This window comes from Rissa tridactyla, chromosome 19, assembly GCF_028500815.1.
Source record: "Rissa tridactyla isolate bRisTri1 chromosome 19, bRisTri1.patW.cur.20221130, whole genome shotgun sequence".
Classification (NCBI taxonomy): Eukaryota; Metazoa; Chordata; class Aves; order Charadriiformes; family Laridae; genus Rissa; species Rissa tridactyla.
The window spans coordinates 6,726,383-6,792,632 of record NC_071484.1 but is presented as its reverse complement, the minus strand read 5'-3'; the positions used below and the strand labels follow the sequence as shown (position 1 = coordinate 6,792,632).

Here is a 66,250-nt window from a genome sequence, read left to right as displayed (position 1 = left end):
ATACGAAAAAGTTACAAGGATGTTATTGAAATTATTTTCATGTTACTTAATTGCTTTAGAGTGATAATTACTTTTAAGAATGCTTGCATATGACCAAAAAAAAGATTAAAAGTAACAAAGTGATGGTTCAAACCATATTTTCCTGCAGCATTTACATTGATACATGGCTTAATTTCATATAATGACTGTATATGTGACATGCAAATAAATTATACAGTATCGCTATGTGAAAAAAGTCAGTGATCCAGGCTTTCCCAAAATCATGAGGGTCTGAAAAGTAATGAGCTTTAAAAAAATCAATAAATACATTCTTTTGATTTGCCTTCTGGTTTCTGAGTCTCTAGAGTAGGTACGCTTCACATTGTCAGGCAACAATGAGAGTTAGTGACTCACTACCCCTTAAAATTATTTTTTTTTAAACTGAGATTTTTCATACTGTTTCTTGATTCCAGCAGCTGAGGCTTCAGGGAAATTGCCAAACGGAATGAGTGCTGCAGTATAATTACAATAGCTGGCAGCGCTGTTAGTAACATAACTGGAACCCGTCCAAGCTGCAGTGCAACATCCCAGTTACCATCAGTGGGAAATACACTCAGAGAATAGACCTCATTGTTTCAAAGATTAAAAATTTACAAAAATTACAGAAAACAAGTTCCAAACATCCTTCATATTTATTACCAAAGCACGCAAGCCAGACCTCTCTAATATGCCACTGAGCAAAATTACCACATCCACAATGGAAGCACTGTTTTTTGTACTGACAACTGAAAGAATATGGGGCATTTCATTAACAGTGTTACAAATGGGTTTGGCTGACTTGTGCTTGCGCTCTGGATAGAGTTTGCATTGTACGCTTAAGGAAGTGATACTTCACTGGAAGCATTTTTAATTTAGGTATGGTATAATTCTAGCTAGCCAAAGAAGCTTATAGTTTAAACTTTGACAAGGCTCGTGAGCAAATGTAACTGCTCCTAAAATAACTGTTTCATTAGGCTTTTACGCTATTCAACCATGAGACAGCAAATCGACGTAACAGCTTTAAGAACAATCAAGAAATCACCTATAGATAAACATATATGGTTATATGAAGAAATGTTTGTCTTCTAAAAGCAAAGAAAGCAAAGCCTGAAGTCAATGGAAACGTTATACACGCAACTGTGGATTCCAGACAACTTAAATTCCTCATGTACAATATACACAGCAGCTCCGCTCCTGTTTAAAAACAGGGCAACGCTAAACTTTGTTCAAGACAGGCTAAATCATCAGATATTTCTGATTCATACTTTAGAAAAAAAAAAGTTGCAATCCTATGATACTTTATTTTCCTTCCCCACTCCCCTTACTGTCTTTAGCAGGACTGTACTGTAAGGATTTATGGCACCTTTAAGTCTTTTTTGAAAGTCTTACCTTGGGTCTGCAATTGTGTTATAAGGAAGAGAAAAATACTTTGCCAGAAGGGAGGTTTTCAGAAGTACTCAGCCAATTCCAGTCTGTTTCCCTTCAACCTGATTGAAGTTGAATCGACTACCGCTATTTTAATTTAAAGCAGAGCTAGATAAAATTAATGTAAATAAAAATGAGTACAAGCAGTGAGTTTCAAAGCCAAAGCTTAGAGACTTTACTGAAAGCTCCCATTTGCTTCCTCTTTGACTTAACGTGTTTTTTATTTCTTAGGGAGTTCAGCCAGAGCAAGGCAATGGTCTGTGCGTCTCCATCTGCTGCTGGGATACCACTTGTTTAGAGAACTGCTTAATCCAGACTGGAAAATTGAAAGGTAAACGTTAAATATTTAACAAGCTAAACTCATAATATTAGCTAAGAAGGGTCATCTTGTTTGTTGCTATAAGCTAATTTGTTTACAAGGCAGAAAGCATCAACTTTAAACCAGCTCTAGAATGTTTCTTGTCCTTAAGCAGTTGCTAAACTCCTGCTAATGGATGCACTTTTGTCCTGATATTTCTCTGAGCCCTGTGTTAGCATTTGGCAAACATTTATTGCAAAAGGTTGTTTACTTTGTAGATTGGTTTGGAACATTTCCGTTTCCCTGTCTGGTCACAAAGCGCATAAAAGGAATTGCTTCAAATATTAACTCGAGAGGGTTACTTGTTACGCCCTGGCCTACACTGACAATTTACAAAAAGCATAGTTTTATTTATGCTGAAGGCTCTACATCAGATTGGTAGTGCAAACCAGTCCCATAAGCATTTAAATCAGTGAACAATGGGTAGAAAGTAAATCTTGGGGAATCCTGACCCCGCTGCTGATGGCAACGGGGATTTCTTTGTTGTGAGGGCTCAGGCTTATCCCTTCAGGGTCTGCTTGGAGGGAAAACACCAGCACCGGCTTTTTTTCCTCCGTCCAGGCTGGTTTTGCTCCTCAGACTGCAGTGTTAGAGGGACTGGGTTATATTTGGCCTTTTACCTGTGCTTTTGAGTCGGATTTAGCCGTGCTATGACAGACCTTTAGGCCAAACGACTGGCTAGGCCGCGTTCTCCTCAGCCACCCGTGGCCCCTCTGCCCCCCAGCCCACCAAAATCGGAGCTGGGAGGCTGAAAATGGGGACCTGCGCCCCCAGACCTACACACGGGTGATGGAGAAGGTCTCGCGGTCGATGTCTACTTACAGACAACACCTTCTGAGCTCTTTTTTACCTCAGGGAAATTCCCTCCCTCCCAGCAGCCCCCCAGCCGGGGCGCCCGCCAGGCTGCCTCTGAGGGGAGCGGCAGAGGAATTCGGGGGGCTGTGGGGTGAGCAGACCCCGGTGAGAGCCGTGCCCCGTGTCTCTGAGGGGAGGAAAAAACAAAAAGAAAAAGAATTTTTCAATGATCATTGTTCAAAATTATTTTTTAAAAGCATGATTTCAGTGAAACATCACTACTTACTGGGGTTAAAAGGAGGGATTGAGCATAGTGAGGTAAGCAGGTGCACTCAGGCAGCCCCACCTGTGTTTGTGTATTTTAGTCGGGAGGAGAAATATTTGCAAACACGAAAAAAAAAAACCAAACCAGTTCAGTTTCGGGGCGGCGGCGGTTGTCAATGGGTCCGAGGGCGGCCACAGCGGTGTTGGAGGGAAGAAATTACTCCAGGCAACAGAAGTGTTTTATTCCAGTAGTGTTTCATTGGTATTATTGATAATTCCGCCCCCTCTCCGTGGGTTTTGTGCTGATTTGTTTGTATTAATTATTTTTCCCGCCTTTCGGGGGGGGGGGGGGGGGGGGGAAGGGGGCGTGCCTCGCGCACAGCTGCCCCGCCCTCTTGTCCCCCGCCCTCCTGATGAATATTTAATCAGCTCCCCGCCCGCGAGGGGCGTGTCCAACCCGTCTCATGAATAATTAAGCGGGCGGGCGTTGGGCCTCCATTTTGGAGCGAGGCGAGGGCGGCCGGCGGCGGCGCGGCCCGGGATGGGCCCGGTGGGCCGGTGTTTGCCTCCAGCCGCCTCCTACCCGGGCGAGGTGGGATGTCGGAGGTCCCAGGGGCCGTCTGGTGTCCTCGGGGACAATTTGGTGTCCTCAGGGACAGTGTTTGGTGTCCTGGGGCCAGGGCCGCCGTGGGGCGGCGGGTGAGGAAGCATGAGGTGAGGCAGGGCCTGTGGGCACGCAGCCCGGTGTGGGTCACCTCACGGAGCATCACTCCGGTTTGCGGGCGTTATGGAGCTGTCGATCTTCTCTGTAGGTTGCCACCATGACCAGGCCTCAGTGGACAGCCGGCCTGCGTGGTATCACAAGCCCCGCGTCCTGTGAAGTCGCTCCTGCCCGAGACCAGGCCCACCAAACCCCATCTTCAATCTGCTGAGGGAAAACGTGACCCCAGGTTAACGGTGCCTGTCCCCGGCGCTGGCTACCCTCAGAGCAGAAGTTGGCTGCACAGCTCCGCACAGCTCTCGTAACAGGATGCTGCGGGACGAGCTGACACAGGACCGTGAAGCCTGCATACAAATTAATTATGCTGCAGCAGAAAGATGTCACAACACAAAGTCAGCGTGCCATAACATATGTCTCGGAGCAAAGCTGTAGCATTGTAAAACAGAAACGTGGCACAATAGCAGCTGCAAACATTGTTAGTGGAGGCTGTGCTACAACAAGGGAGTTACAAATTGCCGTGCAGCCGTTACACGCTATTGCATTATACTGTAAAATAGTATCGTTCCATGGTGCTGCGATCTCAGGAAAACCCCTGCGAGCTGCCATTCTTTGTCAGAGCAGTAAACAGTTCGTATTCCCTAACAAACTGGGTTTTAAAATAACTATTTCTTTTTGCAAATTCTGCTTCCGAAGTAGCTGACTATAACTAACTAGTTCTCTTGGGGACAGTAACTGAACCTCTTGGGAGAGGTTTCCTTGCTGCTCCGAAGGCAGTTCCCATACGATGGCAGCAGAGGGCTGCAGCTGCTTTAAAGGACTTTTTCCCCAGTAGTTTTTTTTTTTTCCCAAAGACAGTTGTTGGTTGGTTTGTTTGTGTTTTCTGGAACTTGATTGAAGGAAGAACTGTCCTTAGAAACTGAAATAGAAACAAAAGTCAACTCCAAATATAATGATAGGGCATCATCTGCTAACTGCTGCTAATATTAATGAGTGGGAATGCCATGATGATGAAACCACCATTGCAGTATTTGTGCCGAAAAGGTAAATTCGTTGAGTGTGCAGAAATAATGTGCCTCCCAGGCACTTCTGCGTAGTCTGACTGGATGGTTGAGCAGCACCAGCCGGGTAGAGCCTAAAGACTTTTGTTGTCCCTGTTCTTTTTCCATCTGGGAGATTGCTGGCAACGCCTGGCTGAATTACCTCTTCACGCAGTGCATTCTGCCTCTAAATCCTTCAGCAATTCTCTCTCGCACGGGGCGGTATCGTTCTCCTCATCCCCATCGCCGTTTCCCTGTTTTGTACCTCTGTGTTCCACCACAAAAGAGTTGCAGTTCAGGGATGCCAGAATAAAGAATTTCAGACTGCCGTCCTTGTTCATTTACACCAATGACAATGTTTCTGGTAGTTACCAGATACCAGTGCTTGGGGAAAGAATATAATAAAATGGGACAGATACGGAGTATCCCTCTTCTGGAGCTTGACAGTGGTTTAAGGGTTTCCTGAGTCTGAACCTACATCCCAGGCTCCCACGTTTAATATGCAGCGTTGGACCTACATAAATACGTCTACCTACATAATGATTGGCGTAATTAACGGCAGGAACAGTGATACCGAGTTCTGCAATTTAATTGCGTTGTGTGGTAAAAGTATTATGCTGTGTTTGGTTTAAATTGGTTGAATGAGTCGCAGGGTTGTTTTTTCATTTGAGGCTCTGTAATCTAGTCAATGTTTGTAAACTGTTTTGAGATGACAGGATGAAAGCCAATAAGGAAAAAAATACAATTGAGTTGTTATAAACGATGGTGATGGTTCTGCCGGAGTGCTAACTGCTTATTCTATGCGTGAGTGGCCTTGTCTTGTGTACCTAATTTATCTTTGCCCTGCCTACACCGAACGTGTGAGCAACTTTATGTAACTTGGGTAAAAATATCAGCGGTGTCTCTGGTGCTCTGCTACTGTCAGTGGCAGGAACGGTGGCAACATTTCAGTGACAAGAGCGGGACTGCGATGGAGTCAGCTTTTCAAATACCTCGGGCTTAGACGGCAGACGGTAGTGAGATTTTTCCAAAGAGCCCAAGCACGTTAGGCATGGAAACCCCACAGGAAGCCGGGAGGTAGCACCAAAGCCGCGATTAAGCATGTCGTTAAATTCTTCTGCAACAGCCGTGTAGGCAAGATCTAAACCTTTTGGGCTATAAAACCAGCACGGTTTTCAGTCGTTATTTCATTTATCACGTGCATGATTTTCAGGAAGAACATAGGAGAGCGGTGTGATAGCCGCAGCACCTCTATTTAAATGTAGGGCTAGGTGCAAATAGGAAATCAGGGCGTTAGATGGGGATACCTTCACGGAAAAGCGAGGAAGCTTTTGCACATCGAGGTGGGAGAGTGGAGAAGCCCCCGGAGGCCCCTTACAGGCCAAAGGGTCCCAGGGCCGGGGAAGGGGCTCCGTGGTCTGTCGTGCTTGGAAAAACCGTGCCTTTTTTTGCAAGGGAAGGGTCGTTCTCGCTGCCCTCCATCCTGCTCACGCCAGCCTGGTTGCGTTTTCCACGCCGGGGGCGGGCAGCGTGTGCAGCCTCCCAAAGTAACCCAGAAGGATTACTTATTTCAAGTGTGCTTTTTACCTTTATTTTAGAGTATCCATTCTTCATGTCTTCGGGCATTCCCTACCACCACAAGGGCGAGACGTAAATAACTAGAAAGCTGTTGAGCAAGAGGCAGAAAGCTGGCATTCTTTTGCGGTCTCTTGAATTGAGCTGGGGCACTAAAAGAAAATACCAAATGTGGTGGGAGTCAAAAGAGAATGCTGGAAAAATTGCACCACTAGGACCAGCACTAATAAGGACGGGCATCTAGTGCACTATAAACATTACAAAATAGAAATAATAATAATAATAATACACTGCAGAAGAAAGACATAATGCTTCCAAGTTTTGTGTCACTTCATATGCGGTCTTAGGCAGTAAAATTTCTTCAGTACTTACTCTGTTTAAATCAAATTTTTCCTCATTTGCCAAATGTTTATTCTCTACCGCGGTTTCATTGAAACTCTGAAATGTTATTAAGGGGCTCAGATGCAGCCTTTCATTTCTCTTGAAGAAAGCAGTTTAAGACTTGTTACGAAATGATAAAAATATACTATTAGTGGGGGACTGTTGACTCATCCAGCACCGGCTCCGCTCTGCGTCGTGCAGGGACATGGAGCGAATCACGGCACTGTTTTGTGTCATCCTCGTTAATGAATGCTCGAGATAAAATCGCCGTGCCCTCCTCGGCCGGCCTTTCTGCTTCAGGGCTGATGAATGGCACCGGGCTAAGAAGGGGCACAAGGTTTATACATCCAGCGTCCCAGCCCGGACCTCGGACACGGCTTGATCTGCTGAGAAGCCGATGGGAATTTTGATAACGCAAAATCCATTTTTCGTGTTATTTCGCTTGCGGAACTGTGCAGCGATATGGAGGAGACGCAGCTGGAGGAATTTAAAACAAAAAAAAAAAAGATGGAAAATTTAAGAAAAAAATTAGGTAAACAGAAGAAATGAAGAAGTAATCACTTATTATGTTCCATGCTGAACTGAAGGACTGAGGTTAATCCATGGCCTAATCCTCAGTGCAGTTCTGTGGTGCTGTGTCACCCATGTCCCCACTGCAATATCAGCCCAAACTGCCATCCTCTTCCAGTGCAGGACTGCGTAAAACCGGGGCAGGATCTTCACTAAGACACAGAATTTCCAGATATCCTCCTTCCTCTTAGGATCCTAAGTGTCTTGGTTTGGGGCATGGGGCGCAGAAGCGGATTTAATGCCAGGATTTGCCATTTTCTCCTTGTCTCCTGCATCTCCTTTTGGACAGTGATCATGGCCCAGTCAAAATAACGACGCTCTGTCCTACCGTGCCTTTCAACCAAGGATCTGAAAGGGTTTTGTGCACGTTAAATCGGAGCCGTGTGAGGTGCCCCATGGAGGAGGTAACGCTGATCGAAACACGCTGAAGCAGGAGGAGCTGAGGGACTTCCCCAGAGTTCTTTGAAGATGCCAGAGGCAGAATCCAGAGTTCCAGAGTCTTGTTTTCTTCCTGCCTCTGACGGTGGCACTAAACCTTCACATGGAGGAAACATAAGGCTGAGAGAGGCAAGGATCCATCCAGAGGTGGATGCGGAGGCGGTGCAGGTTTGTGCCCTGGGCGCGTTGTTCATCCTTCATCAGATATTAAGGGTTTCCCTCGCGTCAGAGTCGTTCCTCTGCAGTTGCCAAATCCTCGCTGAGAATCTGGCCTCGAGGTTTTTCCACTCTGCTCCTTCCTTATAAATATTCCTTATATTTTTCCCATCTTCAGTTTTTCTCCATCTTCCAGTTTTGCAGAGGAATAAGAGACCGGCACAAAAAAAAAGAAGTGGATTACTAAGAATTCATTAGCATCTGAAATTGAGTTCCTCTGGTTTCCTGAAGAGCCGAGCGAACCTGTCAGAGTGTAACTGGTGCTCTTCCTTTCTGCTTGATTTTAAGATGCAATGTTCAGCCCTAAACAGATGGGGACCTGTCAGCACAACATGGAGATAATTACCCGTTTGAGCCATGGGGAGCTTCGTAACAGCTAGGAAGTTATTGCAGCCAGTACCACTCTGCTTGATGATCTTACCAGTTTTCTCAGGCTGGGCATATTGGTAGGGAGTATTATTCCTTCGAAGAAACACCAAGAAAAACCTTGTTTCTGGAGGGTCGCAAATTCTCGTCGAAGTTGTGGAGGAATTCTGCAGGAGCCAAGGAGGGAAAGATAACCTGGCCTGCAACGGAGGCGTGGAGGTGTCAAGAAAGTGCAATAACAAGAGGTAGCGTAAATGTTAAATAAAATAACCTGACGATCGCTTCAAGCTTCTGTCTTGCTCTTCGCTGCTGGGCGTTGAGCGGTCCCGTGTTCCTGGTGCCGAAGCTCATGGCACAGGCTGTTTTTTTGGAGATTCCCGCACAAACTCGTGCGTCTCTTGCTGTCGGACCCCTCCGGGCATCACCCGCTCGCTTTGCCAGCAGCGGGAGCGATCACACGTCTTACAGTTCCTTGTGGACAGTCAGGCACGGCGAGTTACCCTCACCTCCCTCAGCTAGAAAGGGTGAGGAGTTAAGAAATTCTCATGCCGTGTTTTCTTTTTTCTTATTTTTCTGTAGGTCTGTCGGCTGGCAGACTTAAAAACCTTCTGCAGCGAAGCGGAGTCATGGAAATAACCCTCAAGAGCAGGCACCAGGAAGGCAGTAGGTACTTGCGTGCGGCTTGTCACAGAGCATGAAACCCACTATTCTTCTTAAAAGAATAGCAAACCTGCTCTAAAAAAAAAAAAATAAGGAAAGCCTTTCCTTTTTCTTTATCACAGCAATCCTGAAATCTCATTAGTTGTGTATTTTGTGCAGAGGAAAAAGGCTTTACGTGCATTCTGCCAGCACACGCTGGAGGTTTTGTCAGGTTTTTAAAAAAGTAACAGAACCACCTGTCTAATTTTTATAACTTTAGTTCAAATTGAGGAGGGGATCAACAAAATTTAGCTCAATTTTCCTGTGGAAAAAGCAAAATTGCTGCCTGCTCTGGCCTACTTGCTAAACAATCAGGATTTGTGGTGTAAAAAAAAAAGGAAAGAAAAATAAACCTCGGCCTTTGGAGAGTTTTCGGGCTGTGAATCGGGCTCACAGGTTCTTCCTCGTCCTTTTGTAATGAGAAAATTGTGGGAGGAGATGAAGGTTGTTGCAGAGATCCTCTCCTGGTAGCTGAGCGGGAACGTGCAGGTGTTTTCTGCTTCCTTAGATCCAGCTTGTGAGTTGAGCCTTTTTTGGGAGCTGTGCTGTTAATTACCACACTGCAGGATGTCACACTCTAATCTCCCCCTCGCTGCCGTTGGGGACAGTAGTGCGGAGCTCACGACAGTAATTTGTGGTGGCGGAAATGTCGTTTGAGCCGTTCGAAACCCAGCGGCAGCGTGCAGGGCGTGAGGAACATCTGCAGGGCTTGGTGGTGCCATCGTCGCTACGATTTTAGCATCGCCGTTGGACCGGTCATTTTATAATTCAGTCTGATTAAGGGCTGAAAAGAAAAGAGGTATGCTCTAAGTTTTCTATGGAACTACCTCCCTGAAATACCGCTAGCCCTGGCTGCGGCGACAGATGAATTTTGTCCTGGTGAGCACCAGGTTCGGCCGCAGGTTGTTGGGGTGTTTAAGGCAGTGGCTCGCTCTCCGTGGAGCCCCGGGGATGGAGGGGTGGATGAGCAGCCACTAAGACAAAGAGCTGGTGTGGCCGGTAGAGAAGGGTGTGTTTGAAAATACATTTCCCTTTCCTGAATGCAACAACAGCAAAAAAAAAAAAATATCTGTTTCTCACTATTAAAATTGTCTCACGAAGATGATTAAAAAACCCAGCATGATAATCAGCTTTATGGCTTCCCCCAAACCTGTTCCAGGATTTGTACGAGCCCCGCTTTGGGTGAGTGCTCCTGCCCCGGCCCTGGCGACCGGGAGCTTTATGGATTCTAGTCAGACAGGGTGACTACGGCAGCACTCGTTCCTCATCTCTAAAGCTGACTGGAAAAGATTTCTAAATTCTTTCAGTGAGCGTAAGAGATGAAAAAAACCAGCTTCTGAGATGGACACACATATGATGCTTTCAGTTACCTGAGCAAGTGATTCCCCACCACCACCTCCTTGAAAACCCCTTTCCCTTGAGCATCTCTAAGTTTTTTTACAAAGATTAGCAAATTTACAATTTGTTTGTGGGAAAGGAAATTATTCCCATCCTTCCTTTCTAGATGAGGCAACCCAAGGCATAAAGACATTTAATATACAACCAGGCGAGGACTTCAGGAGCCCTAATTCCCTGCTCCCAGTCGTAACCAAAGCTTAATTCCACAGCACTTGTAAAATGCAGATTCAGAGCTGCGCATCCATTTGAGATTTTTATTTTACCACCCACAGGCCCTTTTGTAGCAATCTGCTCCCTACTTGCTGTCAGTGCTATTAATTACGGTTCGCCATGCTGTTGTACCTGAGGTTGCAGTTGCATTTCCAGGGTATAAACCCTCGTTTATTTGCATAATGCCTAAAGTATTTTTCCCCCTGTTCCTGGGATGTTGTTTAGTGTGAAAACTGTTTGCTCGGGAGAGCTGGTGTTCTTGCATATTTATATATCATAAGGTATTTTCTTTTGTGTGTGTGTACATATATATATATAAAAATAGAATATATTCTAATTATATATATGTTACAGCTCTGCTCAGAAAAATAGAACAAGGCATTGGGAGAGGATAATTCTTTTATCATGTTTAAATTAACTTACAGCTGCTTGTATTGTGTTAGCGTAGTTTCTCCCAACCTGGAAAAGATTCCTGGGGAAGAAGGGATGAACAGGGTGTGAGGGGCTTGGGAAGGTGAAAGGGAGAATGAGAAGCAGCTAATATATTACTTCTTCTTCCAATATTGCAACGTGGTCATAGCCATTGAAAGGAGGTACAAAGAATTGTGACATTCCCATCAGAAGGGCAGCAGGGACGAAGTTATGCTTACAAAATTATGCATTTAGCTCCTCAAGCGGAATCAAGGCCAAGAACAGTACACATACCTGCTATGAAACAGCCCCAGGCCGGGGAGTTTCCAATTTAAACAGCCACAGGCAAAACACGGTGCGTTATTGTTCATGTATTACAGGCGAGCGGCTGAGATACCGGGAGACCTTTTCCTATCAGAGACCTGGACCACAACCCAGTGCCCAACTACAGCTCCGTCCTGCCTCCCAACAGCCGGCTGTCGCGGTGTCTCTGAGGAGGCTCATCCCCTCTCGTAGGGGATGTGAAGAGGGACTGAATTGCCCCGATTTCTGTGCTGCCTTGGCTATTTCTACACAGCCCAGCAGTTTGCCAGGGAAGCGTGTGGAAAGGGTTACGGGTAAGTCCTTGGTCTGGCTGTGCCTCTATCAGCTACTCGAGGTGTAACGCACGGGGAAGCAGTGCCAGCAAAGCTCCCGTGGGAATTAATATATCGATATCCATAGTTAATTGCAAGGTGGGCCTTTTCCTACAGTTCATCATCTCCTTTCAGGTACTGCATCATACCGATTTGTTCATACTCTTCACGTACAATAGCGAAGGAAGCGGAAACCTAGAGGTGCGACGCAGAGGTCTCAGATAATGACCTTTAAAGCGATTTACATGTGTGAGATAATTTAGTGCTAGTGCAGAGATCAACACGCTAAACCCAACTGCTGCCCAACAGTCAAACAGGCCAAGCAAACTTCATTGTTCAAGCTGAGAAGCCTGCAAAAAACAAATCTAAGCTGAGCAGAATAAATTAGAAGAAAATTATTGTCTTGATTCAAACTCAATTACATTAGTTTTTATCTTAGGTATGTCCTGGGAACACCTCCTGACATGATGCGTTATTACTAAGACAGAAAAGGATGTACTTAAAAAAAAATTCTTGCATTCTTATAGCTTCAATTAAAAGAATACAAGATGAAAGTTCACATAAAATGACCAATAATCCTTTGCATGTTTTATTTTGAAAACAAAGCAGTCCAAAAGGAAGATTTTTTTTAAATATTAAGACTGTATTCCATGCAGATAATCCATAGTAAATACATTGCATTAAAAGACAGTTAAAGTGCCTTTAGTCCCCCAAAATAGTCCAACTGTGCTGTAAATTCAAGTATGTGGAAAGTAGGCCTTTAGTTATTACGAGAATATTTTTTTTAATCTGGGTCCTGCTCCCATTGGTGTCGAAAACGGGGGGGTTTACCCCCCAGCTGCTGCAGGAGGAGAACCAACCTGGCGTTGGTCTCTGATAAACCCTGCGCGGTGTTTTCCCAACTGCTGAACGCGGACGAGTGGCCAAGGAGCAGGTTCGTGGTGACGTTTTCTGCCCGATGACGGGCAGCTGCCTTAACGCCCGCGCCACACGCTCAGCAGCGGCCACCAACGGCCAGGGCACGCTGCTTGGAAAGACAACCGAGGAGCCGTTAGCCGTTGTTTGTGTTTCGCACCCTCTTTTGACCAGCTGAGCAAGGGTCTGAGCACAGGTAACAGCCCCAGCCCCTTTTATAGCTATAAAATATACAGGTGGATATACTCGTGCGTTATGCAGTCTGCTTTGAAGCGAGCCCGAGTGCCGGGTTCATCAGAACCCAGAGGAAAGCCTCAGGATGTGGCTAGGGAAGCCACGTGATTACAAGCAAAAATCAAACTCTCTTTATTTCAGTCGCCACCATCACGTTCTTGCTTCGGCACTCGAGACTTAACAAGATTAACCGGCATCTTGAAGTCAGAGTTACACGAGAAAGGAGTATCGATCCCGATGCGATTGACTTGGTGCAGCCAGCATTACACTTGAGCCCAGACTCTCCAGTTCTCTTCAACATTAAAACAGCACTTGCTGATGGTAAAGACATTTTTCTTTCTTCTAGGCATCAGCAACATTACCCTTGGGCTTTCTGGAATTTAACAGACAACCTCTTCTCTTCCACTACAAAGCCACGTGCAAAGAATATTCACAAAAGGTTGCTCCCTGCTGACTCATGAGCTTCCCAGGTGTGAATGTCAAGAGTCCAGCGCTAAACCTCCCTCATGTCGAAAGGTAGGACAGAATACTTTTTTTTTTCTCTCCACCTCGAGACACGGCATCTAAGCACCTTCTTCTCCAGGCTGGGCCGTGGGAGACGCTGGTGGAACCCAAACCTTCAGCTCAGAGCGCGCACATGACTATGGGCAGTCACTTCTCCACCTGCTCTACCGCAGTGTCTCGGAGATGATGAATTGGAGCTGTTCACGCTCTACCTGACAGTACCCAAACCATATTCCTCAGTAGAAGGCAGACCAAACGTCTGTTGCACAGCTACAGAATAGCCTGCTTTGTTTTGTTTCTTTCCTTAAAGGAAAAAAAAAAAAGCCTTTTTTACTCCAGGCACTCAGAGCTTGGCCTCTCCCCTGAAATACAGGTATTTTATGTACCTCAACCGCTTCTGTGCTACGGCACGTGGATGTTGTTTTTCTCCACCCGAGTATCCCATCCTCTTCTGAATCCTTCTAAGATCCTGGCTGCGGTAATGCAGCAGGGATTTATACAGCTCAAGCGCTCTCTATTTAAAGTCTGTTTTCTTTGAAATTTGCAGCATTTCAGAATTGTTGGATCTCACCTAGCAGTTCTAGGGGCTGTAGGGGAAAAGGAGTACCCAAAATCTTGCTGTTGTTGTATATGGATGTTCAGAAAAACAGTAAAAACAAGGCCATTATTTGAAAAGAGTTAGATCTAGAGAAAATTCCTTACCAGCTCATAACCATTTCAAAGGGGATCAGATCCTGGGCAAAAACTAGCTGACAGCATCCCTTTGAATTCTTTCTACTTCAGGGAAATGGGGGGGAAAAACAACCTTCCAGTTGAAAGCTTTATTTGGGAATAAAGTTTATCTTCAAAACATGTCTAAAGAGAGACCGTCTGGGCTGTAAGAACCTGGCACGACGCAGTCTGACTTCCCCTGCTTGAGCATTTTGGTGCCTTGATGCCATAATAAGATGCAGCAAAAGTCTCCCTAGTGGCTATGTATGAGAAAGTATAATCTGGGGTCTAAATGCCACAAAGCATCCATATTTATCTTTAATGGCTATATAAATTCAGCAGATGAGAAGGAAAACATTAATTAGACAGACCCTGCCTTTGGCAGTAATCACCACCAGTGACAGCTGAACCAGCCAGTGGATAAAATATGCACGAAACATGATTATCAGAATAAATAACTGAGGATCGAGAGAAAATTAAAAAAGGAAAAAAGGGGGAAAAAAAAAGCCCCATGCAACCAACACCTTTTTTGGTGGGGGAAATAAAACTGTACCTTACGCTGGACTTTGGACTCTCTCTTTTTGGTTTTTTTTTTAAATATACAAGCTTTCCTCCGTTTAGGGCCCCATCCCGCGGCTGGTGTCTGTGGCAGCGGGGTAGAGTATTTCTGCAGGTCAGTCTTGAATTCTGACTGCACAGAAGGAGTAGAAAACCCTGAGAGGTCTGGTGTCGAAGCCCTTAGTTAGGGTCAGATTCTGGAATCACGATATACGTGCAAATCCAGACCAGGGGCTTATCACGGACATCGTAACATTAAAAAAATAGAAAAAATTCCACTGACTTGAGTGGGCTCTAAAAACGATGACGTTAACAAGGTGATTTTTTAGATTTTTCAATGGTATCAAGGCAGGTATGCCTTTGTTTCTTATTTATGTGAAATGCCCGTGAATAAGCTGGGATTTACTTCAGGATTTAGCCCGTGGGAGGACACTGCTTTCGCTAGTGCTCTGTCCCCATCCTCTTCCATCAAAACCTCCTCTCTTCCTGCTGGATTAGTGGCCATGCCACAAGAATGTATTTTGAAGGAATCTAAGATATTTTTTTTAAACTGTCTCCTTTGGGGTAAGGGTCATAGTTTGTAATTTAGCAAAGTAATTAGGTGCCAAAAAGGGCATCAGAGCCGTTGGCTCACAAACATCTTGAAGGTGAATCCTCCGCAGGGTTTTTCCCTTAAAATAGGTCAGGTTTCCCTTTCTCCGGAGCAGGGGGTGGAAGCTGCTGCTTCGAAGGGAGGGGAGGGCAGGGGGCTGAAGCCATGGGTGGTGGAAGACCAACTGCAGGATGAAAAGACAAGGGCATGAGGCTTCTTGGCCACGAAGACAAAATTAAATGTTGCCCATCCCAAAAGGCGGTGAAGGAGAGAGTGGACAAAGGGACAGGGCTGGGGGAGAGGGGATGGGAGAGGGGAGGGGAGCCCTGGAGAGCCAATCTTACCTGGGCCACCACCAGCACCTACCCCCAGCCTCTCACTGCAGAGAAGAGGCAACCAGCCCGACTTTCCTGAGTGCAGGCAGAGCCCATGTGCAGCAAAAATCTACCGTTTTGCTGTCCCCAAGAGCCTGCCGCCTGAGGCCGCTGCGTATTTCGCCCGTCCCGAGATTTGCCCCCACTGTGCTGCCCCCGTTTGGCCTCCTGGTGGAGGAGGGAAGAGGTCAGCCACTCACAGCGGGGGGAAAAAACCCAACCACAAAACAAAAAAAACCCCACGCCAAACCAAAACTTTGACTGCACTTTTTTCTCCCGCCACATCCAGGGCTTCGGTGCCGGGCTGCCGGGAGAGTCCGATGTCACAACCGACCGCCGCCGCTGCCGGCTCTGCTGTCCTGTGCGGAATCCGGGCGAGTCCCAGCCTCACATCGCCCCGACTCATTCTTTTCAAACGCTCCATTGGGTCTTTTTCCTCTACTTGCTCTTTCTTTTCCAAGAGGGGAAAGACTTTGCAATAGAATAACAGAAGACTCCAACACTTGAGACACGGGACGTTCGAGACGCAGGGGGAGAAGCGCTCAGCACTGTTCCGCTTCCACGAAGCCCTCCTTCTCCTGGCTGGCCGGCTCCACCTCCGAGTACGTTGCATGGTTGGTGTGATTTCGGAATTTCATGGCAGGCCAGTGATGCGGCCTTCGCTGCGGACAGAAACAAAAGACCCATCAGAAGCTGTGACGGAGCCTTTCACGCCAAGCCTGCAGGGAAAGTGGCAGCTCGGCCCTGTCTTTGTGGAAGTTGGACTTTTTATTAATAAAAATAAATTTTAAAAAAAATGGCGTGATGCTTAAAATGGTTCATTACAGTGTGTCGATCTCACTGAGCTGACCCACTAACGAGGTTAAAGTGGGGAGCGGGGAGGAAACGGAAATTTTAAGCGAAATCTCACATCAGGCTCAGAACAAGGGTGGCCTGTGCAGCCACGGACGGCCACGGGCTTCCCCTGCCACCGCGTCCACGTCGGCTCCGTGTCGCCTCTCTGGCTGCAAAACAGGGGCAGCCACATCGTCCCTTCTCAGCCAGGTGTAAATAAACGCCTCAGACATCGCCGAGTGCTCAGGCACTAAACTGGCAGAGGCCGTGAAGATGGATTCTCTGACGCCTGTCTCTCCAAACGGGACAGATGGAGGACAGACAAAGCGCTGGAGGCAAACGCCAGCGAGCGCTAAGGAACGGCTGAGGGGTAAGTGTCGCTCGCTCCCTCCGCAGCAGCTCCTTTGCCAGGATTCAGCCCACTTCTGACTGCCTCGGGATCCTACACCACGCGCTCTCCTGGCTTCGAGCAACAGATGGAGATTGTTGGACCCCCCTCGTCTTTCCGAGAATTAAAACCTTCCATTTAGAGCCTTCGCACCACCGCTTACACGGTAGCTGATGGCATGACATCTATCAGTAAAGCCTGACAATTTTAGTCAACAAAAATCCAGCTGGGCGATTCAAAAAAGCAGCGAGCTGCGTTACGCCGCAGCTCCAGCCGAGCCCTCCGACCCGCCTGCGCGGCGACGGCTCGTGCGAGCGGGTGGAAGAGGCTAACGTTGTACGGGGAGGGGGGAAAAATGGCAATGTGTGAAAGGGAGCAAAATAAACCAGTGTGGGAGGGAGAGAGCCTAAGTTTAAAACATCATCAAGCTGGAGGTTGGGAGATTGAAACTCTGATGTGAACCCTGCCAAAGTTCCTCTCTCCTCTTCTCGTTGCTCCCTGCTCTTCTCTAGGTTTGTGTTGAGAGCTGAGGAAGAGAAAACCCGCCGGGGCTGAGGTTTTCCACTCACCTCGATGAAGAAGAGGGCAGCGTTGGAGGTGGGGTGGCTGTTGATGTAAATCCCGGCGAGGATGATAGCGGCGATGAGCAGCACGGCCAGGACGATGCCCACGATGGTACCCGTGTGAATGGGGGCGCCTGCTTTCTTGGCAGGAAGGCTGCTGCCCAGACCTCCAAAAAAAAAAAAAAAAAAAAAGGCTTCGGTTGAGTCTTGAAGGGTGCCGAGACCTCGGTGTAAGAAAGGCCAGACAAGGAAACCAAGGCAAGACCTTTCAGGGCTCTGCACGGACTGAGCGTTTAACCTGTTGCTGTCGGGCTCCACAAGAGGGGAAGGCGCCCCAGAGCCGTCTGAGCTCCAGCAGCCCTTTCGCGTGATGGCAGTGGCTGGTGTGAGAGGGGATTAAGCCACCACCAGGCAGTAACTCCCCGCCTCCGATCCATATTCTTTATAGATTGGCTGCTCGCTCTGGTGGAAAGCCATTAGCCAGATGCTGAGCGGGGGCCTCGGTGCGTCGTAACCCCGAGCCCCCGGCTCGCCCTCGCCCCTCGGCTGGGAATACGCCATTGCACGGCGCTACAGAGGGTGTACGTGGCGTATATTACCAGTGACATTGCCAGCCGTTTGGGGAGCAATTTGGCTGACACTGGGAAGATCGTGCATTTCAAAGGCCCCGTGTCTGCAGAGAAAAGGCATCCTGCACCCAGTTTAACTTCCCGGGGCTGCTCTCAGCTCAGAGGGATGGGCTGACGGTTCGTGTACGACCGCGGTTCTTGCAAACCTGGCACTGGGCGAAGAGGGCTCCGGTTTTCCCCGTAGCCTGGAATTAGTAAGAGCATCACAGCAACGGTTTGGTTCCCTGCCCTTGGGGCTGCTGGACAGACTGGGATTGAGAAAGGACTCACGGAACAGAGGTGAAAAAAGCAGAGCTGGGCACTTTTTTAAATTTGGATTTTACACTGCTCTTTGGGACAGCTGGGAAATGCAAAAAGAAAAAAAAAAAAAAAAAAAGAAGAGGACTTTGTGTCTATGCAGAAACAGCAAAGAAAGGGAATTGCACGGAAAGAGAAAACTCATCATCTCAGTTTGCGCAGCAGGACTAAGCGGGGGGAGCAGGCAGAGAGCACCGGGGTAACACAGAGCGGTCCCCGCTCTTGCTTTTCACCCCCTGAAGTGGTACCAGTCAGGGCAAGGACAACAGGAGCCTTATCTCGGTGGCATCCCTCCAGGGTGGGTTTCGCCTGCCCGCCCCGCCGACGGAGCCCAGCTCCCCTCTGCGTTTGATTTCACCGTAACGTGTTTTCACTTGGAACGAACGTGAGCCGGCGGAGAGAAGATTAAGGGCTTACCTTCGCTCCCTGCATACTGATTGAGCTTCGTATCGTCTAGAAGACAAACAAAAAGGCAAAAAAAAAATAAAGTTAGGAGCCTTTTACGATATTCTGCATGCTCCCCCACCCCGCCCCCGGCTTCCACCCCTCTGTAAGGGGGCGGCCGGCAGAGCCCATCTCTTGTGCAGCATTTACCCGGCCGGTGAGAGTTTTAAACCTCTGAGTTTGGTGGAAGTATGTGGCTTATGGGTTATTGTCTTCCTTCAGAAAGGCGGCACCTGGAGCACAACCATCTGAGGAACCCGGTGTATAAAAGCGTGCAAAGCAGGAGCGAATGCTGGCCGGGGCCGGGGGCCTCTGCTCAGACATTGCATTCGCTGCAACACGCTGCTCATCCATCCCCAAAAAAACCACGGGGATGTTACGCCGTGGATGTCTCGCACGGGGGCCCGAAATCCAATTCCGTTCTTCGGCTCGTTCTGGAACCACCAGGATAAAGTGTTGTACAAGGCTTTACGTCCTGACGCTCACCGTCCTCGCGAGCCCAGCTCAAATCCCGGGCCAGAATTCCTACCCCTTGGCTTCCAGGTTTGCCGACAGGCGACCAGCCATTCGGCCGCGTTCCCGACCCCCTCGGTGAGCGGCGCCAGGAGCTGGGCTGGCCGGGGAGGACGCCGAGGGCGCGTCCCCTCCTTGGCTCCGCTCCTTCCTTCGCTGTGCTTTCTCCAGATAAAGTTCGCTGCCTGATGCAGCTGGCGGTTTGTTTCCTTCCAAGATTACAAATTAACTTCATGCTTGACTATGTCACAGAAAGCCTCTTGTGTTTTTTCCAAGAACCGGCGATGAGTTGGAAAATAATCTCAGTGGTGGTGTTACACTCCCCCTTCCTTTAATTGCTCCTTTCAAAGTCAACTCTGCCAGCCCGGCGCTCCGTTCCTCCCCCCGACTCCTTCCCATCGCTGAAGGACAATTACTAATGTTCCTTTCTAGTTCTCCTAATTAGCAGTTTGCGTTAGGGACTATTAAGCAGCAAAATTGCAGTGATACCTGCCGCTAGGACGGGAGGAGCCAGCCCTGCGTTAATAGGATCATCAAGCTTTAGGACGTGGGTGCCTGGAGGGGAACCGGGGTCCTTGCATGGAGCTTCCCTACGCTGGAAGGAGCAGCATTCCCGAGCAGAGGGCAACCACGAGCCCATGCCGGCAGCCCGGGGTCACCAGCTGGGACCAGGCACGTAAAAGCGTGAGCCCCTATATACAGCATTAACCTCTGGTATGATGCTGGGGTTGGGGGGGGGATGTCTGTCCACCAGGGACTAAGTTGCTCGTTGACCTTCACAAACGCGTAAAAGGGCTGCGATGCACCTGTAAGAACTCTTCCCAGCAGAGGGTTTCACCTCTCGCTCTGAGTCCCACCTCTAGGGCTGCCCTTCCTTCTCCTCCCCACTGCCCCGTGCTGCGAAGACGGGGTTGTTATTGTGGTTCTCCGGGGAGGCATTGGCTTTGTGAGGCCTCGGAGCGACAGACCTCCCCAGGGCTGAGCGCCGAGGACGGGGTGTCCCTGCCGCAGCCGCTCACCCCACCCGGCCCTACCTTCTGTAGTGAGGCTGTCGACGAAGAGCGAGGACGTGGAGGTGGTGACATTTCCACCCAGCAGCGAGAAAGAGCTGTCAGGAGGGGCCGAATAGTGGTCGCCTTCAGCTAAATCCTCGCAGGTCTTCTCCTCGGACTGGAAAGAAAACGAAGAACCGTCACTTTTCCTGCTCTCCTCCAGCAAGAGTGCCAGGGAGCCAGCGGTGAGGACCGGGGCTTCCCAGGCTCAGGGCTGCCCAGCCCTTGGGGTTCAAACCCTGGAGTGGGAGCAGGGGACACGGTCCAGGAGTGCCAGGAGAAGTGTTGGCGGGGGGGGGGGGAAAGTGACCTGGAGGCTGGAGAAGAGAAGGAAAAGTTTGGGAACCACTTAAGTAGGACAAATGACAATGATGTGGCAAGGTCCTACAGCCTGACCTTCTTGCATCGCTGGATGACCTTATATAGGTCCTGTCACCTCCTTTTCCCTCACTCGACCCTTTTGGTTAACAGGGAACAAAGCTGAGTTTTCCGTGGGGAAAAAAAACAACAACAACAAAAAAAAACCCAAAAAAAAAAAAAAACCCAAGCAGAAACAGATGTTCCATTAGAGCTGATCTTTCTGAGACAAAGAAAGTAGTTCATCCAATGTGGAGAGAATTGTGCTAACAAGGGCAAAAAAATAATCACAAGGGCTAATTTCTTCATGCTTGAGAGTGAGTAAGAGTCATGCTTCAGAAGGTGAAGAAAAAAACATCCCAGCGTTCTCAGATTGCACCGCTTGGTAACGTGTGGAGGTCCCTGCATCGTTCCTGACCATCGGCACCGACCAGCCCAGAAACAAGACACCAGCAAGGCAGAGACGGGCAACGCCGGATTAGCTGGACCACCTTTTAACTATTCCCCCAGAGACATCCTCGGTGAGGCGTATCGGAGGTCCTGCTGTCACGGGGAAGGGATAGCCAAAGGGATACTCAGCCTGTTCCGGAACGGCACGCGCCAAGTGGAGCCGAGAGTGAATTTTTTGAGCTGGGCTACGTTTTTCCTGCAGTTCGGCATCTTTCCTGGCAGAGGACCCAAGAGAAGGGCTCCTTCTCTCGGTCTCACCTTCTGGGCACAGCCGTAGGACAGCCACTCCTCGCGGTATCGGTCGAAGCCGCTGGAACATCTGCGGAGAAAAGCGGCGTGAACCCGCGGCAGGTGAATTCCCGAGGGACGCAACAACGATAACGCTCGTTTGCCCGCTCTGGCTGGGCACCGCTCACGGTCAGAGAATCACACGGAATCACAGAACGGCTCGCTAAGCTGCCCGAGAGCCCCGGGTGCTGCCCCGACGGGCGCTGCGTGCACACGCTTGGACAAACAAACATCTGAGGGCTGGAAAGGTTGGTCTCCAAAGACATGGGGTTTCCAGTACAGCTGTGCTGGAAGGACCCAAATGTTCCTCCTCGCAGAGGAGGAAAAGGGTCAGCACCGCTTCTCCAAGGGAAACGGAGAAGCAGAGAAATAGGAAAAAATATATAGACTGAGTTTGAATTTCCATTCCCTGGACTCTGTGCCAGGGCAAGGCCGTGATCTCCACGAGGGTTGGTTTTTGTTTTGTTTTGTTTTTTTTCCAGCAACATCTGCACAGGAAAAACACATTAAAGAGATTATAAACTGCATCAGGAAAACACCAGCTAGAGAAATCCCTACAGAAACGGAGGGAACGAAATAGCGCTCTGACCTTTGGGAAGTCTCTGGGGATACCAAAATATGAATCAGGGGGTTCAGCTCACACAAGCACTAATTTACCCAAACTACCAACCAGTAAAAGAGGAGAAGCCACAAAGAACTTTGGGTCCTGCCCAGTCTCTGAGATCGTTGCTTGAAGCACGGTTCCCGGAACGGTTACGGGCTCAGCAAAAGCGAAAATACAGACTCCGCTGCCCAGAAGAGAGCGAAGAGGAGTCGGGTCAAATCACGGCGCTGGACTCAGGGCGTTAAGTTCAAACCCTGGAGGTCACCCGACCAGCTGCCCTGGGAAAGATCGCGTCGGCTCTGCAAAACCAACCCGGCTGGAAGGCAGCGGGACGGCGGTGGGCCTGCTCTAGCTTGCCGTTTCCACCACGCTTGCCGTTTGTGCCGCCCGTTTGTAAGCTAAGCTCTTCAGGCCCCAGCTGCCGACGCGCAGATGCGGCTGGGGGAAGCGCGGCTTTTAGCCCACGCGTTCGAGAATTCACCGTACTATAAGTGACAAGAGCAAACATCAGCACCAGCGACTTGGATTTTTGGAAGACGGGGTTTGCAAACCCCGTGAATTTGGAGTAAGCAGAACGACGAAGTTCTTGAACCCCGGGCTTTCAGCCCAAACACGAGCCAGACTAAACCACTGCATCCTGGGCTTGGGTTTGCTACCAAAGCCCACATCTGGTTTCCCGCATCTCTCTCAGCTGCGAGAACATCGTATTCTCTGATCTGAAGCCACCGCTGAGCAACTGTCATTGAAAAATGATGTTCCCCTGGCTCGGGTTGTATCCCAGCCCACTGAAAGGTGGTGAATCAACGCTGATTTATGGGGTCGCTTTGCTGATGCCTCGGGATCTTTCCCCGTCCCAGCTGCCCTGCTCGTACCTTGCCGAATTTGCTGCGTGTAAGGAAAGGGTGGAACAGACACAAGCCACGTGTGCTGGCAGCCCAGAAACCCCCCCGGCACCCCAGGCTGCATCCCCAGCAGCGTGGCCAGCGGGGCGAGGGGGGGATTCTGCCCCTCTGGGGAGACCCCCCTGTGGTGCTGCCTCCAGCGCTGGGGCACCAACAGCAGAAGGACACGGAGCTGTTGGAGTGGGGCCAGAGGAGGCCCCGGAGATGCTGGGAGGGCTGGAGCCCCTCTGCTGTGGGGACAGGCTGAGAGAGCTGGGGGGGTTCAGCCTGGGGAAGAGAAGGCTCCGGGGAGACCTTGGAGCCCCTTCCAGTCCCTAAAGGGGCTCCAGGAAAGCTGTGGAGGGACCCTGGAGCAGGGAGGGGAGCCATGGGACGAGGGGGGACAGTTTTAAACTGAAAGAGGGGAGATTTAGATGAGATATTAGGAAGAAATTCTTTGCTGTGGGGGTGGTGAGCCCCAGGTTGCCTAGAGAAGTGGGAGATGCCCCATCCCTGGAAACATCCCAGGCCAGGTTGGACGGGGCTTTGAGCGACCTGGTCTGGTTGGAGATGTCCCTGCCCGTGGCAGGGGGTGGGACTCGATGGCCTTTAAAGGTCCCTTCCCACCCAAACCATCTGTGATTCTAAGCCTTGGGCGTAGGGAGAGCGGGGCTACAGGCAGGAGGATGAAGGTGGGCTGCGGGCGATGCCGGGGGGAGCTCTGGCGGGAGGCAGCAGGGGACGGGGCGGGCAGCGAGGCGTTGCTGGGACAGCCGGGCATCCCCCGGCACGGCCGTCCCCGTGCCGCCTCTGAGGATCTGTGTTACTGGGTCCTCTCCCCTGCCGCCAGCTCTAAATAAATATTTCAGCAAAATCTCATTAATCCCTCTCACGCTCTGTGTCGCGCTGCTGGAGAGCATGGAGCAGGATGGCTGCATGGCTGGCACTGCAGCGCGGCCAGCCCCCCCAGATCCTCCATTTACCCCCCAAAAAAGCAGCGAGTGCCCCCCACCCTTGCCATGTCTCATCCCGGGGAGGGGGTGATGAGTATCGCCAGCTCTCAGACCGACCCGCCGGCCTTCAGACACCAGCGTGTCCCAGCCGCCCTGCCCCGCGCTTCCCTTCCGCCTGAAATCACAGCCTAAGTCAGAAAAAGTTCCCCCCACGTTTAATCTCACTGACAAAAAAAAAGGTGAGTCTCGCTTCTGGTCTCAACTCGTTCCAGCTGCTGCGTCGGAACATCTTGGACCGAGAAGCCCAGCCTCAGGAAACGTCTCCTTTCAACGGCTTGTAACCGGAGATCGGATCACCCCTTAACCATGGCTATGAGACTATGAGAGCAGCACCCTCACTAAACCAAAAAGCAACAACAACAACAACAACAAAAAAACACCAACAAAAAAACCCACACACAAAAAAAGAAAATAATAATAAAAAAGCAGCAACACTGATCCAGGCATCGGACCTGGCGCTGCGCTTGCTCTCCCCGCTACAGAAGCATTAGCAAGAGCAGAGGTGGGAAGGGAACGCGTGGCCGGTACCTCTGCAGGACGTGGCACCAGCTGCAGTTGAAGGTCAGCTCCGAGGACACACACACTTCACAGCTCTGGTGCTGGAGACACGCTGCGAAAGAGAGAGGAGAGCGGTACCAGCACCTGCGTGGGCAGCGGGCGCGCGTGCCGGTGGCACCGGCAGAACCAGAGCACCGAGAGAGGTGTCTCCAACCCGACCTCTCTCTGCTATGGACCTGCGGCACCTTCCCAGCGCGAGCGGACTCCCAGCCCCCCCGCAAATGTCTCCCCACTCTGTTTAGCCGGGAATTAAAACACATCTCAGACTTATGCCATTTCTTATAGTACGGAGGGTCTCGCAGAAGGAAGGAAGCCATGCAAACGGTTTAACCCTCTCTTGCTGTGTCCGTACTAAGTAGCTCTGCAAGAATATCTCCACGCCGGAGAGGACTGGCTGCCCGGGGAGTACCACCACGCGCTTGTCATCCCGTCTAGAAAAGACGGCCAGGAGGGCTTGTCTGCACAAAAAGGCAAGGAAACCGGCAGTTTTAAGAAGCCCCCAGGGAGTCCCTGCCAGCCCGCAATGGGCCAAGAGCGGAGCCGGCGCTGGGCAACTCCAACGCCAGTGGTCCACGTCCTGCATCGGTGCACAGGACCCCGCGAGGCAGCAGCATCCCCGTCCCAGCCGGGGGCCTGGCACCCCTCCGTCCCGCCCCGCGCTCCCCATCCGCGGCTCCTCCAGCCACGGGCTCCCTCTTCCCCCCCTCGCACTGCGGCAAACCCGCCACCGCCGCTGCCCCGGCCCCTTCTCTGCTGCCCTCCCGTCCTCATCTCCTCCATCCTCCCGTCCGGAGCTTCTCCCGAGCTCCCTGCCACGTGGAGGCAGCGAGCGAGCAAGGAGCTCTGGAGAAGAGGCAGAGGCTAACCCACTTCATCCACTTCTGACCTGAATAAGGCTAAAAATTAAACCCCCAGAAGAAAATGTGGAGTCTAGTTCTGTGGCTCCCCTGAAGATATTGCTCTCAGCTACCCTGGCTGCTGGGGAAAAAGAAAATACCACGTCTTAAGGAGAAAAAATAGAATTATTGCAGGATGCTTATTTATGATCTGCTTTGCAGTAGCCCTGCCTGCTGTTAAAATTGTCATAAAATACCCTGGGGAGACCGTTTAAATGCATAACCTTGGTATCTTCGTGACAGATTTACTCTCCGCTCTGTATTTACGGACCGCATGACGACTTTTCCCTCGCGCGCATGTGTCCTTGGAGCCCAACACTAAAAATGTATCTCTCTAACAGGATCCTCAAGAAATTTCATCTGAGTGTGGAGGCGGAGAAAATGTCTTGTAGACAGACCCGAAGTGAACCAGCGTCCAGCCAAATTAGCTGCAGCTTATGGAGCAAAGAGAAGGAGCTTCAGCGGCCGGAGGGGTGGGAAGAGCTGTCGGTGCAGGAAATAAGGAATCAAAGTGTCGGGGCGAGGGGGGATCCAAGGGGGAGGAACAAACTGGGGAAGGTGTAATTGCCTGCAGGTCCCTCCTTTATCAGCTCCTCCCCTGCCAGCTGGGCTTTGCTGCATCCCAGGCGCCCGGCTCGGGCTACGGAGCAGCCAGGCTGGCACGCACGAGGGGTTTGCTGGTGGCCGAGGTTGACTCTGAGCCGATAAATCACCCCGGCGGGGCTGTACTACGAGACGTGCAGCGACAGCCACGCACAGACCTTCTCCCAAAGGCGGAATGACCGACCGGGGGTCCCCAGAGCCGGGGCGAGCTGCGCCCTGGCCGAGAGCCCACCCTCCCTCCAGGGCTCCGGTGCACAGCAGGATCCCAGCCCTCGGGTGATGGGGGGCAGCCACGCACCCTTCCACGTGGAACCCGCCTTGGCTTCCCCCTTGGGCTGTAAACAGGAGGCTTTTGGAGTTACTGGGTGAAACCACGGGAGGGAAACACGCTCCGAGGCACCACACCGGCCCGTCCGACTTACTGGGCAGCGGGGTGAACTCCACGGCTGACATGTTGGTGATCTTGCTGGTGTCCAGCTCCACGCGATGGTACTCGTAGATGGTCCGACGGCGGGACTCTGAAACGCGGAGCCTTGGCTTTAGACTGGCCCCCGCGAAGGGGCTTAACCCTACGCGTGCGCGGGGAAAGCTCGTGGGGCGGCTGCTGCTGCCCCCCCAGCTGAAAGGCAAAGGTGGCCCCAGGTCTTGGGGTGGTTCCCGCGGGAGAGGGCAGTGTACGGCGGGTGCCAGGCTGGAGAAGCAAGGCGGGAGGCGCCGGGAGGGAGGAGGGGTGTCGGGGCACAGAGCTCCTCTTCCCTCTGTTGCGAGGAGGAGCCCGGAGTTCTCTCTGTCCCCCTCTCCCCGACCGGAGGCTCCCGAGATGGCCGTGCTCCCGTCCTGCACCGCTCCAAACAAACACGGCGCCGCACAACACATTGCTCGCCAGTGACTCACGGGGCTGCGAGCCTCCCCCGTGCTCAGCGCTCGCCCGCAGCTCCCGCTCCGCCGCCGCCTTTTGGGGGGAAGCCTCCTCCTTCCCCCTGGCCCCTCATGCCTTGCCCCCTTTTCCTTCTCTTTCCCCTTCATCCCGGGGCGGGGGGGGCTATCCCGGATTCGGGCTTCTCCCAGATTTTCTCCCAGCGTCTGCCACTAATTCACGCGGTGACACCAGCCAAGACGCTTCTCTGGCATCACGCTTATCTGCGAGGATAATCGAACCTCTCCTTCCAGCACGGCCACGGCTCCTCGCAGCCCTGCTCCGCGCTCGGAGACCAGCGGATGAGCAGGACAACATGCCTCCCCCCTCCTACCCCCTCCTCTCCTTCCCTTCAAGCCTTGTTTCTTTACCTCCTTAGGGTTTTTTTCGCGCCCAGTTCTTGCATTTCTTCTCCCCTGGGAGCCCCGGGGCAGGCAGGAGGTGCAGGCAGGGGGTGCAGGCAGGAGATGCAGGCAGGGCTCAGCACGCCCCTGGGGATGGAGGGGACCAGCCGGGCGAGGGACGGGCTGGCAGGGCGGGGAGGGGAGGCACCATCCAGCCCGGCCGAGGTTTTAACACAAACTGTTGTAACCGGGTAATAAACGAGGGCCAGATGGCAGGCGCCATAAATACCACGGAAAAGCAACGGCGCCGGGCGCAGCGCAGGGAGGCAGGGGCGAGGTTGGGCTCCCCCATGGCAAGAGGGGGCGGGAGAGGCTGGAAGAGCCTTTTTGGGAGCTCACCCCATGCCTGCAGCTCACGGCACGCGTGGAATAAGCATGGGGACACGTTTGCGGCCGTGCCCACCTCCTGCCGACGCGGGTGCAGACCCCAGCCCTGCCCGCAGCACCCGCGCCATGCTGCGCGCCCACAGCGGTGTGGTTGTGGGCTCCCTTGAACCCCCCCATCTGCAGGAACGAGACACCCAGCACCCCCCCCCAAGCCTCTCGTCCATCTGCAGTCTCGTTTGCCACCGTTCTTCCCCTCCTCCTCATCAGCTGGAAATCAGGGAAGCGATGGCTTGGCTGCTCTCAGCGAGTCTGAACGCGCTGGGCGAGGAACACGAAGCCCTTCGCCGGCAGCTCATCGCCAAAGGCCCACAGCGATCGTGGGCTGGGGCCACCCCCACCCGCGGGACCACCCGGAGCACCAAGGCTGTGTGATGGCCATGGCCATGGTGAGATGCACCCCGAGAGAGAGGCACCCCACGGGAGATGCACCCCAAGAGGGATGCTCCTGGGGATGTGGGACATGAGGAGCATCCACGCAGCCGAGCCCCACACGCCTCCTCACCCTCCCGTGCTCCCCGCCGTGAATCCACGCAGCGCATCCTCATGTCTCGAAGTGCCCAAAGACGAGGACGTCTCGTCCCTGGCCTCCCCGCCTGCCCCCTCTCCCCACCGCGATGCCGGGGGAGCCTTGGCATCCCCGCGGGACCAGCTGCTGCCCTGCCCCAGTGGCCACCTCCCCCCCGTTCCTCGAGCGCAGCGACTCACCAGGCACATCGGGAGATGGGTTGAGGATCATGAAGGCGTCGGAGAGGCCGGCTTTCACGGGGTGCTGGGTGGCACTGATCTGTAGGACCGGCACGGGGATCTGCACCGGGGAGGAACAGTTCTAACATCAAACCTCCTCCCAGACCCACAGGGATCCCCCCGCAGGGACCCTCCTGCCGCACTTTCCGCAGCAGGAACCTCCCTCACCTCCTTGTACCCAAAGACGATTCTGCCGGTGCTGTGCAGGGCCGCCTGGAAGGTGAAGCTGCCCATGTCCTCCTTCCCCTGCAGATAGACCTTGTCCCACTGCACCACAAAAACTGTCCCTGGGGGGAGAGACCAGAGCGCATCAGTCATAGAATCATAATCACAGAATGGTTTGGGTGGGAAGGGACCTTAAAGCCCACCCCGTCCCACCCCCTGCCCCGGGCAGGGACACCTCCCACCAGCCCAGGTTGCTCCAAGCCTCGTCCAACCTGGCCTTGAACCCCTCCAGGGATGGGGCAGCCACAGCTCCTCTGGGCACCCTGTTCCACTGCCCTCACATCTCAACAGCCTGCCCGGTCCTCTTCCCCCGCTGAAGCTCCAAGCCACCTCATCCCCCAGGCTCCAGCACATCCCTCCGCGCAGACCCACGAAGGAGCCCCCGCCAAACATCCCACTTGGCCTTACCCGACTGCCCCCCCCGGCGCTGAGCAGCCCCTGCTGCCCTGGGCTCCCCTTCCCCGCGCCCTCCCCCTCCTCCAGCCCCTCGGTGTGCCCCAGAGAGCCGAGCTCTGCCCAGTGGCACGAGGAAGGAGCGGGCAGCTGGGCTGCACATTCGGCAGCGCCGGGGCTCGCCCGGGGACCGGCCGGAGCAGGGCTCACCGTTATCCAAGTACTGGACGGTGGAGTTGCGGGAGTAGCTGGGGTTGAAGTTGGCCATGAGGGGAGCGACGTACTGCGTGGCCGTGAGCATCCGGTGGATGACGTCCCCCATGAAGATAAAACCTGAGGGAGCAGAGGAGGGTGAAGCAGCCCACGCTCCCCTCCACTCCCCCGGGATGCTCCCTCCCTCTTTTCTGACCTCCCATCACCCTGCCCTGGCTCCCCCATCCCTTTTTTCACCCCCAGCATCCCCTCCTGGCTTGTTCCCGCACCTGTGGGACCCCCCTGCCTCCCCTCAACTGCTGCAGAAACCGAGGCGCCAGCAGCACCCGACTGCCCGAGCACCAGCCGCGGGGCAAGGTGAGACTTGGGGCGGAGGGAGAAGGCTGGGAGGGCTGCAGCCCCTTCTCCCTCTGAGCTCCCCGGGCTCTGGGACGTGGGGTGAGGTTAGAGCCTGCACCAGAGTCGCATCCAGCCCTCCTGCCGCGGGAATGCCGACCGAGCGTCCCCGTCCCATCCCGACTCACCGCCCGTCGCTATCGTGACCTGCCGCAGGAGGTGGCCGTAGAAGGGGAAGTCAAAGGAGAGGACGATTCTCTGCGGGAGGGAGACGGGGTGAGAACCGCGCTCAGCCCTTGGGAAAATGCCTCAAAAAACGCCGTGGGAAAACGTGGGAGATGGGGCTGCCCCTGGGGCTGGGGCATGGCGGGGTGGGAGAGGGATGGGGTCCCTTCTGCCCGGCAGGACCAGCCCCGGAGGAGCCCAAACGCTTCCCAAGCTTCGGTCTCCACCCGGCCGTCGTGGGGACGTGGAGGGGCTGCTGTTGCCCCAGTGCCACCATTGGGAAATCCCTGCTGGGAGAGGACACCCGGGGGACACCCCAGGCTGCAGAACAGCCCCCCCCCCTCCCCGGCTCACCGAGGCCTGACGGTGCGTGTTGGAGAGGATCCCATGGATCTTCACTTGGCTCCTGTTGGCTGCTGCCATGTCAACCCACAGCCCCCTCAGATGGGCGTCCCCCGGCCCGTAGATCCGCGACACGTAGTAGCTGTGGTTGTCCTCCTGCAGCCGGGGGCGGGGGGGGGAGGACGGGGGGACACGGGCCAGCGTTACCCACCTTGTTCCGTGGAGATGCAAACCCCCAGGCATGGCTCAGAGCAGCCGGGACCCCATCTCAGCGCAAAGCAGCCATAAAACCAGCACGGAAAAAACCCGCGGGAAGCCAGCAAAGGATGCCGAGAGGTCGGAGAAGGTGGAGGGAAGACCCCCAGCCGCGGAGTGCGCGCAGGTCGGAGGGGCTGGCCAGAGGCAGGCGTGACTGGCGGGAGATGGCAGCGCAGCAGATGGAGCCTTCCCGGGAAGAAAATATCCCGCTCTCCAGCCGGGGGCTGGAAGTTCCAGCTAAAGTGACCCCCCCAGAAGCGAAGCAAACAACGGGAGATGTGGAAGCCCAGAGGAAACGATGAACCTCGGCAGAGGTGGCTCGGGGAAGACGGCCGAGCGGCTGCTGCCAGCCCAGGGGACGGGGGACGTCGCGGTGGAGCGGGGCTCTGCGGGGACACGGGTGACATCCCCGGAGCATGAGACGGGTTTTGGCTCTGTGTGAGCGACCTGATGCCCCCTCACTATTCTCACCCGGAGGAAGGAGAGGGACCCTGGGCAACCCCCCCTCAGCCTTCCCCAGCCACCAGCAGCCCCTCAGGCTCCCCAAGCCCCCTCTCCCCGGCACGCCGGAGCGCGGACCACGCTCTGCCGAGACCCATCTCGGACTGGTCGGGGACCTGGGGAGGGATGCACATCCCCGCCGAGGACCGGCACACGCGGCTCTGTGGCAGAGCGGGCGGTTTTCCGCGCCCCCGCCACACCGAGCCTCGCCGACGGGCTGCGGCGGGCGGCCGGGACCCAGCTGGGAGCCGTCGCCTGCCGGGGCAGTGGCCGGGGGGGGCCGGGAAACATCTTAATTTTCCTCGGGAAAGCAAAGCTCCGCTGCTCCACGCCAGCGCCTGGCGTGCCGCCACGCTCGCCGCTCGTCCCCGTCTGCTGCGCGTCTGCCCCTCACCCCCCTCTGACCCCCGCACGCCCCCCTCGCCCCCAGCATCGTCCCCCCCGAGACCCTGGCTGTCCCCGGGACCCGCTCCCAGACCCGCTCCCTGCACTCGAACCCGAGCGCCGGAGGCAGGGAAGGAACCGTCAGCCCAGGATTTAATGGGTTGGAGGGGGTAAAAAAGCAAAAGCGAAGCCCCCCCCCCCCCTCCCGGCCCCGGCTTTGAACAGCCCCAGAGAGCTGCTGCGGGAGGCGTAAGGAATAAAATGCTGTTAGAAAAATCCTTTAACGTGTAATTTTTTTTCTGCTTCAGCAAAGTTCAGGGAGAGCCGCTGCGCTCCTCTGCCTCCGGTGGAAGCCCTGACTCCGGGGAAAGCTGTCCCAGCTCTTCCCTACGGCAATTCCAGCCCCTTCTGCTCAGAGGGATGGATGCACAGTCCTCCCTTTGCTACGGATGGGGAAACTGAGGCACAGGGAAGGCTGTGCCGGTACCTGCTGCATCCCAGCACACACCTCCCCAGGCAAAGGCTTTGGAAGCCCCCCTGGGAGACGGGGACAGGCCACCGCTGGGGGACAAATGACAAAACTTCCCATGCCCTCGTCCTCCTCATGCCTTCCCAACGCGTTCCAAATAAGCCAGGAGGGAAATAAGCAGGGCCGGGAGCGCGGAGGAGCTGGCTGCCGAGCTCCTGACCTCATCGCTGACTCATTAGGATGTCCTAATCCGTCACCTTGCTTTGGTTACAGCAGGAATTAAGAGAGGGGAGGTTTGGGACACACAAATAAACGGGGAGCGCAGCCACCGTGGGGCAGAGCTCGGGGAGGGACGGCGGCACTGCCCTGCGTCGCACCCCTTTGGACATCCTTTGGGTCCAGCGCTGCCCCTCCGCACCCCAAACCCGGAATATTTTGGATGGGAGAGGGGGGAACACCCCCCCTCCACCCCCCCCCCCCCAGACCCCGGGCTGTCACCTCCCGAGGCAGGATCACACCTTCTGCGGGTCGGACCCGCCGAGACGCAGTGACACGCGGAGGAGCAGCGTCCCTGACCTCGAAGGCGGCCCCGCTCCTGCGGAGGCGGGGGGGGAGAAACGCTCTGAGCCCCCCCGCCAGCACCGAGCCCCAGGAAATTGCTGCCTTTTCCTCCGGGGAACCACAAGCACCATCACACCCTCCCTGTGGTTTCCCGGCATCTCTGAATGCCGTGGTGGCCATTGGTGGTTTTGGGCTGGTTTTGGGGTTTGTTTTTTTGTTTTTTTTTTTAAACACTTCCACATCAGGGACTTTCCTGGCCTCTGGCCCCTCGCCGTCCCCAGTGGTCAACAAACAAGGCCAAGCTGGAGCTCGAGCGGAGTGGGAACAGCCCCAGCTCTTTCTCCCCTGCTAATTCCGCCGAATCCACAACCAGCTGCCGGCAAAAACGCCAGGACAAGTCACAGCGGCCGGCACAACCTCCTCCGGAGACCGGCCACGGCCACGGCCATGCATACCCCCCTCCCATCCCAGAGATCTCGGAGCCGGGCAAACTCCCCCAGCTGCCGAGGGACCCATGGCCCCGCCACAAATAACCAGGAGCTAATTGAGGGCGGGTAATTAGGCACAGCCGGGATGCGAGAACCCAGGGAGATGTCCCAGGAGGTGACACTGCTGCTACACGAGTTCATTAGCAGCGGCGCAGGCTGTTGCCTTCCCCAGCCGGAGACCACCACCCCCCCCCAGGTCCCGCGCAGCCCCCTCAGCCCCGATAACCTCGGCAGCATCGTCCCGCGCACACGTGGCACCGCGGCAAGCGAAGCATCCCCGGTATCTCAGCCCAGGGATGGCCCTGGAACGCAGCAGGGCTGGCGGGCAGGGATGGCCGCGGGGCTCGGAGCCATCCCCGGGGCACGGTCGCCTCCGCGCTGGGCTGTAATTACCCTCCGGGCTGCCGGGATCCGGCCCCACACATTAAATCAGAGCCAGAGTCTCCTCCAGCTCCCTGCCCAGCCTGGAAATAGCTCTCGGCGGTCAGGCGCCCGCCGGACCCCACCCGGGGCAGGCAGAGGGCAGCTGGTGGCAGCGGCAGGGACCCCCACTCACCACGATCCGCGTCTCGTTGGCCGGCAGCGTGTCGATGGCCAGGCTGCCCCCCACCAGGTCCTGGCTGATGCGGGTCCCCTCGGTCCCCGGCGAGGTCTCCCGAGGTCTCCGCCGCCCTTGGCTTGCTGCTGGGGTCCCAGGGGAGTGTCCTGGGGGGGGGGCACGGGGATGGGTCAGCGGGGTCCCACGCTGAGAGGGCACCCGCCTGTGGGCCGGGATCAGCCCTCTCCCCCAGCAAGGCAGCTCCTGCTTAGGTGACACGAGTTTGGGGGGGGTCTCAGCCCTGATAAGCATCATCACCGTGATGATGGAGATGCAGGGATCGGGGTCAGGGATGGCTACAGGACGCAGGACTGGTGACAGACACCCATGGCCAGGGGAGGGGTGAAAGGAGGCAAAACACCTACAACCCCCCAGCTCGGCTCACACCCCGCACACGCCACTGCGAGGCCACGAGGATGGGGAAGATGTGGCTTCAGCAACGGGGCACAAACGTGGCCACATCCTCCATGTCCCCGGCCATCGGTCCCCTCCTTCGGGCTGGTTTGGGGTCCAGGTGCCAGGGCAGACTCCAAGCATCCATCTCCAAAAGAAACGTGTCCCGTGTCCCCTCCTGCCGCGTCTCTCCCTGCCTGGCTCCGGCCCTGGGAGCGAACGGAGGCCGAAAACACAGCACAGCGTTGTGGGGGGGAAGGGGGGGGGGGGGTGAAAAAGCCGTTTGGGACCAAATCTGCAGAGATTCATGAGCTTTCCCGGCAGCTCGGCACAGGCGGAGGCGGGCGGACAGCACACGCTCGCCCACGGGCAGGGACAGAGCCAGGACGTCTGTCCCCAGCGAGCGGGACAGAAAAAACAGCCGGCGGGGCCGCAGGCGGCTCCCCTCGCCCCTGGGAGAGGGCTCCCATCATCGCCCCTGGGGAGAGGCAGCTAATTACTGCCTAACGAGCTCCTGCTCCCCGCCCGAGCTGTCCCGTGGGGCTGGTTTCTGTTCCCAGGGCCTCCAGGAGGGGAAACTGAGGCAGGGGGGAGCCGGGCTGAGCCGGTGGGATGTACCCCCCTGCCGAGGGAGGGGGCAAGGGGCTCTGCAGCTAGGGGGCACACTCGCCTGCCATGGGGGCACTGGGGGGGTCTCAGCCCCTCCGATGCTGCTGGGAGGTCTGCGGTGCCCCATGGAGGAGAGCCTGTCCCCTAGGCAGGGCTTGAACGAGCCCCCCCCCAGAGGATCTGGCATCCTCCCCCCCGCCAAAATCTCCTGCACCCACAGCCAAGCCAGCACCAGCCACACCACGGGGTGTCACGGGTGGGGGAATCCCGGGTGGGGGCACCCACAGCCCCCCTCTGCCCATGGCTGCCCCGCACGGCTTGGGGGGGGTGGGGGGGGGGGGTCCGGGCACCCCACGGTGCCAGAGCCGTCGCCGTGGAGATGAACGGGAAGCGGGGAGGGGGACCCCAGGGCAGGTCCCACGCCGCGGGGGGCTGCTGGGGGGGCAGCCGGGTGTGTGGGGGGGGCAGCGCGACACGCACCTGTGTGCCGGGGGTGGGGGGGGAGCATGAGGACACCCCCAAAGCACAGGGAGGCACACAGGGGGTCCGGGCGAGACGCGGGACCCCCCGCAACCACCGGCGGGGCCCGGGCGGACGTACCGACCCCCAGGCCCCCCCTCACCCCCCCCCCCCCGGACCCCCACTCCCGGAGCTCTCCCGCCGCCCCCTGGCCCCCCTACCTGCGCCCAGCGCCCCGCGCAGGAGGCAAAGCAGGATCAGGCCCCCCCAGCGCATGGTGTGGGGGGGCGGGGGGCCCCGCTCGGCCCCGGCTGTGCTGGGGGGGGGCTCAGCGCCCCGCCATGGGCCGGCACCCCCGGGGAGCAGCGCACGGAGTCGGAGCGGGAGCGGGAGCCGGGGCCCGGGCGGAGCCGGGGGTGGGGCCGGGGGTGGGGCCTGGGGGTGGGGCCGAGCCCCCCCACCACCACACCCCCCCCCAGCAATACCGGGGGGACACCAGCGAGGCTGGGGGTACCACCGCCCGGTCCCCGCTGCCGGCAGCCCGGGCTCGGTGACCCTGCACCGGGCTGGGGGGAGGGGGGGGGGTTTGCTGGCTGAGCCGCCCCCCCCAAACTCACCGAGCCCCCCCCAGCCCCGGGAGGGTGGGGGTACGTGGCCCCCCCCCCCCCCACCAAAAGCCATGGCGTGGCCGTGCATGGCCCCGCAGGCTGCCCGCTGCCGGAGGGGCTGCACGGCAATCGCAGCCGCCGGGTTTGGGGGTTCCCCCCCTCGCCCCCCCGGGGTCCTTCCCCCTCGCCCCCCCCTGGGGTCCCCCCCCCCCCCGCGACAAACCCTCAGGGGACGCGTCTCCGCGGCACAAACCTTCGTCGTCCTTCCATTCCTCCGGTTTGTCCCTTCGCGGGAGGAGCACTGGTTACTGGGGGGCTGGGGGTCCTGGGGTGGGGTGGGGGCACAGGGCGGGGGGCACAACGCGGGGGTCCAGCCGGCCCCGCGGAGCCCCGGGAGCAGCCCGACGCCCCCGCCCGCTGCTCGCCCAGGCTGGCTACTGGCCACGGCGTGATTTGGGCAGCGTTTTGGGGGGGTTCAGGTGCACCCCAGCCCCGAATACCCGGGAGGGGGCTCAGCCACGGGGGGGGAGGGGCGGGGCACTCTGGGGGCCGGGGCAGGAGGAGGGTGCAAACACCAGCAGAGATGCATCCCGTGCCCAGGGCCTGGGGAGCGATGCCGGCCCCCCCCCAGCCCTGCGCCCCAGCCTGCAGCTGAACCCGGAGGGGGGGCGGGACCAACGTGGGGGCCCGCGACCCTTTGGCCGCTTGAAATCGGGGAAGCTGGGGGCGGGGGGGCACCGCTTTTTTGAGGTGGGGGACACGGACATCCATCCTTCTGCAAGAGAAAGCTCCCGGCGGGGACACCGGAGGCTGCGGGGAGCAGCGGGGACCGGCGACCCCCCCTTGCTGCCGCGGGGGCTGGGGAGCAAATAAACGGGGTGAAAAAAAGAGGGGAACCCACCCAAAAAAAAGACCCAAGCAAGCAATGGGGAAAAAAAAAAACAAGGGGGCACCCGGATTTGAACCGGGGACCTCTTGATCTGCAGTCAAATGCTCTACCACTGAGCTATACCCCCGCTGCCACGATCAACTCGGCCGGTGGCTACAGGGCCAGGCGGTCGGGCTGTGTCACCCCCGTGGCTGCAGTGCGTATACACACACACACACACACGCACACACACGACCCCCACGCACCCCCATCTCTCCCGCCCCGCACAGCGCACACTCACAATGTCCCCCCCCCACTGCCTGCAAAGGCGGGGGCGCACAAAGGCAAGATCCAGCCCCCACACCCATCCCCGGCTGAGGCCGAGGATGGGGGGGGGACACGGCTCCAGCAGCCCCCAAACCCATCTGCAGAGCGCAGGATGGGGCCAAACCGGGAGTTTTCTGCACAGCCAGGCGGCCCTGCACCCCACCGCAGGGCTGGGGGAGCGCATGGCCATCCCCCTCCCCCCCCAGAGCTGCCAGGGCTGGGGGGGCCCCGGGGGTTTGGGGGAGCAGAGCGGCTGTGCGGGGCCCCCGTGGCGCTGGGGGGGATTAGCCGGAGATGGCAGCGTGGGGGCAAGTGCCCAGCGGGAGACGGATGGGGGGAGCAGCCGCGATTGCGACCGGGGAGCGAGGTCAATATTTGCTCCCTAAGCCGCTGGGCAAACGCGGGGCGAGCGGGGGGCGGCGTGCAGGGACGGATCCCCGCGGCCTGGACCACGGGGAGAAAGGAGGTTTGGGGTCGCCCCGGTGGTTTTCCAGCCACCGGTCCGCGGTGTCCCTTCGCCGAGCTGCCCCCATTTCCCTGTGTCACCCCTCAGCCCCACCGCCTGCCTTTTTACAGGTGGGGAAACTGAGGCACGAAGGCAGCGAGGATCGCCCAGGGCAGCAGAGTCTCAGAGCGGGATACCCCAAGGGAGGGTGAATCCCTGTCCCTCCCCACAGCAGGATAACTCCCTGGAGCCCAAAGGAGGGGAGACCCTGGTGCACCCCCCTCCCAGCGAGCCACCACCTCCCGCCCTGCCCTGGCCACCCTTGGGGACAAAACCCACCTGGAGCATTGCCGCAGCCCCCGTGCCACAGTCCGGCAACTGGGAACCAGCCCTGTGGTGGCTCTACCCGCTGCAAAGTGTATTGGAGAGGTCGGGGGGGGGAGTGTGGGGTGGCCCTGGCTAAGCCCCCCCGGGTGTTTGGGGACACGGTGGTGACATTGTCTGGGGGATGCGCCCAGGGGAGGCCATTTGCGGGTTTGCCCAGCGCCGGGGCCAGCTCAGCCGGGAGATAAGGGCCGGGACAGGCAAACACCTCCTTTGCAAAGCCGTTAGGGAAGGTGCAAAGCCCGTCACCCCCCCGGGGGACATGTGTGTGGTGGCGGGGGGGGGGGGACGGGGACACACACGGACGGATAGATGGGCCATGTGCCAGGGAGGGGGGGGGCACACACGCAAAACACAAGTCCGATGCCAACCTTGTGCCCACCGCTGCCCTTCCTGGGGGGTCACAGCGTTTGCCCCCCACCACCACTTTCTGCCTCCCCCTTGTCCCCGCATCCCACTCTCCCAGGAAAAGCTGGGGGGGACAAACCCGGGAATCGATGCCGGCTGTTGCAGGGAGCCGCCGGTGCCTGGCAGGGTGCTGGCACCCCCCGAGCCATGCGGGGACCCCAGGGGCTGGCGGGGATCCCGGGGAGGGGGGGGGCGGGGGGCGCTGGAGCCCCCCAGGCGCCGGAGCCAGACTGCTGGCGGGGGGGGGGGGGCTGTTTACTTTGGGGCTGCGGCACCCAGCCAGGGGAAGGCTGGCAATTATGTTAATCCCTTAACCCCTGATTGCCTCCTCCTTCCCCATTAGGTGGGCAAACAGTTTTAGCAGCGGGGGACAAGATAGGCCATGGGCTACATAAACCCCAGGCCCTGGCCACCCAGTGCCACCCGCCAGCAGCATGCCGATGTCCCCAGCCGTCCTCTGCCTCCCGATGTCCCCGGCCACCCTCTGCCTCCTCGCTTCCCTCCTGCCCCTCGCCTCCGGCTACCTCTGGGCCTGGATGTACTCCTTGCCCCAGCACCTGCCCCACGAAGCCACGCTGGGCAGAAGCGCCGGCCCCGGGGACAAACTGGACGAGGTGAGTGGTGGGTGGCACCCCCCGGGGTGGGGGTTCCTGGGGGAGAGGAGGAGGAGGAGGAGGAGGATGGGGTGCCATAGCAGCAGGGGTGGGAGCAGGGATGGGCGCCGGGTTTACAGGCAGGGGTGGGAGGTGGGTTTGGAGCAGGGTGGGAGCAGAATTTGCAGTGGGGGTTGCAGCAGGGGTGGGTGCAGGGGGTGGGAGGGGGGTTTGCAGCCGGGGTGGGAGCAGGAGTGGGATGTGAGGGTGGGAGATGGGGTGGGATCTGGGTTTAGGAGCAGGGGTGGGTGCCCAATTTGCAGCTGGGGTGGATGCGTTTGCCTTGGAGCTGCGGCAGGGCAGGGCTGGGCAGCTGTTAGCGTGTGTTAGACCCCCCCAACACCGGCTCAGACTTGCCCCCCCCCCCCCCCAAGTTTAGGCAGAGTCCCTCCAAGGCAAACACATGCAAAGGGTGGGAGCCGGGGTGGGTGCAGAGTTTGCAGGCAGGGTTGTGGCAAGGGTGGGTGCAGGGGTGGGAGCCAGGTTTACAGCCAGGAGGGGGGCAGGGGTGGGAGGCGGGTTTGCAGCAAGGGTGGGTGCAGAATTTGCAGTGGGGGCTGCTGCAGGGGTGGGTGCGGGGGCGGTGGATGGGTTTTCAGTAGGGTGGGCGCAGGGGTGGGTGCAGAATTTGCAGTGGGGGGTGCTGCAGGGGTGGGTGTAAGGGTGGGAGGTGGGTTTGCAGCAGGGTTTGCAGCAAGGGTGGGTGCAGAATTTCCAGTGGGGGGGTGCTGCAGGGGTGGATGTGGGGGTGGGAACCGTGTCGGCAGCCGGGACGGCAGCAGGGGTGGGCTCTGGGTGCAGAATTGGGAGCGGGGACGATCCCGGGGGGGGGGGCGGCGGGGCCGGGCGGGGGGGGCCGGGAGGGAGCGCGGGCGCGGCGGGCGGCGCCGGGCGCTCCAGTGGCGCAATCGGTCAGCGCGCGGTACTTATAGGGCAGTACGCGGAGCAATGCCGAGGTTGTGAGTTCGAGCCTCACCTGGAGCAGGATTTTTACGGGCTTCGGCAGCCGCTCTTCCTTGTGTATCCCTGCACCGGGTTTTCTTTTCCCGAGAGAAAACCCTGGAACCCCTGTCCGGGAGGGCTTTCCCGCCGGGACGAGTGTCTCCAGCTTGGCAGAGCTGCTCTCAGCCTTCAACCCACCTAAAACCTTCCCACCCCCGGCCCTGTTTCACTTCCTAACGTGCAAACAGGCAGTTTTTGCCCCGTGCTGCTGTTTCTGGCCGGGGATGGGGTCCGGGATGGGGTCTGGTCCCCTGAGGTGCTGTATGTCCCCCATGCAGGTGACGGCGTGCAGCCCGGCCACCCCCTGCGCCCACGGGCACTTCTGCGATGAGCACTTTGGGCTGTGCCTGCCCCGGCGTCCCGCGGGACAGTACTGCCGCCGCGACACCCACTGCGCCCACGGCCTCCTCTGCATGTTCGGGAAGTGCCAGCAGCCCGTGCCCGACGGGCAGGAGGGTGAGCAGGGGTCGGGGAGAGGCGGGGACACAAGGGGCAGCCCCCCCCCCCCCCCCAGCCTCAACCCTGGGAACTGGGGGACGCGATGATGATGGGGTGGGTGCCGACATCCAGCATCCCCCCCCCCGCGATGGGGCAAAGCCAATGGGTGCTGGGCGCATCTAGCCACATCCCTGTCCCCCAGCCCGGGGACATGTTGGGGGTCACCCTCCCTCTCCCCCAGCCTGGGGACAGAGTGGGGGTCCCCCCTTCCCTAACCCCGCTTTCCGCCCCGCCAGGAGCCCGGTGCCAGCGGGACGAGGACTGCGGCGCAGACAGCTGCTGCGCGCGGCAGCACGGCGAGCGGGTGTGCCAGCGGCGGCTAGCGCTGGCCCAGAGCTGCCACGTCCCCCCCGGGGGTCTGGCCTTCAGCATCAACCAGGTCTGCCCCTGCCAGGCCGGGCTGGTCTGCCGGGCCACCGCGCCAGGGCGAGAGTGAGTATGGGGACCCCCGAGCTGGGGGAGGGCAGTGGGGGACACCCGGGTCCGGATGGAAACGGGGCTGGGACCGAGGTGCCACCGACGTCCCCGTGTCCTCTCCGCAGGAAGGCGTTCGAGTACTGGCCGGAGAAGAGCGAGTGGAGGTGCCGGCAGCCCTGAGCCGGCAGCGCTGTATTTATTCCCTGTAAATAGCGTGTCCAGAGCCGGCCAAGCGCCGAGAAACCCGGCTGAGCGCCGACGCTGAGCCCGCCTGCTGCCGGCGCCCGTCACCCCAGCAGCGGGGCGGCAGGAGCCCCCCTGAGTCCCACTGCGGGTCTTCGCCCCTTCCCAGGAGCCGGGCAGGTCCCAGCTCCGTCCCCATCTCAGCCTCACTGAAGGCCCACCCCAGGAAGAGACATGGGGGTCACTGCAGAGCTGAGTTGTGCACGGTCTCAGCGCTGGCCCCGGTCGCTGCGGCCCCCATGCACGTGTGTGTCCCCCCCCCCGCGCAGACCCCCACCAAGCACAGCCGCGGGGCAGGTCTCACTGAAATGTTTATTACAAAGAACCAAGCGAGCGGGGCGAGTCCCCCCACACACCAACGAGAATAAATAAATAAAATACACTTTGTTGGGTCTTTTAAATAAAGTTTGTGGAGTGACATAAATACGGGACGTCCCTCTGCCCGCGGGGGGGCCCACTGCCCGGACCCCGGCCGCCGTGGGGGCGAGCACTGGGGCAGGTGGGTCTCAAAGCACTTGGCAGGCAGTGACACCGAGTGTGTGTGTGTGTCCCCCCCCCAAAAAAGGGGAAACTGAGGCACACAATGGGCAGAGGCAGTTTGGCAGCGGCAGAGCTGGGTGCCCCCGCGCCCCCCCGACCTGGGCTGGCAAGGCTGGTGGTCTGGGTAAGGCAGTGATCCCGGGGACCCCCAGCATCACCCCGGGGGGGGCGGGGCAAGGGGCTGCCCCATAAGTGGGGTGAGCCCATCCCCACGGTGAGGGCTGGAAGTGGGGTGTCCCCACCCCACCATGGTGTGGTGACCCCCGCAGAGGTGGGGGGAGACGAGGGACGCTCCGGGGCGGGCGCAGGAGAAGGCAGTGCCCCAGGGTGCTCGGGGGGGGGGGGGGGGGGCAAAGGCAGCCCTGCCGGGCAGGGGGGGACAGACAGACAGGCTCACGGACGGACGGACAGACGGACACAGCTGGATGGGGCGAGAGCGGACAGGCACGGCGGGGGGGTTGGCACAGGGGGGGCTGGGGGTGGGAGAGGCAGGACCCTGGCGCTGCCCGGCACACCCCGGTGGTCCCAGGGAAAGGGGGGGCAGGGGGCGGCACAGGGCCCCCCAGGGCAGAGGGACCCTCTGGGTGCTGCCACGGCTGCGGCAGGCCAGGGCTGGGCAGCTGTTAGCATGTGTTAGACCCCCCCCAAAACTGGCTCAGATTCCGCCCCCCCCCCCCCCCAAATCCAGGCAGAGCCCCTCCAAGGCAAACACATGCAAACTGCCCCCCCACCCCGGGCAGGCAGCACCCCGGGGGCGGGGGGGGGGGGAACAGCCTGGAGCACCCCGAAGCCCTGCAAACACCGCACACGCATGCACCCCCCCACCACCACCACCCCCCGATGCTGGGGGGGGCTGTGGGGCGCAGCCCTGCAGGGGTGCAGTGCCGGGCTGCAGGCACTGGCTGGGGGCGCGGGTGCGGGGGACGGACCGCTGGCAGGGACCCCCCCCCGCCTCGACTGCCACCACCAGCTCAGGGGTCCCCCTGCAGCCGGGTGGCAAACAGCACCATGGAGAAGCGGGGGCACCCGGGCCGGGGGGGGGGCAGCCAGCAGGTGAGGGCTGGGTGGGGATGTGGCCCCCCAACCCTGTGCCCGGGGGACGGGGCCACCCCGGCTGCGGGCAGAGCCCCCGGGGTCCCCTTTGGTCGCTTGCTCTCCCTGCGGGGCGGGGAGGGCCCGAGGCACCGTGAGATGCTTGGGGGGGGGTGGCTGCAGCAGTTGGAGGGGGAAGACCCCCCCCCACACCGAGGAGCGGGGCAGGGGGAGCCCATGGGGCGAAGCGGGGGCTCCCCACGGCACGGTTGGCCACGCTCCGGGGGGGCACAAAGGCAACCGGTGGGGGTGTCCCCCACCCCAAAGCCAGTGCTGGGAGGGGGGGGGGCCATCCCCTGCCTGCACCCCCTCACCCTAACGGATGTAAACGTCCTGGCCCCAGCCCTCCACGTCGCTCTGCTCGAGGGTCTCCGGCGGGTCGGGGCCATAGCGGTCCTGGCCCTTGGCTCGGTGCTGGTGGCCGGGGGGGCCACGGGGTCCGGCACGGGGGGGACCCGACGGCTCCTCATCGCCGGGGTCCGTCTCGATGTCCATGCAGCAGGAATCGCCGGGCTCCGTGCCGGCTGAATCCCGGCTGCCCGGGGTCTCCGAGTCAAAGGTGTCCTGGCGGGACAGGCTGCGGGGGGCCGGCCGGGCGGGTGGCGGGGGGGGGCGGCCCTGCCCGTGGCCCCCCACCTCACCCGGGCCCTGCCGGAGGTGGCCGGGCTCCCCCTCGCGCGGCGGCTCCCCGGGCACGAGGTACGGACCCTGGTTAGGAGAAGCAACCACACCGTGCAAGGAGGGACGGACGGACGGACGGGGGGGTTAGTGGGGGGGTGGGTTAGCCGTGGGGGTGGCGGGGGGCACATGCGCTCCTGCCCAGCCTGGCCTGCCCGCACCGCACCGCTCACTCAGGACACGACGGCGGCAGGTCTCAGCCCGTCGCCAAACGGCACCGGGGATGGGGGCGGGGGGGGCGGGGGGCAGGAAGGGGGTGATGGGGATAGGGTGGGGGGGGGAAGAGCAGCGCAGGGAGGGCTGCGGGGGGGGGTGGGGGGGGTTGGCGCGGCAGCAGCGTCCCGCTCGCTGGAAAAATTAGCGACAGACAACACAGGACAGACGTCCCTCCTCTGCCTCCTGCCCCGGGGGGTGCTGCGGCCCCCCTTGGGCTCAGCACCGTGAAGCCCACGGTGGGAGGGGGGCTCTGCACCCCACTTCCAGCCACCCCTCGCCCACACCAGGACACCCGGTGAGCCCTCGGCACCTCCGTGGCCCCCCCAGAGCTCCGGAGAGACGCAGGAAGGGGGACTCTGGCACCCCGGCAGCCCCCAGGGAGGCACAGAGGGTACCCCCATACCCAGGGGGTCTTGGAGGGGGCAGATTCCTGGGGGGATCCCAATCCCCGGGGGGGGTCTGGGCCTGGGATGGGGCACAGACCCCCGGGGGACCCTGACTCCGGGATTGGCACCAGTCCCAGGCAGGGAGCGGATCCCCAGGGCTGGTTCTAGGGATGGCCCCAATCCTGGAGGTCCCCAGGGTGTCCCCGATCCCAGGGGTGTCCCCAAACCCGGGGAGGGGGAGCAGGTCCCCGGGGGGGGGGGTGTGATCCCAGGGACGGTCCCATCCCAGGGGGCTGCAGCTCCCCAGGGTGGCCCCAATCCCAGGGGTGTCCCCAAACCTGGGGAGAGGGAGCAGGTCCTGAAGGGGGGCGATCCCAGGGACGGTCCCACCCTTGGGAGACTGCAGCACCCCTGGGGGTGCCACAGGTCCCCGGGGGGGTGATCCCAAGGATGGTCCCACTCCTGAGGGGGGGGGGGCCGCAGTTCCCCGGGGCATCCCCAATCCCAGGGATGTCCCCAGCGGTGGCGGGGCTTGGGGGTGGGGGGGGGGGACGGGGACATCCCCGCTGCCGTCTCACAGCGCGTGCTCCTCGAGGGGCGTGGGGGGGCTGGGGGTGGTCTCGGTGCCCCCGCGCCCCCAGAGGCCCAGGTTCCTGCGCAGGGAGGTGAGCACCTGTACCTGGAGGTTGGAGACGGGCGCGGGGCTGGCGGCCAGGGCGGCCGTGGCCATGGTGCGGTTCAGCAGCGGGTTGGGGGGGTTGCTGCTGGGGGGGTGCGTCGCCTTCCAGTAGGCCTCCAGGTACTCGGCCAGGTGCTCGCAGGCCTCCTCCAGCTGGTTCTCGTCCAGCACGATGTCGAACATCTCCTGGGGGCAGGAGGAGGCCATGGGGCAGGGCGGGGCAGGGCGGGGTGCCTGGACCCGGGGTGGAGCTGATGGACCAGGGCGGGGCCGATGGACCAGGGCGGGGCTTATGGGACAGGGTGGGGGTCAATGGGACAGGGTGGGGCTACTGGACCCAGGGCAGAGCCTACGGGACAGGGCAGGGCCAATGGGAGAGGGCAGGGCCACTGGACCCAGGGCGGGGCTACCAGACACAGGGCAGGGCTACTGGACACAGGGCAGGGCTTCTGGACCCAAGGTGGAGCCTATGGACCAGGCTGGGGCCACCGGACCATGGTGGGGCTACTGGACCCAAGGCGGAGCCTATGGGACTAGGCGGGGCCAATGGACCAAGGCAGGGTCAATGAGAGAGGGTGGGACCACTGGACCCGGGGGGGGCTACTGGACCCAGGGCAAGGCCAATGGACCCAGGGTGGAGCCTATGGACTAGGGTGGGGCCACTGGGACAGGGCGGGGCTTCTGGACCCATGGTGGGGGCAACAGGAGAGGGCGGGGCCAATGGGACTGGGTGGGGCTTCAGGGCCCAGGGCGGGGCCTGTGGTCCCTGCTGGGGTGGTGGGAGGAGCCTGCAGGGGCGGGGCCTCTGACATCACTGCGGTGGTGGGTGGAGACTGGCCACGAGGGGGCTACAAAGGGGTGGAGCCCTGGGGTGGAGCCCTGGGGTGGAGCCCTGGGGTGGGGCAGGGCGGGGCACACTCACGGGCGGGCACTGGGCCAGCTTGTCGGATGCCACCATCTGCACGTTGAGGTGCTTGGCCTGGGACTTGCCCCGGGACTTCACCAGCCGCTGCAGCACCTGGGGCAGGAGAAGGTGGCCCGGGGTGGCCGCAGGGACCCGACCTGCCACCGCCCGGCCCCACCCACACCCCCCCGGCACAGCCCCCCATCTGCCCCGGGGTCCGCGCCCACCTTGGGGGAGGTGATTTTGATGTAGACGATGATGGGGGCCAGGGACGTCTTGGCCAGCTGGGCCGGGTGGTTGATGGTGTCGGCGTCCAAGGCCACCAGCTGCAGCGTCCGGGCCAGCTCGAAGATGCGCTCGGTCTCGCTCTGGACCTCGGCTGCCAGGGCAGGGAGAGAGCAAGGGTCAGGGGGACAGCGGGGGGGGGACGGGAGGGCACGTGGGGGCTGTGGGGACAACCGTGACAAGGGGAAGGGGATGGGGACAGGACCAGGAGGGGTCTTGTACTGGGACTTGGCCACTCCAATGTCACTCCACACCCAGGGACGGGGGGGTTCCCTGCAGAAGGGAGGTGGCAGAGGGCTCCCAGCGCTGGCACCGTCTGGGTGCGGGAGGGGCAAAGCCCCCCCCCAGACCACACGCACTTGGGGAGGGGGGGTCAGATGGAGCTGTGTGACCAGGGTGTCCCGGGCCCCCAGACTCTGCCGAGGTTGTCGGGGTGGCCGGGCTCCGCGGTGCCCCAGAGCCTGGTCACGGCCAGGCTGGGAAGGTGGGGATCCAAGGGGACACGTCCCCCTCTGCCCCCCCCACCGCGGGCAGGGGGCTGCCAGGGGTCCCGGCGGGTCCAAGCTACATACCCAAGACATCTGTATCAGGAGCAGGGGAGGAAGGAGCAGCGCGGAGGGGAGGAAACCCAAAGGAAAGGAGAAAGAGGAAAGGAAAGAAAAACACAACAGAGAGAAGATAAAAGGGGAGGAGGGGGAGAGAGACTGAGTCAAACCGGCCGGGGGGGTGGGCGCAGGGCCCCGGCCCCCCCCCGGTGTGAGTCACCCCATGGTGGCGGACCCCCACGCGTCACCCCCCCGAGCTGTGCCCCGGCGCGGGGGGTACGAGCACCCCGGGACGGACGGGCTGGGGGACGGGAGGCTGCGGGGCTGATACAGATGGAGGCTTGGGGGGTGGAGGGGGGTGTCACGCTGCCCGGCCGGGGTGGGGGGTCAGCGTGGGGCGGCCGAGCCGCCTTACCCAGGCTGGAGCGCGTGCTGGAGCGCTCGATGATGGTGTGCTTGCTGGGGTTGTTCAGGACGGAGCGCTTGGCCAGGGAGATGTCGGCCGTCACCCGCGTGATGGAGATCCTGCGAGACGGAGGGGGCACGAGCGGGTGGGGGCAGCAACAGTGGGTGCAAACCGCCTCCTCCCCCCGCCCATACGCAGCCACCTCCCTGGGGGGCAGAACGGGACCCTCCTTCCACCCCCGTCCTCCCACCCCACGCACGGGGCTGCCCGCAGCTGGAGCCACAGCACTCCTGCTCCTCGGGGCAGAGATCCCCCCCCGACGGCAGGGACCATGGGGCAGGGCTGAGGGTCCCCCCACGAGTTTAGGGGTCCCCCCATGGGGTTAGGGGTCCTCCACGGTCTTAGGGGTCCCCCCGTGGTCTTAGGGGTACCCCCATGGGATGAAGAATCCTCCATAGGGTTATGGGTCCCTCCACAGGATTAGGGGTCCTCCATGGGGTTAGGGGTCCCCTATGGGATTAGGGGCCTCTCCATGGGGTGAAGGGTCCCCCTGTGGTCTCAGGGGTCCCCCCATGGAGTTAGGGGTCCCCCCGTGGGATTAGGGGTCCCCCCGTGGGATTAGGGGTCACCTTGTGGGATTAGGGGCCTCTCTATGGGGTGAAGGGTCCCCCTGTGGTGTTAGGGGTCCCCCCATGGAGTTTAGGGGTCCCCCATGTGGTTAGGGGTCCCTCCACGGGATTAGGAGACTTCCATGGGTTAGAGGTCGCCTACGGGTTTAGGGGTCACCCCATGGTTTTAGGGGTCCCCCATGGTCTTGGGGGTCCCCCCATGGTTTTAGGGGTCCCCCCATGGGGTGAAGGCTCCCCCGGCCACGCAGCCGCCTGTCTCACCTGCCGTCAAAGCGATGCTTCAAGAAGTCAAAGAGGGCTTTCTGCATCATGTCCGTGACCTGGGGAGGGATGGAGGGAGAGCGTGGGGCCAGGGTCCCCCCTGTATTCCCCCTGTATCCCCCACCCCCGTGCCCCCCATTTCTCACCTCGTAGCCCTTCAGCGACGGCCCCACCAGGATGATGGGCCGCATGGAGGGCACCACGTCGTACGGGGGCACGTGCTCGGCCTGTGGGGCAGAGCGGGGCATTAGCAGGGCTGGGGGGGGGGGGGGGACGCCGGGGGGACGCTCGGCTTCGCCCCTGCAGGGGCAGCTCTGGGGCTGGGGGGGGGGGGGGCTGCAAGCGGGGGGCACCCCATCCCCTCCCCGCGGGCCCTCCCGGGGGGGGTCCTGACGCTACTCACCGATTTCTGCTTCTGCTTCGCTACGTCCCGAGAGGCCGCACGGGGCCGGGGAGGGGGGGGCGAGAGAAGACAAACAAGGCATGCGTGTTATCCGCGGGCGTGGGGAGCGGGGGCACCGAGCTGGGCTGGGGGGGCTGGGGATGTGCGTGTGTCCCCGGGGGGTACCCCAAGGGATGTGCGTGTGTCCCCCCCAGGGGCTGCCCCAGGGGATGCGTGTGTCCCCCCCCGGGGGCTGCCCCACGAGCGTGTTTCACACGAAGCATCGCCCTGCTTTTTGGTTAATTTGGGGTAAAGGGGGGTCTGAGGGGCTCAGAGAGCGGGGGATGGGGGGCAGCGGGGGACAGCTTGGCCCCCGCAGGGTTGTTCGCCCCCCAGAAGCCCTTGCAGCCCCCCCGCCCCGGGCTGTGGTTGCGCCCGAGCCCCCCCAGCTTCTGCCCAGTTTGGGGGGGAGGAACAGTCCATTCCCATCCGCGGGGGGAGGTGAGACACCGGCCGTGCTGGCACACACCATGCGCACACTGGGGGACCCCCGGCCACGGGGGCGGGGGGGGCACAGGCTGATCCATTCAATGGACCACGGGGGGAGGCAGCCACGGACTGATCCATCCCATGGACCACGGGGGGAGGCAGCCACGGGCTGATCCATTCCATGGACCACGGGGGGAGGCAGCCACGGGCTGATCCATCCCATGGACCACGGGGGGAGGCAGCCACGGGCTGATCCATCCCATGGACCACGGTGGGGGGGATGCAGCCACGGGCTGATCCATCCCATGGACCACGGGGGGAGGCAGCCACGAGCTGATCCATTCCATGGACCACGGGGGGAGGCAGCCACGAGCTGATCCATTCCATGGACCACGGGGGGGATGCAGACACGGACTGATCCATCCCATGGACCGCGGGGGGGATGCAGGCACGGGCTGATCCATCCCATGGACCACGGTGGGGGAGATGCAGCCACGGGCTGATCCATCCCACGGACCACGGGGGGAGGCAGCCACGGGCTGATCCATCCCATGGACCACGGGGGGAGGCAGCCACAGACTGATCCATCCCCTGGACCACGGTGGGGGGGATGCAGCCACGGGCTGATCCATTCCATGGACCACGGGGGGGATGCAGACACGGACTGATCCATCCCATGGACCACGGGGGGGATGCAGCCACGGGCTGATCCATCCCATGGACCACGGTGGGGGGGATGCAGCCACGGGCTGATCCATCCCACAGACCACGGGGGGAGGAAGCCACAGACTGCCCCCCCCCGGGCTCATGGGGGACAGCCCCGCTGCCCCGTCCCCTGCAGACGCTCATGCCCATGCTGCGGCGCGGGGACACGCCGTGGCGGCGCAGGCAGGTTGCTCGGGCAGCGCGTGGCCCCCGCCAGCCCTCCCCAGCAGTGTTAGGGCAGGCAGGGTGCAGCAGGCGAGCACGGGCCGGCGGGTGCCGTTACCTTCCTAAAGAAGGGGATGCGCTTGTTGTGGGCGGGGGGGGTGGTGACACTGCTCACGCTACTCTTAGGGGAGCGGTGGGTCTCCATGGCCTCCTCCTCCTCTAACTCATCGGGGTCAAAGGCAAAGCTAGGCATGTCCAGGGCACCTGGGGACGGAGGGGCAGCCGGAGCCGGGGAGAGGGGAGGGAGAAAAGAAGAGTGATAATGGCGATGGAAGAAGGGAAAAATGGAGATGGCGGGGGGGGCCGCTGGGAAGAGCGGGAGGGTGGTGGGGATGGGAGGGGGGAGAAAGAAGGGAGAGGGGGTCCCCAGGGGAGGGGGGGGTGCACCCGCCTGCCTGCAACCGGGGGCGGAGGGGCCGGAGCTGCGGACGAGGCGGGGGTTTACCCAGCTGGGGGGAGGAAGGACCCCCCCGGGCTAGACCTGCCCCGCTCAGGCCAGGGGCTGGGGGGACCCTGGACACCCTTACCGCTGGCCGGGGGGGTGGGCCGGCGGGTCCCCGTCACCACATCGCCCAGGCTGGAGCTGGAGTTGTCCCCCGATTTGCTGGATGGGGAGAAGCACAGAGAGGGGGACGGGGGTGAGGGTGGGATGGGGGGGGCCATGGGGAACCGGGGGGGTCGGGGACGAGCCTCACCTCGAGCTCAGGCGGTTCTGCCTCATCTTCTGCTCCTGCAGCAGCCGCATGTTCTCCAGCTTGACGGGGCTGGGGATGAAGCCCACCTCGCAGCCCTCCTTCACCAGCCGCCCGATCCACCAGTCGTTGTTGTACTTCTGCGCCGGGGAAAAGGAAAAGGGGGGGGGGAAAACACCTGAAACCCCCAAATGCCCACCCCCAGGGCTGCCATCCCCAGAGCGACCCCAGTCCCACGCCCCCCTGCCGGTCCCCCCCAGCCCGCTCCCCACCTCCTTGATGTGCAGGAAGTCTTTGGGCTCGAAGCAGATGGCCATGCCCTGCACCGGCATGTCGTCGCTGGCGGATGGGTTGTAGCCGACGTTCGTCCGCACGGCAAACGCCACCGGCTTCGTCTGCCAACAGGAGAGGGCTCAGCATCTTCCTCCCCGCCCCAAAACTGCAGAGACCCCCACCCCCCCCTCCAGCAAGAGCAGGTCCCCCCTCGGGCCAGGCAGGTGCTGGTGGAACCGGCTGGGCAGCAGGGCTGGCTCGGCTCCGATGGGCACCGCGGTGCGGCCACTCGCCGGAGCTGGGCTGGGGACACTGTGGCCACAACACCCTGGGAGCTAATGAGGGGCTCATTAGGTAATTGCCCTGGATCCACAAGCGAGGTGCGATGCGTTCTCAGCCAAGGCAAGGACCCAGGCATTCCGGCTCCCAGCTCCACCCAGTAGACCCCACTGCCTTCCCAGTGCCACCCAGTGATGCCGAGACCACCACTTCAGGGGACAGGATGCCACGGGGATGGAGAGCAGGGGTGAGACCAGGGGGGTCCCCGTGCCGGGGGTCAGCCCCTTCCCCCAGTGGGTCCCATCCTGCCAGGGCCGGGGGGGTGGCAGGGGTACCTGCCTGCAGCCGGGGGGGGGCGAGGGCAGGCAGGGGGGTCTCCAGCCCGGCTCTCCCACCTTGGCTTTCTCCAGCTGCGCCATGGCCTGGCGCTCGGCCTCTTTGCGCAGCGCTTCCCGGTCCTCCTCCAGCGACACATCCGAGTCCGAGGGGCGGCTGGTGTAGGATTCCGCCGAGCCCTGGGAGAACAGGGAGAGGAGTCAGCCTGTGCCATCCCCCCACAAAAGTGGGGATCCCAAGCCCCACACCCCACCCCACAGCCGTCCATTGCCCCCAGGACACCCTCGCTAGGGCTGGTGCCCATCATCATGGCCTCTGGGCACGCTGGGGACAAACCACCCCATGAAAGCTGCCTCCCCCCCAAGTGGGGCAAATCCTGCTCGGTGTCATCCCGGCGGGGTTACGGCAGGCCGAGGGCCGGCACAGCTGTTCCCACTGCTCCGGGAGGGAACGTGATACCGAGCCGGTGCCTGCTCCCATCCCGCTGCCGACGGGCCTCTCGTTAGAGGTGGGAAGGCAATGAGGACCCCCCCATGCCCGCCCGCCGCCCCCCAGCTGTCCCCGACCCGAGGGGAGGCCAGTGGGGACATCACCGTCCCCCCCCAAGGGGTCCCATGGCAATGTGGACAGGGCGCTGTGGGGTGACTCGGGGTCACCCCAGGACAAGGCTGGAGCTGGGGTGGGGTGGGAGACCCCCTGCTCACCCCCCAGCCCCTGGGGCCAGAGACTGGGCGGGGGACAGCGGGGACACCCCGGGCTCCTCCAGCCCCAGGGCAGTGGGTTCTGTGGGGGACGGCGAAGGCACCAACCCCCCCCCGGGGGGTCTGCTCCCCCCCAGCCCCTCTATAATCCCCTAAACCCCAGCAGAGCCCCCCAGGAGCCCCCATCCCCAGTTTGCCCCGTCCTTTCCCAACACCAGGGAGGTGGGGGCCGCTCTCCTTTGCACAGACCTCTACCCCCAGCTGTGGGGCAGCAGCCCCCCAGGGGACCCCCCCTCCCCAAAAGCCATGGGGCAGAGATTGGCTGCCCCATCTCCCGCTGCTGTTGGGGGTCTGGCCCTTCTTGAGCCCCCCAGCCCCATGGTGAGACCAGAGGGGCCTTTGGGAGGGTCACCTGGGGTCCAGGCACTGTGCCCTCACCCCACAGACCCCCATGGGTCCCACCAGCTCCTGGGACCACCCTCTCCAACCCCCCCGGAGCCAAGTGGGACGCTGCACCGAGGGCAGAGCCAGGACGGGAGGGTGCTGGGGGCCGTGTCCCGGGTGCCGGGGGGCTGCGGGGCTGAGGGGGGGGATGCTCACCGGGGCGGCGGGGTGGTCTTTGCCGGCTATCTCCATGGTGGCAGGGCCGGGGGCGAGTGGGTCGGGCGCTGGGCTGGGGCACCCGTGGGTCAGGTTTCAGCCCTGGGACGTTCGCAGCCGCCCCGGGTATATTTAGCCCGGTGCCGGGCAGGGGGTGGGGGCCGGGGGGGGGCCGCAGGGGCCGCTGCCAAGGCAGCAGGGTGGACAGGGCTGGGGAGGGCGGCTTCGATGCCAGCTGGGCGATGCCAGGGCTGTGTGCCCTGCCTGTCACCCCAGGAGGGGCAGGGAACCCCTGGGGGGGCTACAGGACCCCAAATGCTCCCAATATGGGGGGGACGACTCCCCCCAGCACCCACCGCAGGGCAGAGGGGGGACGGGGGGCACAGCCGGGTCTGGCTCAGCCATCGCAACGCTCGCACTCCCCCGAGACTGGGCTCGGTTACAAACCTGGACCCCCACCTCGGTCCTTGGGGGGACAAGGACCCCCACGGGCAGGCACATCCCCCGGGACCCCCCAGGACAGCTGCTCCCCCTTCTCACCTGCCGGACGAAGCTGTTGGAGGTGGTGTCGGACGAGGTGCTGCCATCCGAGCGCTTGAAGCGGCTCTTGCGCTTGCTGTACTTGCCCTGGGGAGAGGGGGGGGGGGCAGGAGGGGAGCGCTGGAGCCCCAGGACTTGGGGGCAGCTCTGACCCCCCAGCCCCAGCTGCCAGGGATGCTCCATCCCCCTCCGTCCCCACCCCGCGAGCAAACCCAGCTCCTGGGGGACAAGAGAAGGGAAACTGAGGCAGGGACCTGGCATCGCCTTATCCGGGCGGGCTGGATCTCCAATCCCCATGGGGAGGAGAGGGGGCTGGTGGGGCTGATCGGATTTGGGGGAGAGCCTGGCTGCAGCCCCCAAAATCCATGCCCCCTCCCCCAGCCAAACCAGAGCCCAACCAGTGCCCTGGGGAGGTGGCCGCTATGGGGGGCACCCCATGCCTGCCCGTGTCCCCACACTGCCACCCCAGTGCCCAAGCCCTGCACACGCGTGTGCGTGTCCCCCCCCCAAGCATGGGCACGCTCTGTGTAAAGGAGTGCACACACATCTGCACCCCCGTGCCCACCCCCGCCAGCCGGCACCCACCCTGAACCCCAACGGGACCCCCCCACTTCCTCCAGTGTCTCTTGCTGGGGTGGACTGGGGGAGACAGGGATGCCCCAGTGCCCCCCCTGCAGCACCTCCTGCGGGTGGGGGGGATATCGGAGCATGCCCGGGGGGGGGACGAGAGGCTGGGATATGCCGGGATGAGTGTGACTGTCACCCCCCCCTTCCCGGTGTTGCAGAGGGACAGCTGGGTCCAGCTGCCACCCAGCCCAGGGATGGGTGGTCTCCACGCCGGGCAGCACCGGGTATTTTTAGGTCCTTCGCCCCCGGTCCCCCCCCCGGTCCCCCCCCCCATCCACCGTTCGCAGCAGGGAATGGACGTGGCTGGGCTGAGCGGTGAAGGTCCCTGGGGTGGGGACGGTGGCCCCGTTGCTGGTGGGGGGTTCACTGCAGCCACCCAGGGACACCCCACCCCCCCCCCCCCGGAGGTGGGGGAGAGACACCCAGCCCTGCCTGGCTGGATGTGGCCAGGGCCTGTGTCTCCATCCCCCGTCCCCCCCCCAAAACTGTAACCCCAGCTGGTCGACGCTCCCCAGGTCAGCACAGAGGAGGAGGGGGGCTGTCCCCATGGGGGTGTACAGGGGGCGGGGTGGGGGGGACACACGACACAGTACCCAGCCAGACCATGAAAATGAGCTGCTCCACTGGTCCACGGTGCCCCCCACCCCACTGGGACCAGCTGGGGGCACATCCCTTTCCTCCCCCCCCCCAGGGTGAAAGGGACAATCTGGGGGCGGGGAGGGGGGACACCACCCCAGCGGAGTTTTCCCAATTCCTAAAAGTTTCCCGGTGCGCACAACACCCCATCGCACCCACCTCCCCCCCCGACCCCGGGGTGCTCCGGGGGGGCAAACCCCGAGGTAGGGGGAGCAAACCCCGAGGCGGGGGGGAGCAGTGACACAGCAAGCAGCACAGACACCCCCGCCCTGCTCCATGCACTCCCCAAACCTGGGGGCTGGACACCCCCCTCCCTGGGATGCTTGGTGTTGGGGGGGGGGGACGACTGCATTTGGGGTCCCTCCTGGGGTAGCATGGTCATGGGTGGGGGACACTGTGCTTTGCATGCTGAGGCGGGGGAATCACCACCGTTACGGGGTGGAGGGCTCGGGATGGGGGAATTGATGGGGCTCACCCCCCCCACCCCGCCCCGCCATGCACCCTGGGGCTGTGGGCGATGGTACCGCTGCAGCCTCCCCCCAACACACCGTCCCCCGTCCCCAAATTCCCGGGGGTGTCACCTGGAGGGTGGCGTTGTCAAAGACGTCCATCTGGATGTCCTGCGTGGAGCTGTAAGGGGTACGGGCCATGCCGCCTTCCCGCACCATGGAGCTCGCCGGGGTCGGCGGGTTTTGGGGTGGGGTGGGGGGACGCACACACACCCCCCGAGAGGGACAAGACGATGACGATGACGATGGAGCCCAGGCCTGGCCTCCGCCGTACCGGCCCCCGCGGTGACGGCGGCCCCGGCGTGCAGCGAGCGAGAGGAGGAGGAGGAGGAGGAGGAGGAGGAGGAGGAGGAGGAGGAGGAGAAGGAGGAAGGAGGAGTGGGGATGGCGGCAGGGGGGGACGAGGGATGGCGGGCAGCCGCCTCCGCCGCTCCCACCGCCTTCCCGGGAGGGATGGGGGATGTGCCCCCCCCCCCTCTTCCCAGGTAGGGTACCCCCAAAGCGACTTTTTCCCCTGGGGGAAATAGAGGGGGGGGGGTGATGAGGATTCCCTCTCCCCAAATGGGGGGGGCACAGCGGTGCTCACCGCGGCTTGCACACCCAAGCCTTTAGCCTGGAGCAGACTTGCTTGCTGGGGGGGGGAGGGGGACCCCAAAGTGAGATGGGGGGGTACACAGGGCCCCCAGCCTGTTCTGTGGCTTGGGAAGGGGGGGGACATGCAGGGACAGCTGTGCCCCCAACCCCAAATGGGGCTCTCTGGATAAGGCTGCCCCTAAAACTCCAGCTTCTCCCCCCCAGACCCTCCCCAGCTGGGATCCCCAAAGCCTCAGAGTGACCCACCCCCCCCCCACCCCCGAGCCACTCTGCTCCCCAGGAACATCCACCCCCCCACCCCCCCCCAACCCATCTGCATGCCCCATGTGAAGCATCCAGGGAAAGCATCCGGCAACCCTGCGGCAACGGGGGGAACGCCCGGGGCTGGTGGACCCCACGTGTGGTGGGGAAGGGGCTGCACTTGGCCCCCGCTGCCCCCCTGTGAGGCTGCAGCTGCCCCCCAGGGACCCCAGCACCGTCCCTGCCTTCTCCTGCCGGGGGTCCGAGGGGCAGACCGCGCGTGCTGCTGGGCGAGGGCCGCTGGCAGCCTGCACGGGTGCTGGCATGTGCCGGGCAGGACGCGACTTGCCTCTGCCCCCTCCCCAGGGAGCCCCCCGATAGCCTCCTCCCCAGGCAGGACCCGGCTGAGACCTCCCGCACTCATCTCATGGCAACTGCGCCACAGTAGCCGCCGCTGCCGGCTGTTGGAAAGTTAAAAATTCCTTGCCCCCTCCCTGCTCCGCGCCAGCGGGTCTTTTCCTGCTCCAGTCCCAGCTCCCGCAGCTGTGGGACAATGCGCTTGGGGAAGCGGGACAGCTGACGCCACATTTTCCATTATTAGCCCCCATCCATCACCTACGACGGCACCGGCGGGCGCTTGGTGGCAGCCGGGCAGGTGGGGAAGGGAATTTTGGAGGGGGACGAGTTGCCCAAGGTCACGCAGGCTGGCACCACCGACCCCGCGACACCGAAGCCCCCACCGTGCCCAGCTCTGTGCCTTGTGCCTGGCCAAGCTCCGGGTGTCGGGGCTTCATCCACCCCCAGCACCAAAGCCTGCCCACCTCCCGCTTTGCCCCCCTTGCCCAGGCCTGGGCCACGCGGCCGACGCAGGAGCATCGGGGGGAATGCGGGGGGAGAAGAAGGTGGCGGCGAGGGCGTTTTGGGGAGGCAGCGCCGGGTGCCAGGGCAGAGGCAGCGGGGGCCCTGCCAGCGGGGAGCCTGCCCGGAGGCGGAGGGCGAGCGCACCATTCCCAGGCAGCTGCGTGGGAGCGTAACGCAATTACTGCATCTCCCTCTTCCCGCTGACGGAGCTGCTCGGCTCCCCGGGCTCCCCCCCCTCGCTGCTGCCTGCGCTGCCAGGGGCACAGCCCCCCGCGGGGGCTCACCGGTGCCAGCTCTGCCCCTGCTCCTCGGCGGGCACAGAGCCACGGACATTCCCGTCCAGCGCGGGGGTGGGACAGCGTGGGCAGAGGAGGGATGGGAGGTCTCTCCGGACCTCTCTGGAGGGGCTCGTGCACCAGCAGCAGGATTGTTCCCCGGGGTTGAAACCTCTCCTTGAATTTGGGGCCAGATCCGTCTCCTCATCCCTACCCTCCCTGGAAAGCACAGAGCGCAAGGTGACGCTTCCACAGGGCTCAGGGACACGCACCCCGTGTCTCACACTCACCCTCCCGTCTCCAGCCCACGCAACCGGCCAAAAGCTCTGGAGGACGTCGATTTCCAGCGGCAAAACCCCGGAGCCGGTAACTAAAACCCAGCCACTCTCCTGTCTCAGGAGCCTCCAGATTTTGCGATTTGTTTTATGAAAATGATGAGTCAGTTTTTAAACAGCAAAAGCCTGTGTTTATCTGTGTTTTTCTCTCAAAATGAACCAAAAATCTGTTGCCACCGGCTCCTCTTCTCACGCCATATGTTAGACTCTGCTACGGCCGCCAGATTCAAAAAGGAGCCGTTAGCATCTTGTCTTGGGTGTTTAACGAGGCGCCTTGGGGGGCCTTCACTCTCCAACCACTCGCAACCTTCAGCGGTCGAAAGGAAGGAAGGAAAAGAATTGCTGCAAAATGATGAATTTGGGCGCTATTTAACACTGGGGTGGTTAAAAAGCAACACTGTCGCTGCACAAGTTTGCTTTAAAGTGGGAATCGAGTCACAGAGAAACCCCTGTGTTTTTAGGCCAGTTACAATCTATACGTTACGATTTTGCAAGTTTTCCCTTCTTCCAGGAACTCATCACCAATCTGTTCCTGGAGGGGCTCCAGCACTTTTCTGGGTCGTTTCTCTGACGCCAGGGACGCCAGTTGCCACCAGGCCCGTTTCAAGCTCACTACGGCTTTTTCTGGGGAGCCGCTTCTGGCTGGGAGAGCCACGAGATGCCGCTCAGCCTCGGTTTTCCAGCTGCAAACGATGCCACCGGCACGTCCAGACCTCACTTGTGTCTTTGACTGCAAATTGCTGGGAAAGGAAAATGCTTCCTGCCAACGCCAGCCCTTGCTGCAGCCCTGTTACTACCTGTATTAACAGGTTACTTCATCACAAAACACAAGTGCCCCCTTTTCTCAGCAGCGCCACGACCCAACGACCGCAAATGAAGTGGAACTTGATCCACATGCGGAAATGAAGCAGGACGCCAGCTCGCTGCTCTCCTGCACCAACCTCGGGACGTTCACGCCACCCTTTAGGGTGACTTCTTGGGAAACAAGGAACGACCGCAGGTGAACGCTGGAGAAACGGACATCCCACTTTTTACTAGGAAAAAGCAATGGGATGACGCTGCCGTTAAACTCTTCCCAACCTACGGCTGCCTGAGTAGGGTGAGGAGGGACAACCTGTGCCTGGTTTTCCTGGGGCACAACGAGGTGCCTGAAGCGGGGCTGGGGACAACCTCCTGCCGCCCCTGGTGTGAGGGGAGGCCCGAGGGGCCTGTGGGCCCGGGTGTGAGGGGAGGCCTGCGGGCCCTGGTGTGGGGAGAAGCCTGTGGGCCCTGATTGCAGGGGGAGGCCTGTGGACCCTGGTGCAGAGAAGGGCCTGTGACCCCGAGTGCGGGGAGAGGCCTGTGGACCCCGGTGCAGAGAAGGGCCTGTGACCCCGAGTGCGGGGGGAGGCCTGTAGGCCGCCCGTGTGAGGTGAGGCCTGCGGCCAAGGCAGGCCTTGCACCCCTGCCCGCCCCACGCAGGCCCACCGGCGGGGAGGGGGCATCTCCCCAGCTCCCTGCAGCCCCCCAGCCTGCCCCTGACCCCCAGCTCCGGCGCAGCGCCCCCCAGTCCCCCCCAGTTCCCCCACCACCCACGTGCCTCCCGCAGCCTCCCCGACGCCACCGCGCATGCGCCGAGCCCGCCCGGCCCTGCCCACGACGCAGGCGCGGGCTGTACCACCCCGCGGGGCCGGGGGGGGGGGGAAGCGAGGTGGGAACGGCGTCTCTTCTCCGCCGTCGCGAGCTGGGTCCGGTTCCGCGTCCGCCCTCTCACCCGTCTCACCGCCGCGGCTCTCCTCTCGCCGCCGTTCGGGCCACCCCGGAGCCGCGGGGACGGAGCGGGGCGGGCGCGGGGTGGTACGTGCCGGTCCCCGCGGCGCTGGCTGTGGGCGGGGCCGCGCCCGCCGCCTCTTCCTCTCCGCCCGGCCGCCGCCATGAGGTGAGGGCCGCGTTTCGTTGTCCCCCCTGCCGGCCCTGCCTCGGCCACCGGCGGGGAGTGGGGGCGACCGGCGGGGTGGCCTCAGTAGCGGGGGATGCCCCGCCGCGCTGTGGCGGGGCTCTGGGCCCTGTGAGGCGGCTGCGGCCTCCTCCGGCCTCGGGGGAAAATGGCGGTTGGGCCGCGCTGGGGAGGGGGCGAAATGGCGGCCGGGGCCCAGGCCCAGGGGTGCGGAGGGAGGGAGGGGAGCGCTGAGCGGGGCTGGCCTCGCTGCTCGGGGGCCCTGTGGCCCTTGGCTGGTCCCCCTTTCCCCGTCGTGCTGTTCCAGCAGCGCGGCCTGCGCCCGGCGGGCTCCCTGGGGGCTGTCCCGGGCCTGGAGGCCGTCCCGGCCGCGGGAGGGAGCGTGGCGCTGAGCCGTGTGCGTGGTTCATCCCCAGTATGCTCCGGCTCCAGAAGAGGCTGGCCTCCAGCGTCCTGCGCTGCGGCAAAAAGAAGGTCTGGCTGGATCCCAACGAAACCAATGAGATCGCCAACGCTAACTCGCGTGAGTGGTCGTCTCTCGCCCACGGGGCCCTGCCGTGCGCCGCTCGCGTTGCCCGGTGGAAGAGGGATGGGTTAGTGATATGGGAAGAGGCTTTTTGACTAGTTCCGTACAGCAATGAGGCTGGCTGAGGTAAAATTCTGGCATTTGAGCAACTGCTTTGCACTTCAAAGTGGAAATGAGTCCATCGGCAGGACTTGCAAAGCTCCACAGTGCACTGACAACAATGAGTGCGGGTGTTCTTGGTAGCGAGTTTAGTACGCGGTGTCCTGTGAGATAGCTAGTGAGGGGTGAATGGTAGGGTAAAAGAGCAGCTCCAGTAGGATGAGAGGCTTTGGGGGAAGGTCTGGCTTGTCCTTTGCATTGGAACCTTTCCATACAGCCTGGGTGTGAATCTGTACTTGCCTAATGTGTTCTCTCGTTGCGCATAAGGTGTTGAACATGCAGTTTCTTTCCACAGGTCAGCAGATCAGGAAATTGATTAAGGATGGTCTGATCATCCGCAAACCTGTCACCGTTCACTCTCGTGCCCGATGCAGGAAGAACACCTTGGCCCGCCGGAAGGGCAGGCACATGGGCATCGGTAAGCGCTGGCTCCCAGAAATGTCTGTTTTGCATGGTATGGGGTCCACCTACAAGCTTATATTGGGCAATGGTCTCCAAGAGTCTTGTGACAGGGCCTAAAAATACATAGTTTGTATGTCAATAGTTTACTTATTGAAGTAAAGAGAAGGATTAAACTCTCCAGCAAAAGCGCTTTTTCAACTTGCAGAGATTTGGCCTCATTCTCTTCCTGTTTTCCCTCTCTAGGTAAGAGAAAGGGTACGGCCAATGCTCGTATGCCCGAAAAGGTGACCTGGATGAGGAGGATGCGAATTCTGAGGCGCCTGCTCCGCAGATACAGGGAGTCCAAGAAGATTGACCGTCATATGTAAGCCTGCCGTGCCGCGTCCAGCTCTGGGTCGCGTCTCCGCACACTTAGATACCCCTGTGTTGCTGTATGCAGCTTCTGCAGCCAGCTCCTCGCTGTGCGGCTGGGTGAAAAATAAATCCTCTCCAGGACGCACAGCTCCGGAGAGCTGCTCCAGAGTAATCCTGGCAGTTCTCCAGACAAGCCCTCTGCCTGCACAGAGGAGGGAAGAGGCAGCGCAGGAGCTTCGGAGTGACCCTGCTCCTCGCAGCCACGCTTGCGTGTGTTGCTGCTCTATGCTGGGAGGGGTGCAGGGCACCTGGAAGCTGCGCGGTGGTTTGATCTCCCGGGTGGCCTCATTGACAGTCCGTTCCGTTCCGTTAGGTATCATAGCCTGTACCTGAAGGTCAAGGGCAACGTGTTCAAGAACAAGCGGATCCTGATGGAGCACATCCACAAGCTCAAGGCAGACAAGGCTCGCAAGAAGCTCTTGGCGTAAGTGCTGCCTGGCTGTTACGCTTTGCTCTTGCAGTTTGTGGAATCAATTTTCTTTAAATAACTCTACAGGCAGGTAATTCCAGGTGGCTGCTGCCACTGGTGGCTCTGTCTGGAGCCCTGGTGAAGAATCAAACCAAAACTGGGTAGGGCTGGCTGGAAGCAGAGAAATGGGTGATCCTGGCAGAGCTTGGTGCGTTCCACCGCAGGCGTAGCAGATGGTGGTTGCCCATAGAGCTGTAAACTGGTAGATCTACTGATCCAGCCACTGGGATCTGTAAATGATTGACAAGGGGAGGTGAGGAGGCGTAAGAGCCAATGGATTTCAAAACGCTGCTGGGTGCTTGGTGAAAAAGCCGGTATCTTAACCTTGGTGTCTTATAAAGCTGTGTGCCCCCAGCCAGCCCGAATGGGGCAGCCCCTGGAGCCAAGAACCCCTCGGGGAGGGCAGCAGGGCCCGGTGTCCTTCCTCGGGGCTGAGCAGGACCACGTTGGAGCTGTGGGTGGCCCATGAGCACTGGGGCAAAGCTCACTTCAGCGGCTGGTTGGGTGGACCAGGCTCCTGTAGAGCGAGAGGAGACCAGGGCTGGTTAAAGGCTTTTTTCAAGGCTGTTTGAGGCGATTCCTGCGCATTCATGAACTCTTAACTTCTTGCAGCGACCAGGCCGAAGCTCGCAGGTCCAAGACCAAGGAGGCTCGTAAGCGCCGTGAGGAACGTCTGCAAGCCAAGAAGGAGGAGATCATTAAGACCCTCTCCAAGGAGGAGGAGACCAAGAAGTAAATGCTGGCTGTCTTGTGTACATAGTGTTTTCCATCCACAAGTGGTCAATAAAATGCCACATCCAGGACTCCTCCCACGCAGGCTTGCGCTCTCGCTCTCTCCGGGGTTTCTGGAACCGGGAGGGAAAGGGCTGGGGTAGAGCTGCCGTCCCCCGTCTTGGTGCTGGGTCTGCTCTGCTTGTTGGGAACTGAGGGAGTTGGTCGGGCGGTTCCTGGTGTGAGGATGAGCCGGGCTGGTGGCAGGGGAAGGACACGGGTTGGAGCGAGTCGGTTGCAGGCTGCGGAGGGCAGCGCCGCAGGCAGAACCTGGTTCCTGCGCCGGCAGCGCCTCTGCGTGCAGCCTGGTCTCCCAAAGGGTGGCCCTGGCTCCAAGTCTTCCCCCTCCTGCTGAGTTCCAGTGGGGGAAAAGGGGTCTGGGGGCTGCCACTGCCACCCACAGCACCCTGGAGCCCATCCTGGTGGCTCCCAGGGACAGGCAGCGTCTCCTTGGGGGCTGTGCTGGGGCTTGGGCACTCCCTGCTCCGCAGTGTCTTCTGCCAGAGGTTCTGTCTCGGCAGGAGGGGCAGGTTGGGACTGTGGAGTTCCTTGGGCCCACCCTAACCCCCCAGGAAAGGGCCTGGCACCCCCTGGTCACCCCAAGTCACAGCAGGAGGTGGCCAAGGGCAGAGCTGGGCGAGAGGTGGGCACAGAGCCCCCACCCTCCTTTTAATGGCCAAGAACCACGAGCCCCTCAGAGCTGCCTCTGGGGTGACCTCGGCTGGGGAAGGAGCTGCCTGCGGTGGCCTTGCTGGGGGGGGGGAACGCAGCTGAAGGCAGCGCTGTGTCCCTGCTGCCCATCAAGAGACAGCACCGAGATGCCCAGGGTGGGGGCACAGCCCCAGAGGGGCTTCAGGCTGCGTGTGCGCCCCCAGGAGCAGGGCAGCCCTGGGGGGGCTGGAGGCCACTGATCAGGGGGACACGCTGAAGCCCCCCTGCCGCTGCTGGGCTCCTGCCAGAGCTGATGGACAGGGGAAGCTTTTTGGGGGGGGGGTGGGGGTCTGTTCCCACAGCTGCCCTTGGGGCAGCCCAGCCGGGAGCAAGGCAGGAATGTGCAGAGGGGGAGGACACTGAGGGCTGGGGTGGGAAGGGGTGGGGGTCTGCACACCCCCAGGCACTGGGACCAGGGACCACAGGTCACACCAGGGAACCCCCCCAAGCCGGGTCCGGCCCCCCCAGGACACCCCACACTCACCCAAGTGGCTCCTTACCAAACCCACGCCAGCGGGCGCTGCCATCTCGGCGCTGGGGACTGTCCTCACCGCACGTAGGCTCATGGGGAGCCTCCCCCCCACAAGCTCTGCCCCATCCCTGGCCCCAGCCAGGGCTTTTATAAGCTGGGGGGCGGGTGGGTGTGTGTCCCCACCCATAGGAAACACAGCTGAGACCCTCCCACCTCATCACACAGGTGATGGGACCACCTGGGGACGGGGCTGGAGGGGTCGGGTGACCCTGCTGCTTGCCGTGCGCCCCGTGCGATGCCCACGCACCATGTCCCAATGTGTCACCCACACCACACCCCCCCAGTGCCAGCCCACCCCGATGTGCCCCCCCCCCCCCCCCCCCCGCCCCGTGCCCGCTCCATCCTTGGCCTCGCAGCCGCCTCCACCGACGGTGACTCACCGCGGCCAAGCGCGGGGTGACTCACGCGGCCGGAGAGCCCCCGTGTCCACGGCGGGTGGCACGTGGTACCCCACGGGGACGGCACCGAGACGAGGGGACGGGCACCCCGGCAGCGCTCGGGGGGGTGTGTGTGTGGGGGTGTGTGTGCCCACCTGTGTCCCCTCTGCCCAGACACGTGGCAGCACCGAAACTAACTTCTCCGGTTGGCGCAGACAAATGACCTGGTGGCACCAGCACCGCGTTGGCAGCAGCGTTTAATTTCGCCTCTTGGGCTGGAGCATCCCAGAGCGGGGCCGGGGGCTGCCCGGGCATGGGGGGGGGGGGGGGGCGGTTATTGCTTGGGCGAGCCGGCTCCAGTGGCCGGGCAGGGCACACGCGTGTGTTAGTGCACGGATACAGGCGTGAACAGCTCGGTGGGGGGAGGGCATGTGGGGCTGCACACGCGTGTGTTAGTGCACAGATACAGGCGTGAATGGATGGGGGGGCACGTGGGGCTGCACACGCGTGTGCACGGGCAGAGGCGTGTGCCCTGGTGTACGCACGGGGATTTGCACACCCGTGCTGGTGTGCACACCCACACACACACACCCCCCCGCCAGCTCACACGGGGGTTCAGGAGCATCCGTGTGTGTGCCCCATCCATGGGCAGTGCCACCCCGGGGGCCACCCCCATGTCCCCCACCAGCCGGGCACATGCCTCAGGCCAGACCCCAAGGGATGGGGACACTGGGGACGGCCCCCGGGCACGGCTTGGGGTGTGGGGGGGGGGTGACGTACCACCCGGAGGGGGCTTCCTGAGGTGCGGTGGTCCAGGGGAGGTGGCGACGCCGGGATGGGGACGGGAATGCCGGAGGTGGCCGGAGGTTGCCCCTCAGATCTCGGTGAGCGCCTCGGCGGGGACCAGCCCCCGCTTCCTCCCGCTGGTCACCCGGACGAGGCCCTGGGTCCTGCCCACGCCGACGCAGATCTGGGGCGGGCGGACAGACAGAGGGATGGCACGGCCCTGCCATCGTCCCCCCCCGCTGACGACGGACCCAACTCGGTGCACCCCAGGGCAGTGAGGTGCCGGCTCTGGCAGGGTTCCCCCACACACACACTCCCTCCCTACCTGGTTCTCCCTGAGGCTCATGCGTCCCTGCTCCCTGTCGCCCTGCACGGCCCGGCAGCTCCTCCAGACGCTCTCCCCGGGACGGACGCGCTGCACGAAGTTGGCCGGGAAGAAGCCCAGCCGGTCGCCCACCTTCCCCTGCGGCGCGGCCGAGCGGCGGCTGAGACCCCCCCGCACTCGCTGCACCAGTGAACGCACCCAGCAGGCAGCGGGGCCACACGCGGCCACCAGCCCCCGGGGCTCCCCTGGCCACCCATTGTGTCCCACCGGCCACCAGCCCCAGGGGCTCCCCCGGCCACCCCATTGTGTCCCACCGGCCACCAGCCCCAGGGCTCCCGCGGCCACCCCAGCGTGTCCCACCACCCCCCAGACCCCCCCCTGACCTTCCACCAGTCCTCGTTGGAGTCGTCCACCAGCGTGACCCTGTCCCCGGGCCTGGGGGGAGGGAGGCATGGGGCAGCGTGGGGTTGTGTGTGTCCCCCTCCCAACGCTGCCCCTATAGGTCCGGTGTGTCCCCCCCCCCGCCCCCCCCCGGCCCCGCTGGCCCCCTCCCCACTCACTGCAGCGCCAGGTCCTGGTGCTCCTGGGGCACGAACTTGTAGAGAGCCACGTAGGAGAACATGGGTGCCCCGTCCCGCCGCGCCGGCCCCCAAGCAGCCTGCGGACACAGACAGCCCTGCCCCACAGCCCACGACCCCACAGCCCTGCCCCATGGACCCCCACCCTGCCCCACGGCTCCCAGCCCTGCCCCATGGTCCCTGGCCCGGACCCACGGTCCCCGGCCCCGTGCCAGTGTCCCATCCCTCTGCCCCACAGCCCCCTTCCAACACCCCATCCCGCTGCCCCACAGCCCCATCCCTCTGCCCCACATCCCCACTGCATCACCTGAGCCCCACCCCCCACCCCCCCCCCAGGTCCCCACCCTCCATCCCCATCCTGCCCCCCCTGGACCCCCACCTGCTGCCCGGGGCTCTTCTCCCCCACATAGTCCCTCTCTGCTGGGGTGACAGCTGCTGACACAGACAGACATGGCGGGGGGGGGGGGGACGGGATGACACAGAGTCAGCCCTGACCCCCCCAGTCCGGCCCCCACCCCAGTGCCACCCCCTTACCGCCATCCCTCAGGCTCCCTGCACCGCTCGGGGTGTCTCCGCTCTCCTCCTTGGCCGCCGCCTTCTCACCCTGGGGCAGAGGGAGGGTTTGGAGGTGGGGAGGGGTCCCGCACCCCTCCCCTACAGTGCCATGTGCCCCCCCCCGCAGCCCTCCCGGGGGGTACCTGGGTGCTGGGGGGCAGCTCCGTGGGGCCGGTGCCATGTGCCAGGGAGGTGCCGAACCGCAGCGCCTCGTACACCGGGTCCACACCGGGGTCTGCGGGGGGGGGGGGATACACACACACACACACACACGGCGGGTGTCAGGGACCCCCCCCAGCCCAGCCTGAACCCCGGGGGGAGGGCGCGGGCTGGCTCCGCGGCGCAGCTGGAGTTGGGGGCTCACCTGGGGGGGGCTCACCCTGCACAGAGCCCCCCTGCTCCGGCAGCAGCAGGGGGGAGCTGAAGTTGCGGCGGAAAGAGGTGGCCTGGGGGAAAAAACAGGGGGTTTCGGGGGAAAAAAAACAGGGGTTTCGGGGGAAAAAAAACAGGGGTTTTGGGGAAAAAGGGCACCCAGCACCCCTGGGGATGGGGTGGGGGCAGAGCTGGGTGCTGGGACGGAGGGTGCCCCTGAGGCTGAGGACCCCTCGCGTGTCCCCGGTTGGGCGGGGGGGTGTCGGTGCTCGCACACGCGCCGCCATCCCCGTGCTCACACGTGCCCCCGCACGCGCATCCCGGTGCACACGCGTGTGCGCAACCCCGGTGCCGGCAGCACCCCCCCACGGGGACAGGGCTGTGTCGGGGGGTTCGGGGGAGGGGTTGGCAGGGCTCCGTGTGTGTGTGTGTCCCCCGTCCCCCCCCCAGCACGTACCGGTTTGCCGGGGCACTGCTGGTGCGAGATGCCCTGGGAGCACCAGAGGTGCACGCCGGCCTTGCACGCCTTGCACCGCAGGCCCTGCCGCGAGTTGCCTGCAGGCAGCGAGGGGGGGGGGATGTCACGGCCAGGGGCAAGGGGTGCCCCCCCGGCCTCCTCCAGACCCCTCCCCGGACCCCCCTCCCCCCCCCACACACTCTGGCCCCCACCTGCGATGAGCTGCCGGCACAGCTCGCAGGGGCAATGCTTCTTGAAGACGTATTGCTGGAAGCCGTGTGTCCGGGGGGGGGACGGGGGGGGTCCCGGCTCCCTGCACGCCCCCCCCCCGCCCGCGGGAAGAGGCTCTCCATGCTCTTGCTCCGCAGCAGCGTCCGGAGGGACAGAGACCGCTTCAGCCGCTGCATCTGCCGGAGGGACCCCCCCC

The 66,250-nt window shown here is 61.0% G+C and overlaps 5 protein-coding genes and 2 non-coding genes across 9 annotated transcripts in view; 3 read left to right on the top strand and 4 right to left on the bottom strand.

The window, feature by feature from the left end:
• Positions 1–12,078: 12,078 nt before the first annotated feature.
• Positions 12,079–35,069, bottom strand: PLXDC1 (plexin domain containing 1). 2 transcript variants are annotated; one of them, XR_008469888.1, is made up of 15 exons: positions 34,902–35,069; positions 33,178–33,326; positions 29,973–30,116; positions 29,582–29,651; positions 29,055–29,177; positions 28,395–28,513; positions 28,188–28,287; positions 26,198–26,293; positions 24,247–24,328; positions 21,191–21,251; positions 20,108–20,243; positions 18,534–18,569; positions 17,197–17,357; positions 13,557–16,067; positions 12,079–13,473 (listed from the first exon to the last, which is right to left on the bottom strand). XR_008469888.1 is itself a non-coding variant. In XM_054224677.1 (14 exons), exons 1-14 carry the CDS (start codon positions 34,954–34,956, stop codon positions 15,948–15,950), a joined length of 1,452 nt encoding a protein of 483 aa, XP_054080652.1. In that variant the 5' UTR covers positions 34,957–35,069; the 3' UTR covers positions 12,079–15,947. The 2 variants fall into 2 exon arrangements, 1 of the variants encoding a protein (XP_054080652.1); XM_054224677.1 differs by having other exon boundaries at positions 12,079–16,067.
• A 1,163-nt stretch (positions 35,070–36,232) lies between these two features.
• On the bottom strand, positions 36,233–36,304 carry TRNAC-GCA (transfer RNA cysteine (anticodon GCA)). The gene has a single exon. It is a non-coding gene; the product is annotated as a tRNA-Cys (tRNA).
• A 1,850-nt stretch (positions 36,305–38,154) lies between these two features.
• On the top strand, positions 38,155–40,470 carry LOC128919511 (dickkopf-related protein 3-like). The gene is made up of 4 exons (XM_054224807.1): positions 38,155–38,334; positions 39,654–39,831; positions 40,110–40,305; positions 40,416–40,470. Exons 1-4 carry the CDS (start codon positions 38,155–38,157, stop codon positions 40,468–40,470), a joined length of 609 nt encoding a protein of 202 aa, XP_054080782.1.
• Positions 39,267–39,357, top strand: TRNAI-UAU (transfer RNA isoleucine (anticodon UAU)). Its single transcript is given in 2 exon segments — positions 39,267–39,304; positions 39,322–39,357. It is a non-coding gene; the product is annotated as a tRNA-Ile (tRNA).
• A 356-nt stretch (positions 40,471–40,826) lies between the features above and the next one.
• On the bottom strand, positions 40,827–54,459 carry CACNB1 (calcium voltage-gated channel auxiliary subunit beta 1). 2 transcript variants are annotated; one of them, XM_054224691.1, is made up of 14 exons: positions 54,221–54,459; positions 52,377–52,463; positions 50,595–50,714; positions 49,920–50,042; positions 49,651–49,787; positions 49,483–49,559; positions 49,014–49,159; positions 47,301–47,381; positions 47,155–47,213; positions 46,274–46,383; positions 45,256–45,407; positions 45,047–45,142; positions 44,125–44,310; positions 40,827–42,873 (listed from the first exon to the last, which is right to left on the bottom strand). In XM_054224691.1, exons 1-14 carry the CDS (start codon positions 54,305–54,307, stop codon positions 42,481–42,483), a joined length of 1,854 nt encoding a protein of 617 aa, XP_054080666.1. In that variant the 5' UTR covers positions 54,308–54,459; the 3' UTR covers positions 40,827–42,480. The 2 variants fall into 2 exon arrangements, with proteins under 2 accessions (XP_054080666.1, XP_054080667.1); XM_054224692.1 differs by lacking the exons at positions 52,377–52,463; positions 54,221–54,459 and adding an exon at positions 51,837–51,956.
• Positions 54,460–58,213: 3,754 nt separating this feature from the next.
• RPL19 (ribosomal protein L19) lies at positions 58,214–61,171 on the top strand. Its single transcript, XM_054224653.1, has 6 exons — positions 58,214–58,371; positions 58,806–58,912; positions 59,370–59,492; positions 59,720–59,840; positions 60,204–60,314; positions 60,972–61,171. The coding sequence occupies exons 1-6, from the start codon at positions 58,367–58,369 to the stop codon at positions 61,093–61,095; spliced, it is 591 nt and encodes a 196-aa protein (XP_054080628.1). The 5' UTR covers positions 58,214–58,366; the 3' UTR covers positions 61,096–61,171.
• A 1,959-nt stretch (positions 61,172–63,130) lies between these two features.
• Positions 63,131–66,250, bottom strand: part of STAC2 (SH3 and cysteine rich domain 2) — a 3,796-nt gene continuing 676 nt past the window's right edge. Inside the window, 11 exon segments of the mRNA XM_054224652.1 lie at positions 63,131–63,720; positions 63,862–63,999; positions 64,245–64,296; positions 64,422–64,519; positions 64,819–64,871; positions 64,974–65,043; positions 65,138–65,229; positions 65,359–65,440; positions 65,824–65,921; positions 66,036–66,132; positions 66,135–66,230. Coding sequence (XP_054080627.1) covers positions 63,625–63,720; positions 63,862–63,999; positions 64,245–64,296; positions 64,422–64,519; positions 64,819–64,871; positions 64,974–65,043; positions 65,138–65,229; positions 65,359–65,440; positions 65,824–65,921; positions 66,036–66,132; positions 66,135–66,230 — 972 coding nt within the window. The 3' untranslated portion in view covers positions 63,131–63,624.

What these genes read in the sequence shown, in the direction of transcription:
- LOC128919511 (XM_054224807.1), top strand. Translation starts at nt 38,155, where the DNA reads ATGCCGATGTCCCCAGCCGTCCTCTGCCTCCCGATGTCCCCGGCCACC. An exon ending in CCGGGGACAAACTGGACGAG is followed by an intron (nt 38,335 to 39,653) that starts GTGAGTGGTGGG and finishes TCCCCCATGCAG; the next exon opens with GTGACGGCGTGCAGCCCGGC. An exon ending in GCCACCGCGCCAGGGCGAGA is followed by an intron (nt 40,306 to 40,415) that starts GTGAGTATGGGG and finishes TCCTCTCCGCAG; the next exon opens with GAAGGCGTTCGAGTACTGGC.
- CACNB1 (XM_054224691.1), bottom strand. Translation starts at nt 54,307, where the DNA reads ATGGTGCGGGAAGGCGGCATGGCCCGTACCCCTTACAGCTCCACGCAG. An exon ending in AAGCATCGCTTTGACGGCAG is followed by an intron (nt 46,384 to 47,154) that starts GTGAGACAGGCG and finishes TCCGTCTCGCAG; the next exon opens with GATCTCCATCACGCGGGTGA. An exon ending in CAGCACGCGCTCCAGCCTGG is followed by an intron (nt 45,408 to 46,273) that starts GTAAGGCGGCTC and finishes CTGCCCTGGCAG; the next exon opens with CCGAGGTCCAGAGCGAGACC.
- PLXDC1 (XM_054224677.1), bottom strand. Translation starts at nt 34,956, where the DNA reads ATGCGCTGGGGGGGCCTGATCCTGCTTTGCCTCCTGCGCGGGGCGCTG. An exon ending in CCTACGGCTGTGCCCAGAAG is followed by an intron (nt 20,244 to 21,190) that starts GTGAGACCGAGA and finishes TTTTCTTTCCAG; the next exon opens with TCCGAGGAGAAGACCTGCGA. An exon ending in CGACAGCCTCACTACAGAAG is followed by an intron (nt 18,570 to 20,107) that starts GTAGGGCCGGGT and finishes TTTGTCTTCTAG; the next exon opens with ACGATACGAAGCTCAATCAG.
- RPL19 (XM_054224653.1), top strand. An exon ending in GGGCAGGCACATGGGCATCG is followed by an intron (nt 59,493 to 59,719) that starts GTAAGCGCTGGC and finishes TTCCCTCTCTAG; the next exon opens with GTAAGAGAAAGGGTACGGCC. An exon ending in AAGAAGATTGACCGTCATAT is followed by an intron (nt 59,841 to 60,203) that starts GTAAGCCTGCCG and finishes CCGTTCCGTTAG; the next exon opens with GTATCATAGCCTGTACCTGA.